This window comes from Miniopterus natalensis, chromosome 17 (genome assembly GCF_054644295.1).
Source record: "Miniopterus natalensis isolate mMinNat1 chromosome 17, mMinNat1.hap1, whole genome shotgun sequence".
In the NCBI taxonomy this organism is placed as follows: domain Eukaryota; kingdom Metazoa; phylum Chordata; class Mammalia; order Chiroptera; family Miniopteridae; genus Miniopterus; species Miniopterus natalensis.
The window spans coordinates 31,176,326-31,247,233 of NC_142097.1; the positions used below are offsets into that span (position 1 = coordinate 31,176,326).

The window sequence follows — 70,908 nt, forward strand, 5'->3', positions numbered from 1 at the left end:
CCCCCCCCCCAAGGCCGGCACCTCCTAGGGCCACACCCCATGAATTAAGAATACACCAGCAGCAGACCAGCCCATGATAAGCTCAGTCCCTGAAATTGAATTAAGATGATTCAGAATTGCTAGGCCCCCAGCCACCGCCAGAAACCAAGGCAAATTATGCTTGGAGAAAGGTAATATCACCCAAGACCTCTTAGTATTTCTATAAATTTTCATAATCGATATCTGAGTCCCCTACCTCCCTGCTCAGATGAAACGTTGGGGCACAGAAACGGGAAGGAAAGGAGCCACCACCACCATGATAATAGCAGCTAGAGTTTATCATGTGCCTGCTGCAAGCCAGGCGCTGCTCTAGTGCTTTGCTTGTATTAACTTATCTAAAGCTAAGGATGAAACCGTGAAGTCGGAGTTCACTGCCCTCTGTAGAAAAGACATGGAAGCACAGAATAATGGAGCAGTTTGACCTAGGTCACATCCCTATTAACTGGTGTTACAAGATCCTGGTGTTACAATTACTGCGTCCAAGCTGAGCACACTTAGAATTTCTAAAAAAACAAAACATTCTTACTTCCCCTAATTATCTGGCTTAACATACTCTGACCCTCCCTTCCTCTTTCCTGCCTCTCCCACTCCACTAGAGTTATTCAGGGCTGAACCTGACCTTGAACTGGGATTTGAACTACCCGGTGAAGGTCATGTGGAAGAGCAGAAGCAGAGTCCAAGACCACACGAACTCGACCCAAGTCACTGATTATGGTTCAGGCTCGACCTCTGTGACAGTGCCCTTTGAGCTGGCCTCTGAGAGTGGCCAAGACAAACTGGGCCAAAGGCTGAAGGCCAGGCCCAGGCAGGTCCTGCCTAGCAGGTCTCAGAGCTACAACAAACCTCCAGGGGGCTACCAACTGTTTTGCCTGAGAGCCACTCTTAGCAGTGAGCTCCTAAACTCTGTGTTTTGGAAAATCTTATCCATCATTAATCAAACAGACATAACAGTCCCCTGATGATGGAAAAGGGCCCACACGGCTCCAGATAAAAGGACAGTGGTCCAAGGACTTTAGTAGCCACGACAATTCCCTAATCAAGGGTAGAGAACTTTTTGAAGTTCTGAGGATCCCTTCACAGACTGGGGACTTGGGTCCTCCACGTGGGAGGTAACAGAGTCCCGAGTCTGCCTCGCCCTGGTGATGGAGACCGGCCAGCCGCCCAAGGCTGGGGCACTGCCCGGCTGGGGCTGGCTCTGCCCCAGAGCAGCGGGGCTGGAAAAGGAGAGTGGTTAAAGGACTCAACCAGGACAATGGCGAAATGGGGGAGATGGCTAAGGAAGGCCTGTTACAAGAATCAAAAAGCGAAATGTGTACGGCACACTAATAAACTGGGTACAGACTCCAGCTCCGGCCCTGGAGGCTGAGAGAGCTGGGATTCTGGGACCAGCTACGAAGGGTCCTCCTGCCCCTACTTGCCTTCTGCCTCCATGGATAAGAACTTCTGGAAAGGTCTTTCGGCAGGAGCCAGGCTGCCCCAGTCTCCAGGGGAAGGTCCAGGCACCCTCCTGAGGCCCGGATCTGGGCAGCCTGACATTCAATGCTCAGCAAGCTCTCCTCCCCCATGGGGTGGAGTAACAGAAATGAGCATTCGCTGTAAAACACCGTTCATAGGTGGCTTCATTTAATCTTCCAGATAACCCTCTGAGATAAGCACTACTATCCCCTTTTAGGATTTCCCAGCTAGGAAGCAGAGCCAGAATTCAAAGGCAGGCCTCAGCTTCTGGGTGTCAACCAGCCACTCCTGACACTGGGGCCTGCCTGCAAAGCACTTCCCACACAGCTGCTCTCCCCGCAGCCTCCCAACCACCCTCGCAGGCACAGGCAGGGAAGGAATGCCAGTAATCCCATTTTACAGACGAGGCTCAGGGACTGCAGTGACTTGCCCTAAACCACAGCTGATAGGGAGCAGAGCAGGGCTCCAGAGACAGGAAGAGCAGACCCAGGGGGCTGGGCCTCAGATGGCTGCACCTCCAGGCGGAGCCCAGAGGTCTGGCTTCTGAGGCTCAGGGAGAAGTCCATAGGAACCCAGCTCAGACGGGGAGAAGCAGGCCAGGAGGGGAGGGGCTGTGGCCAGAAAAAAGCAAGGCCTGCACTCAGGTCCCGGTGCCACTACAAACCTCCCCCAGGCCCCAGGTCTGCTTTGATGGCACAAAGACTGGTTGAAGACAGTCCTCGTTCTCGGTGACAGTGCTTTGGAGCTTAGACTGACATAAAAGGTGGTCTGATTACACATTTCAACCTCTGCCTTAATTGAGTCCACAGGTGGGAGTTACCATCCCCCAAAGCACTCAGTCATCACAGACCCGGAAGGCCCCTTAGGAGTCAACCAGGTCCCACCTCCTCAGCTTACCGATAAGTACTAAGGCCCGGGGGCCAAATCCTGTGCTCACAGTCACACAGCCAGCATGCAGGGCACTATGGTGCAAGAGAGCTGGCTCTCCCTGCCAACGGGCTATATCCAAGAATTCCTCCCACTCACAGGGATCCTCCCTAGTCCTGGAACTCCCCAGCTCTCCAAAGCCTCTTGCTCACATGACCTCAATTGTCCAGGGGCGTCTTATGCCCAAGACTCTAGTCTTGGTTATGAGGCTGGTTCCTGGGGAGACTGGGCAAACTGTGGAGTCAAATCCGACGGGGCTCAGTATCTGGCTGGCCACTCACTGGGTTCCTCAAGCTAAATAAACTTCTCCGCAGCTGAAAAATGGAACTAATTATACCCACCTCCTGGGTGTTGCCAGGGTTTCAATGAGGGAACAGAGGGAACCTCCAGGGTTCGTATTTGACGTTCAAAAGCCTCTATTAACACCATCAGCCAAGTACTAGGCTTAAGGCAAGCGGCATCGCCTGTGTTTCTGTCCCGGGTCTCAGGCTCCGCAAGGCCCATCCCGCCCACCCCGAGATCCAGGGGAGGCAGAGATGCCCACGGAGGCGGCCTCTGCCCCACCCAGCGGGTCCAGGCCGCCCCTCCGCGCCGCCCGCCGCCACCACCTACCTCCAGGTCAGCGCTGGCCTGGGTCAGGGGCAGAGGCGAGCAGGTCTTGTGCTCCACCAGGCAGACGTGGCAGATGCACTCGCTGTGCTCGGGGCAGAAGAAGTCGCGCAGCCGGTTGTGCTGGGGGCACTTGCGGTGCAGCAGGTCTTGGACGGGCGGCTGCAGCGGGTGGTCCTGGAAGGCGGGGCTGTCGAGGTGCGGCTGCAGGTGCTCGGGGCAGAAGGAGGCCATGCACACGAGGCACGTCTTGATGGCGGCCGCCTTCAGGCAGTGGTCGCAGGCCACCTGGCCCGCGGGGCTGGGGGCCGCGGCGCGGGAGGGCGGCGTCCAGCCGTCGGGCGGCGCGGCGCGGGCCAGCTCGGCCTGCTGGAACTGCTCCACCACCGAGCACAGCACCGTGTTCTTGTGCAGCTGCGGCCGCGCCTGGTACGGGGTGCGGCACTGCGGGCACTGGAACGGCGGGCCCTGGACGGTCCACGTCTCGTTCAGGCACGGCCCGCAGAAGTTGTGGCCGCACGGGGTGGTGACCGGCACCTTGAAGAGCTCCAGGCAGATGGAGCACGTCAGCTCTTCGGCCAGGGACAGGTCCGCCATGGCGCTCGTCGGGGGACTGGAGACGGGTCGTGCCGGGTGGAACAGGTAGCGCCGCGCGACCGCCCCGAGGCCGCCGAGGAAACGAAACTGAGCGGCGGGAGGGCGGTCCCCGCGGCCTTTCTGGAAGTCACGTGGGGCGCGGGGGCGGGGCGCGCGCGGGGTCCGCGGGCACGGGGGTCGCTGCGCTCCGAATCCTGAACCAGGGGCTCTCGGGGCTTCAGGGTATCCTCGCGGTCACTCCGCGGACAGGAAAACCGACGCGTGCAGTAGGAAACCCCGGGTCCCCGGAATCAGAGCCCAGATCTAGCCCGGCTTCTGCACGAGCGCGCCCGCCGCGGGCTCCTTCCTTGGAGAGCTCGTGGGCACCCGCGAGGGCACCAGCGCTCCGCCGGCGAGGGAGGCTTATCGGGACGGGACTTTAAAAAAAAAAAAGCTCTGGGGCGCCGGCTGGTGTGGTGCACGGTCCTCCCGTGCACCAAAAGGTCTCTGGTTGGGGTTACCGGTCAGGGCACGTGTCCAGGTGTCGGATTTGTACCCCACGGAGGGGGGGCAGCGATGTTTCTCTCTCTCCAAAAAAAAAATAAATAAAATCATTTAAAAAAATACAAATAACTGTAGGAACAGTTTAAGGACTGCCCCTTTCTTCTTTTTTTTTTTTTTACTCCTTCCTTCCTTTTCCCTGGCCCTGCGGTTTGCATTTTGCTTTGCATTTTGGCACTGGGTCCCTGAAGGCTGGAGTCCATAGTCTCACACTCAGGCTTAAACTGGGGGATTTATTTCCATACCACCAATATAACATGATTTTTTTTTTTTTTAATTTCCAGTTTTACTTGACTGGGTTTTGGAGACATCCCAGTTTAACAAAGGTTTTTCTCACATATATATGCTCAGACGAAAATAATGTTGGAACGTAAACATTTTTTTCACAATTGTTTATTTAGATGTACTTCCATTCTTCTAGCTCTGTTTTCCCCGTTGCCAGGGAGTAGGAAAAGTGGCTGTACAGGAGGCAAGAAGAGTTGGAGAGAGGGAATGGGGGGGCAAAGAGAGACAGTGTTTAGCTTTAGGGCGGAGTTAGCTGGCGTTTGCACTGGGGACAGTCTGAGCTGCACAGTGAGAAAAAAGTCAGTGTCCTAGACGACTGCTAAAAGTAACAGCTGCTACTTATGGGGCGCCTACTGTGTGCTAAACAAGTCTCATATGTTAGCTTTTATAATCCTTATAACTTCTAGTATTTCTAAACCCTACAAGACAGAAGTCCTTATATCCATTTTACAGTTGAGGGTCATGTATTTTGTACAAAACAGGACTGGGATTCTAGCTCAGGATTGCTTACTCAACATTCTAAGTCCTAGTTCCCGGATATCTATTCCTCAATGCCCCTTGACCCCCCCTTATTATTTTTTATATTACATTGTTGTTTGCACGGGAAGGAGGAAGACAGATGAAGTGGGTAGGAAATTAAGATTTATGTTGCCTGGCCGGGCGTGGCTCAGCGGTTGAGCATCGACCTAGCATCCAGGCGATCGGGGTTCAATTCCCCGTCAGGGCACATGCACAGGTTGCAGGCTTGATCTCCAGTCGGGGGTGTGCAGGAGGCAATCAATTAATGACTCTCTCATCATTGATGTTTCTATCTCTCTCCCTCTCCTTTCCTCTCTCTGAAATCAATAAAGATATATTTAAAAAAAAAAAAGATTTATGAGTAGTATCTCTAATTCTCACAATAAATCTTTCAGGTAGGTATAATTATCTCATTACAGATGAGAAAACTGAGGCTTAGAGACACTAAATAACTTGCGTAAGACCATGGATGTAGGCCTCCAGGCTATCTGATTCCAGAAGGCAAGCATTTTCTACTGTAAAATGCTGCCTCGCAAGGGGAGGGATGGAACAGTTTCCAGGAAGTAAACTGCATAGAATCCCTTATGACCTAGCTCCTGTGAGTGAAGTGGCCTAGTGACTCATGCCAGAATGTTGTGGAAAGAAGAAATTCCATTTGCAGACATCTCTTATCCAGCAGTTTTTAGCTTGTCCTTCCTGATGGCTGCTCCACCAGCCCCCACAATCCTGCTTGAAAGCAGCTTCCAGTGCTTGAGCTTCCTCCGTGGTGTTTTTCTGAAAGGGCATCACCAAGTCTTCCAAGTCCACCTCTAAGTGAACCTCTCCCTCTGTAGCTCCCCCTTCTTGATCAGCTCTGCCGCTGTGCCTTCAAGACTCCAGATCTTAAATAAACAACCACATCCAGAGCAGCTGGAATTTAGCACCAATATCAAGCATTTGACAGTATCCAGTCTACGGCTCTCAGTGGCTCTACTTAAAGGAGTTGAATTGTTGATTGAAACTGCATCTATCATGGCTCCGGATTTAACAAGAAGCTCAACAATATCTTTTTTTTTTTTTTAATCCTCACTAGAGGATATGTTTGCTTGTTTATTGATTTGAGAGAGAGAGGAAGGGGGGGAGAGAGAAACACATCAATGTGAGAGAGAAACATTGATCAGTTGCCTCCCCTCTGGGGACCAAACCCGAAACCTGGGTTATATGCTCTGACTGGGAATCGAATTCCCAACCTTTTGGTGTAGGGGACGACACTACAACCAACTGGGCGACCCGGCCAGGGCATTCAGTAATATCTTGTTGGCCTGCATGGCATGCGAAATGAAGCGGAGTCCACAGAAAATATCTGTTCCATTCACATTAGCCCTACCAGATAAGAGAGATGCGCAAGTTAAAACGTGGGCTGTTCCAAACACTGGAGGCTAAAAGTGCTAAGACTTCATAGAGTTTTATCAGCTTGTTCCTTGTAAACCAAGGAAGCTCTGAATAAAGTTAAACTCTGCATCATAATTTTTCTTGACAAGTGTTCTGCATTATGTGACAGTCTTAACTTTGTGTATATATACACACATTTTGTTTAGTTTTAAAGGGCATTTAATATCCTAGGGGTTATAATTCTGCAAAGGCTAAAATCAAGGAAAATTATAAAACTGAATTCAATGATGATAAAAGCTGACAGGAAATATGAGTTACATTATTCCATTTTGTGTCTATTTCTGCATATTATAAATTTTTTATGTACTTTCGTGATTAAAATTCTAAGCATTATAATGCGTGTGTTTTTGTTTCTTAAAGAATGCTTGTGGTATTGCTTCCCAGATACGTTTAGAAGGGCTGGTTAGACGGTAAAAATGACTAGGAGGGGCATATTTTATGTTTTTCAAATTCCATGGGGTAGATATTTACTAAGACCTACTAGGCTAAATTCATTCCATTGTGGTTAAAGCGTATGCTTTGCATTATTTCAGTCTTTTATATCTTATGGAGACTTTTTTTATTACTTGAATGTGGTCTATTTTGTTATTGGCTACTGCTTGCTTGGCATCTCTTTTTCCATCTTTTTCTTTCTTTTTAAATTTTATTGACTTCAGAGAGAGGAAACAAGAGGGAAAGAGAGAAACATCAGTGATAAGAGAGTCACTGATCAACTGCCTCCTGCACGAGCCCCAACTGGGGATCAAGCCCGAAACCCGCGCATGTACCCTGACCAGGAATCAAACCGTGATCTCCTAGATCCTAGCTTGATGCTCAACCACTGAGCCATGCCAGCCGGGCAATATGCATTTCATTTTTATTTCCTCTTACTGGCCTTTTACCTATACTTTTTATTATATTTTTAGTGGTTCTAGGGATTATAATATGCATCCTAAACGTATCACAGTCTATTTAGAATACTGCATTAATAATTCACATGAGAATCTTATTAGATTAAATTTTTATTTACCATCTCATTTGCTATTGTCGTCATATATTTTACATATACATACATAATAAACCCCATACGATTGTAAAAGTCATTTAACAAGGAAGTTAGCAGACCGAGGTGGCTCTTACGTCAGCCAACATGAGCAAGCCAAAGTCTAAGCCTGAGTCAGTTCCCATAAATATCTAGAGGTTAGGAAAGCAAAACTTGAGAACAACCATCACAAAGAGCACTAAGCTTTCCTAAATAGGGAAACTGCTTAAGCTATAACTAATTAAATAATAAAAGACTTTCCCTTAGCTCCTGCTGGTTGAGCCCCCCTAACCACTTCTGATTTGGCACTGGCTGATTTGAATCAGTTTGCTTACATAAACCCTTCAAAAATGTAATGTGCCTCAGTTTGCCTTTTAACAGTGTATAATTACATTTGCCTTAAAGTTACCTCTCCAAGAAAATAAAATATAATTGTGTATAAAAAGAGATACATTCTCTACTTATTTATCAATCCCAGTTCTCTTCATTCCTTCCTATGGATACAAGTTTACTTCAGCATATCCTGTAGTGCAGGCCTTCTGGCAATGAATTCTTTCAGCTTTTATCTGAAAATGTCTTCACTTTGTCTTCATTTTAATGGATAATTTCCCAGAATATATAATTTGAGATTGAATTCCTTTCAACATTTTGCTCCTTTTAAAAAAACTGATTTGAGAATGAGAGAGACAGACAGGCATCAATTTGTTGTTCCACTTACACATTCAATGGTTGATTGTTATATGTGCCCAGCCAGGGATTGAACCCACAACTTTGTCGTATCAGGACGACACTCTAACCAAATGAGCTATCTGGCCAGGGCCTGTTTTTATTTGTTTGTTTTGCTTTTATTTTTTTATTATTTTTATTTTTTTAATGTTTTTATTGATTTCAGAGAGAAGGGAGAGGGAGAAAGGGAGAGAAACATCAGTGATGAGTCACTGATTGGCTGCCTCCTGCACACCCCCTGCTGGGGATCCAATCTACAACCCAGGCATGTGCCCCGACCAGGAATCCAACCTTGATCTCCTGGATCATGGGTCTACGCTCAACCACTGAGCCACACCAGCCAGGCTGTTTGTTTTGTTTTTAAATCAGGCATTAACTTATACTCACATTTCACATAGTAAAACCCTGCCAAAACCCTATAAATGGTATCCCCAAATCAAGTCATTTAACATACAGGGCTGTACTACTGCAAAGTTAACAAAGTGTCTGGGAGTGTCTTGCAGAGGACAAGGGCCAATCACCAACCCCTAATGCATTTCTCTGGGGTTTCATTGCATTTATTTTCCTGTAATCCCTCACCAGTTCATTTCTGAATGACTTTTCCCTCCTGTTAACTGAAAAAAAAACCCACAAAAAAACCTGAGTCATTTTCTTAACATAACCTCTTTGAAAGTGGGGATCATGGCCAGAGCCATGGCGTAAAAGCTACACCGCTCCAATACTAGGATAAGACACAGGAGTTCAGAGGTAATGGATGGATGTAGTCACCAGAAACCTCCAAGCCTTTTAGAATAAAAGCAGACTAATGAGAACTGGGAGGCTGACTTCCTCCTATCTAAAGATGTAATTAAAGAAAGTCTAAACACGGTAGCTCTAATACAAAATATGACATAAATCACCTCTAATAGATGAAAATAAATTAAGGGGGTGCGAGTTCTGCTTAAAATTTGGAGCAGGAATATTGGGAAAGTCACATAATGGGAACATAAATAAATGATAATTGACATCTCATCAAGCACTTACCATGCGCCAGGTCCTCACTAAATGCTTCCCGTGCATTGTTGTCTCATTCAGTCCTCACCCCGCTCCTACTGGTGGGCCCTATGGCAAGGAAATTGACCTTTTAAGAGGTTAGGTAACTTGTCCAAGGTGAAGGGAGCAAGGGACAAAGGCAGACTTTGCACATAGGTCATCAGACTCCAGAGCCACTTTCTAACCACAGGCTATCTCTTATTTCACTTCCCCTGGGTCTGTTGTCTGGGAGTAAAATGGAGACGGGGCTTTTTTATTCTGAAGGTGGCTTCTGGCTTTAACATCATATAACCCTATGGTGAGCAAAGGCTGGGTGCTTAGATTCCAGCGCAGACTCGGGGTTTAGACCAGAGCTTATGCTCCCCTTGAGTCCATCAGGGCACAGGAGAGAGGACCGTCTCACGGCTGTCACAGTTCCATGGGGATACCTGGGACACTCTTCTACAGCGAAACTTCAGAATGAACGTTTTAGGCAGGACACAAAACTCCTTTTGAATGAATCAATATAAATTTTTGCAAAGTAAAATGAATCCCATGCTGTGAGTTTTCTTCCTGAATGTTAATGAGCTGGAGTTCATTAATTAGCCTCTTCTGAGTTTGCTTAAAAGCTTAAGAGTAAATGTACACTTTCTGAATGTCACATTTTACAGGCATTATTTTGACTTTTGATTGTAAGTCAGAGGATGGGCTAGGCCCATTCTGCAAATGAAGACACTCACCCTACCAGTCCAGACGGGGACCCAACTCTTGATTGTAATATCCATGTTCTTTCCACTGTGTTGGTGGTTCTCTAGTGTAGTCTGCGGACTCCTGAAGACCGATGAGACAATTTCAGGGGGTCTGTGAGGTCCAAGTGACTAAGATGTGATCTCTTTTCACCGGGTTATTTGTACAAAAACAATGAACTGCTGCACTCTAACATGAGTCTAGTCGGTGGTACTGCTGGGCCTGGCACTCACAGTAGGAAACAAACCCCAGAATGTCCTTAAGGGAGCAGTGGCAATTATTGTTATTAAATCATGATGTGACCCGTACAGGCCACCTCTCCTGGGGCACACATAGTACAATGGGTGTCTCAAGGAAAACCATGTGTGCAGCTGGTTGTGCTGTGAGCTGAACTGCCTGTATTTCTCGTGGAGCATCATTCTCTGAAACAATTACTGACAGCAAACCTGCGGTAGTTCAGACACGGGTATTGGCAGGCATTTTCTTTTTTTTTTTTTCCATTGCTTTTTAGAGAGTGGAAGGGAGAGAGACACACATCCATTGGTTGCCTCCCCCCATGCTCAGGGCCGGGGAATGAGCCTGCAACCCAGGTACCGCCCTTGGCCAGAATCGAACCCAGGACCCTTCAGTCCGAGGGCTGAAGCTCTAACTGCTGAGCCAAACCAGCCAGGGCAGCAAGCATTTTCTTGACTGTGAACAAAGGGGCCTCTTGCTTCGAGAACAACTGATAGTGTTGGTTACAAATGAAAAACTTAGGGCCTTCAGGTAAAATTTTGGACTTCGGCAAAACTTACCTGCTATAGTGAGCTGATAGCTTCCCAACACTTAAAAGACTTTTCTGATGAGATATTTTGCAATATTAATAAATGCCATTTTAAAATATTGCATAATTAAATGTGTCAGCTTTTGGCCCTGGCTAGTGTGGCTCAGCTGGTTGGGCCTAGTCCCGTGCACTGAAAAGTTGTGGGTTCAATTCCTGCTCAGGGCACATGCCCAATTCCAGGATCCATCCCCAACAGGGGCGTGCAAGAAGCAGCTGATAGATGTTTTGCTCTCACATGGATGTTTCTCTCTGTTTCACTCTCCCTTCCTCTCTCTCTCAAAAAACAAAAATCAATTTAAAAAACTCTTTCAGCATTTGAAAGATGGCAGATTCCCAGCAAGTTCTGCCTGTGCATCATCACGGTGTCTTCTTGCCCTTCGGTGAGGCACAGCCATGACCTCCCAACAAGGTCTGCTCATAGCTCAGGCGAAGGTGGTGGGGGCTGTATTTCAGCCCCAGGGGTAGTGGCTGCTCCATGTACCAGCTATTCCTATATTTTTTGGAGTTCTCTTTCTTGCCAGCCCCTCATCACTCCAATCCCTGTTAGACTTCATAATTTTCTATTAAGCTTTTCCTGTTTGAATTACTGTGTGGTTTCTTTCTCCTAACTGGATTTAGACTGATACAGGGGGCCTCAGAAAAACCAACCAGTGAGGTCGTTACTGTGAAGGGAAGGAATCTGCCAGTCCCCGTCTTTACAGCAAGAGCTGTCCACCTGACATGAGCGGAGGCGGGAACAGGTTGAAGGAGAAAGTCTGGATCAACTGCTCTTGGGTATAAACAAAGAAGTTGAAAATTAGAACCAGACAGTACCCCCAGTTTGAACAGGCTGTTCTTTCACCTGTGATGTTTCCGTGGCATCATCCCTTCAGGACAGTTAAACTAGTAGGAAGCGAGTGGTCCGACCAACCCAGGTTTGAAGCAGCTAAAAAATTAACTGGTAACGAATTTACCACCACAGTGTCCAAGATGAAGACACCAAGAGGAGACCAGTCCCATAGGAGACACAGAGAGAGCTTGCAGACAGACACTTAGGTTGTCTCTGTATCTTGGCTGTTATAAAAAATGCTGCAATAAACATGGGAGTGCATGTATATTTTCAAGCTAGTGTTTTCATTTTCTTTGAATAAACACACAGAAGTGGAACTGCTGGATCACACAGCTTTGATATTTTGAGGAACCTCCACACTTTTCCATAGGAGCTGCATCAATTTACATTCCCACCAACAGTGCACAAGGGTTCCCTTTTCTCCACATCCTCACGGTTTGTTATTTCTTGCCTTTTTTATAAAAGCCATTCTAACAGGTATGAGGTAATATTCCATTGAGGTTTTGATTTGTATTTCCCTGATGATTAGCGATGTGGAGTATTTTTTCATGTATCTGTTGGCGTTTACTAGTTATCTTGTTTTCCAAACCCTGGAAAGTATGCCAAAAATCCCAGTGCCAAGATCTCATCATTCCAGAGTAGTATTTCTCATCACAAATCAATAAACCACATTCTGATGCACATCAATGTCATGCATATTAAAATTGGACAGCACTTCACTGGTCCAGTAGCTCCCAGATCTAAGAAACTCCATTTGACCAAACTTTGCAACACCAGACTCCAGTCAAGGCAACCCTTCTTGTTCCAGAAAACTTTAATCTCTCGCATTATTGTAAAAAACAAACAAAGATTTGCAATCCTCAACTAAATATGATAACTCAGCATGGACATTTAGTTCAATGATTTTATTTAAAAATCCTCAAAGCTGAAGGAGGGATCTGATCTCTTGTTAGAAGAAAGCAATTTTCACAGTATATATTCAGTCATTTTAGCTTTGTGTGGAATAATAGGAAAGGAACCTTCCATTCATGATCCTCCCTCCAGCACACTCAGCCAGGTGCTGGGGATCCTACAGCAAGATAACCCATCCCTGGCCTGAACTCATAGCAAATCCTCTCACCCAGGTGAAACAGGAGTTCCTCCCCAGGCATACACACCAGGTCTTATTTTCACTGCTCTACACAGAGCCCTAAGGACCCTTCACTTTAAAGTTGAGAAAAATGTGAAAGGATTTCTCAACTCACTGCCTGCAACAAACCCAACTACTTGTTAATTCTTGACAATTACAAGGATAAAATACTTGAAGTTTGTAAGAGGTTCCACATTTAATAGAACTCAAATATAAAAAATTAGGTCAAGTAACATGTTGTCATGTTTTTAAATGTTACTTAATAAAACTTACTGAAACAAGATGTGCAGTGCTTTCTTGTACTTGGTACTATAAACCGCTTCTGACAAGGGCTTCTGGATGGTCAAAAAATAAAATAAAAAAGAGAACATGCATACTGGTATGCAACAATGCCTACAGGGAATGTCATGTTTTAAATTTTGTTACTAAGATTAAACCTGAAGAAAAAAAAAAGGTCTAGAAAGCAATACACCCATGTTATTGTAAAATGATGAGGTAGATATTTTGTCCTATGCAGTCAAGTGAAGATAAAAAACTGCATATGACTTTCAAATCTTTTTTTTTAAGTTCAGGTTATAGTCACTTTCACAAACAAGGCATTTATAAACTATGAGGTGGAAGGGTCACAGTCAGGCAAGCTCTGTACTTGATGACTTGATGCGTTGTTTCTCGGAGATTCAATAATCAGTCTTGGATCAATCAACTGTTTCCAAAACACAGTGACCTGAGGAAAAACCCAAAATATTCAGTTTAGAGATTTCATTTTGAGGTCCTATAGGTTTTAGTCAGTTAAAAACTTCAGTCAAGGAAATTTCCATTTGTGCAGAATGGCTGAAGACATGGAATGATTTGAGGCTCAAGAAACTGAGTTTAATTAGGGTATAAAAACTTGTTTACCTCAAATGCAGCTAAGTTTTACATTAAGCATACTTCATTCTCTTTGAATGAGAGCAGGGTTTGTGGGAGATGGGGTGGAGTGAGGGGCAGCTGGTTACAAAAGGTCAAGAGGACTTGCCAAAAAGCTTCTATGGATGGGCAGCCCACAGACCTCTTGGGAGGCAGATGTGGCCCAAAAGGGTTATCACTAGACTGCTGATGCCCTTTTGTGCAGCTCTGTACTTCTTAGCTGCCTAAAATATAGGCGGCATTTCACATTTTACCAAGAAAAAGCAAGCGCTAGCACTTGGCCACGTGGCTGAATGATGAGGGCCATCTAGTGTCCAAAAATGGTAATTACAGGCTCTGCTTCAAACCTCTGGAAAGGCATAGAAAGGTTGAGTTTTCTCCAACATTGTTTCCAAGAACACATTTCAACAATAAAAATGGGGCTGAATATGTTGAAAATAAAGAAGAACAGAAGACTGGGCTGAATCTGATGATCCTGCCACAGACCCTAAAATGTTTTTGGAATAAATCTCTAAGAGCATCATCTTTCTTAGAGACAAATCAAAGCATAAAGTCTAGTTAGGGTTTCTACATTTCAGAGAAAATGTGTTTGCAATAATCAAACTTATAGGACAATATCCATAACACTTCAAATATAAACACCTTAAGAATAAATTCTATTTACTTTAATGCTAGCATAGCCTAATGAGCCACCCATTGCCAGCAACTAGTCTGGCTGCCTAAAAAGCTCTAAAACATATGCTTCCTAAAATGCCAATTGAAGATTTTTTTTTTTTTTTAAATATATCTTTATTGATTTCAGAGAGAGGAAGGGAGAGGAAGAGACAAAGATAGAAACATCAATGATGAGAGAGTCATTGATCGGCTGTAGCCCGCAACCTGGGCATGTGCCCTGACCGGGAATCGAACCCCAATCTCCTGGATCCTAGGTCGATGCTCAACCGCTGAGCCAGGCCCGGCTGGGCCCAATTGAAGATTTTAACAAAATCAAAAATCATCATTTTTATGTCATTTGTCAAGCCCATCTTTGCTGTTTTTAAGTCAGAATCATGGTAACATCTGAGGGGTAGCGGTGACTACAAGGAGACGTGATGGAGACTTCCAGAGGGGGCTGTCGATGTTCTTGATCTGGGTAGTGGTTTTATGAGTATGTTCATGTGTGAAAATTGTTCAAGCTATACCTACATGTACTTTTCGGAATCTATACATCAATAAAAGAGGGTGTGATCTGTGCATCTTGTCATGAAGGCTCCTTAAGGTCCAAGATGGTGCCCTAACTAGGCACTTGGCACTGGTATGCCACCCTGTAGGCAGGACAGACACCCCAAGACCCAGATCTTTTATGATTTTAATATAGGCAGTTCAGGAAGCTTCAATATCACCTTCCATCCAGGCAGACCACCAGTAACCAGTCAAGAGAGAATGGATGACTCAGCACTGCCAAGAAGAGCAGCACGCCTACCTTTCTCTCCTGTGTCACAGCATACTCCACGACCTCAGATCCATTTTCGTTGTGATAAACCAAATCGAATTTTCCAGGTTCTTTCATGGCTGAAACTAGATGGTAGGGAGGAGAGACAATAAGTCATTTCCCAGTAGTGAAAACATTCTACAAGCAATTTATATCATTAAATAAACAACCACAAACAAACTGCATTGATGGGGAGGTTGAGTACGCACATGTGAGCATGGAGCGCTCGGTGATGCAAGACCCTGAGAAAACCCTGCACCAGCAGACGGGAGCTTCTTGGCCATTTATCAGAGATGATCTTTCCTTCATTAAAAAGAAATGAGCTTGACACACTATCACTAGTACTCCCAGAAAAGAACGTATAAACTACAAGATAATCCCAAAAGATAACTGATATATTTCAACAAGGGAAGTTAATCTGAATTCTGCAAAATTCTTGTATCTTGCTCTGTCCTCAGAAATTACACATGCTTACTACTTGGTAATATGGCAGTCCTCACTTTGCACAGTAGTGTGGGACCCTAAAAATGACCGTGCAGGCTGAAATCATGCAAAATAATCTTAATAACCAATGGGAAAAATTGTAATTGTTTCATGATCTTTAAAAATTCTGTCGAAACATTAAAACCTTTACTATGTAAGGAAATGAAAAGAAGTAAAGCTAGTCTTTATGTAGCACACTGTAACTTAAAACATTAGAAACACTGAGAATTGAAGTGCTATTTCTTTGTGAGAATCTTATCAAGGGTAGTTTGAACAATACTTGCCTTCTTGTCAGGCAATGATGATACAAAAAGAGAATCTTTTTTATTACTTGCAGAATTGTCATACTCATTCCTATGTCTGGATCAGCTTTCAATATTTTATCCTTTGAGCTTTTAATGCCCTGAAATAGCTCTGAGAGTTTATTTCTTCTTCATAACTCTGGGAAATTTTTTGCTGATGTTACTTCTGGGACACCTTCATCCCTTTCATCACAAATACCCTCCTAGTTTATGTCAAGAAGTTCATGTAAACCGCAGTATCAGCATTCCCATGGTTAGCTGCTTCTATAATTTTACCTAAACTTGATTTGGATGTCCCTTTTTGCTTCTCTGTAATGCTTTCATCTCTGTCAGCCAATTCCCTATTTCAATTATCCACTCTGTAAACGTCATGTGGGTTTATCACTGAGGGACAAAGCAGCAACAAAGCTACACACCTTGCTGTGTGTATGGGAACTGAGTAACAGATGTCATCACTGTCAATCACCTGATCAGGTGGCTGACTGTCACACAGTGATCAGGCTATGCCCATGAAATTCGACCATGGATAAACTTCTCTGTCCACCATTCCTAAGAAGGGGGATTTCTTCCAATGAAATCTCATCAGAATAAAGCTGGAAAACCAGTGTAGGTTATAGTTAATCATTTACTTAATATCATAAAGAGACTTTGTTGCAAAACCCTTTTGACTAACTTCTGTGTACTGGAGTTTTCATTATTTTACTCACTGCCTTATTTGAACACAGACAGAAGCTAATTAATTGCCTTAGGAGCTGCTAAAGAACAAGGAATCTCCCCTGGTCTCTGGCCAGGGACCCCTACAATACAACCCAAGTTAAACCATATATAGGAGAGCCCTTTCATTCCAGGATTTCAGAACCAATACTGAGAGGGGTGAATCCAGGATAAGGCAGAATGTATGAAGAGTGTGTATATACACAAATACTTTAGACACTTTATTCTGACTTCACTCACAGAAATATGCTCCTTTGTGAATCTTTTGAAATAGAGCTGAATAGATCTTATGAGTCCACCAACTAGAGTTGTCCTTCTTTTATAAATCATATCCTAACATATGTCCACAATTTGCACCATTTTTAGTTTTGAGTTTTTTTTAAGTGATGCAAGAATGCAAAAACTAGCAAGGCAATTTAAGTGCAAAATCTTCCTAGGTTTTTACCAAATTCCTCCCAATCTCTTAGATAGCTGACCCACCCACACAAAACTCAATGGCAAATTTTTTAGCAACACCTCCCTGTCAGCATTCAATGTAGGTTTCATAGAAATAATTCTTTTTGAAATCAATCTGCATCAGTTTATGTAATTTTTATGAAATGATATAATTACAGTAATAAGACCAACTTGCCTAACAGCTTTGGGAACAAATCCAATAACTGCTCTGTGCTGACAGAGGTGGTGGAGAGCACCAGTTAATCACAGAGGCCAGTGTAGACAGCAGCTCCCCTGCACACAGCTCGTTAGAAACCAATGCAGAAATGAAAAGCCTAAATTTTCAGATTCTTTTCTAGAAGACTCACCAGGTAAGGATGAAAGAATTTCGATATCTACTTGCTGCGATTCTGGGTTGTAGCTTAATATTTTTCCTTCCTTTCAAAAATAAAAGTCAAAGTCAAAAATCAACACAGAAAGCATTATGAATATACTACAGCCACTAAAGTGCGCACTTTAAAGTGTTTTAAATGGTGGATTTTATGTTAGGTGACTTTTATCTCCATAAAAACGTTTTGTTAAAATAAATCAGCATGTTGGGGAAATGAAACTCCCACACACCAAGACACTATCTTCCCTGATCTTGATCACCCCAGGGTCAGGTACCACACAACTAGGAAAAGCCCATGCAGACCAAAGCCTGCCATTTATCGAAAAGAGCCAATCCTAGGTTGTTTCCTGCACCCTGCCTGCCTATCCCCAGGAGACCCCAGTAAAAGCTCTGTCCTAGGGTTTCCCCTCACTCCTGTTTCTGCCTCCTGACCACACCCAGGTGCTTTCCTCCGCAGCACTGGAGGGCGTAGCACTGCCCCTCCTCTAGGGAAATGCAAGAAATAAATTCCTCTTCCAATAGCACTGGCTTCTCTGTGTCTCACTCAGTCACCTCCATAAATTAAAATCCCATGGGTACAAATGCAGCAGGGTCAGGGGCTGAGATCACACTCTTTGAAGAGAGATCTGACTTTTGAAGGCAAGCTTGATCAATACAGCTGGTGAGCAAGCAGGGTAACAGCATTTGTGGCCAAAGCAAAAAAGTGAAACCAATTTTCTCTCTCGAAATGGTTTTGAAAGCAATTTCAAAAAAGTTCTAAAACTACTGGGAAAAGTTCTTACCAAGATTTTAAGTCTTCCAAGGTATGAACTCAGATTAAATCAAGTCTCCTGTACTTTAGCTCTAATACTATATTAAAATACAAGTATTACCTTTAAAAAATGAACTTATAATCTGTATAGTACATGAAAACTTAAAAGTATGCATTTTAATCAGATTTTCAACAAAATGCTGAATGGGTGGAAAAGAGAAGGAAGCCTGTAATTCTGTAATCCCACTGCCTGAGTCAAGTGCTTACTGAACTACGAGAACCCTCATACGCCAACAGAAAGTCCCACACAGGCGTTAAATAAGTAATTCCCAAGGATGATGTCTGTGAATTATGCAATTAACTGATAATGCAAAAAACCCACACAGGTTATAATAAGCAGTAGTAATTCACAAATATGTAAAATATATTCCTATGATGAAAACGATCCAATTTTCTGGCTGAGAGCTATTTATTATTTCCTTTCAAAGTTTAAGATATGGGGGAAGAGTACCCAAGTAAGTCTGTGTGCCTAAGCTGATTTTAAAAAATGAGTAAAAAAATTAAATTGCTGCCTGGCCGGGCATGGCTCAGCAGTTGAGTATCAACCTAGGATCCAGATGATCACGGTTCCATTCCCGGTCAGGGCACATGCCCAGGCTGCGGACTCCATCCCTAGTCGGGGGCGTGCAGGAGGCAGCTGATCAATGACTCTCTCATCATTGATGTTTCTATCTCTCTCTCTCCCTTCCTCTCTCTGAAATCAATAAGGATATATTTAAAAAAAAAAAAAATTAAATTCCTTATTCTCATTCTATATTCTTCCCAAGTGTAAGGAATATAACACTAGAAGACTTCACAGTGATGCCATTAAAAAGTTTACAGTTTGGTAATGTTTTTCTTTCCTACCTTATAGCATTGTTTACTCAAAATAATCTGCATTACCCATAATAGCAATATTAAATATGACTTTAGCTTCTTTACTATATGGACAATTATTTTTATTTTTTTAAATATATCTTTATTGATTTCAGGGAGAGGAAGGGAGAGGGAGAGAGAGAGATAGAAACATCAGTGATGAGAGAGTCATTGATCAGCTGCAGCCCACAACCCAGGCATGTGCCCTGACCGGGAATCGAACCCCAATCTCCTGGATCCTAGGTCGATGCTCAACCACCGAGCCACACCCGGCTGAGCTGGACAATTATTTTTAAATAAAAAGTCTTACCTTAGGGGAAAAAAAGAAAGAAAAATAAAGGATTTAACATTTAAAAAGAAAAAAAAAAGTCTTACCTTGTAGTCAGAGACATCAGGAGAATAATCAGGTGTTAGTTCCAGAAGCTAAAAAAAAAAGAGAAAAAGTCCACAAATACACAAGTCCTGCAGCTCCTTTCCCCTACCTCTGAGAAAGCACACAGAGCCCGGCCATGAACCTGTGGCAAAATGGGGGTTCCAGTGGTCTGGGGGAGGGGTGATATGAATAGCTTTCTTTTATTGAGCACCTGCTAAGACACTAGGCTAAGCCATTTTTATTCATTTAGAAAACAATTACTGGGCACCTATTACATGCTAAGCACAAGAACATGAAAGATATGATCCGGGCCCCGGTTGGCTTGGCTCAGCGGTTAGAGCACTGGCCCGCAGACTGAAGGGTCCCAGGTTCAATTCCGACCAAGGGCACATACCTCGGGTAGCAGGCTCGATTCCCTACATGTGGGAGGCAACCAGTCAATGTGTGTCTTTCATATCGATGTTTCTCTTTCTCTCTCTCCTTTCTACTCTCTGAGAAGCAATGGAAAAAAAATCCTCGGGTGAGGATTAAAAAGAAATACATACATACATACATACATATATGAACGATCCAGGCAGGAAGGGTGTGTGGGAGTCTGCGTATATATATATACATATATATGTGTGTGTATATATACTGCTAATGAGTAAATTTACTTGGAGGGAGAATAATCTTTTTGTAGTAATTGGTGTTTTTTTTGTTGTTTTTCTTAAATTTCCCCCCCCCACTGATTTCAGAGAGGAAGGGAGGAAAGAAAGAGAGAAACATCGACGATGAGACAGAGTCACTGACTGGCTGTCTCCTGCATGCCTCCTGCTAGGGACCGAGCCCAAAACCTGGGCATGTGCCCGGACCAGGAATAGAATGGAGATCTCCCAGAACATAGGTCAACGCTCAACCACTGAGCCACGCCGGCCGGGCTCTAATTGTTGTTTTAAAACATACCTTAAATGCAATCTTTTCTCCAACTTGGGGGGCAGCTGCTAACAGTGGTAACAGATTGTAGTCCTTCTTGTGTATCTCTACTGGATTCTGAAAAACAGTATTTATTAGTCATGTGACTGTTACTGGTGAGAAAATGTGAACCCATGACATCAATTGCAGACCCGCTGTGGGGAAAGGGAAAGTGGTAAACTGAGAATAAAAACTACTTGCCTGGATAATAGTAGATGAGTTTGTTACCGTTTCATTTAAATGCTGCTGCTTCTGATAGTCAGAGTCTCTATTTAAAACATGGGGAAGAGCAAGTCCCCGTCCTCGACCCTGACCTCTCCCCTGCATGCCCCGACCCCTAACGCCCCTCCAAGAAAGAAGGCTCTCTCCTCTACCCCAACCTCTCCCCAAACTGATGGGGAGAGTCACGTTTGGAGGACCAGGAGCCTGTGATGACTGCCCTGGGACTGGGTAACCTCTTCCTGCAAACAGGCCGTCTGTCTTTTTAAAGGGCCCTGCAGCCTTCTCCAGGGTGCTCTTTGACTCACTGCACTGGTCAACTGAATCCGAACTACTGTCTGAACTAGAGTCTGATGTTTTGGCTGTCTTGTCCTCGATGGGGGCAGAGTTCAAGCCAGTTTTTGTTGCTACTTTGTTTGCAGTTGTGTTTTTTATAGAGAGCCCTTCCTTTGATAGCACAGTTGATACTTTCTCCGAGGACTTTCTGACCTCCAAGACGACACTGCGGAGATCTTTGATGGCTGATTCATGACAAGACTCAGACTCTGAGGAGGAGGTGGGACTGTCTTTCCTCTGAACATCCATGCCACCTTTCCTCTTGGCTCTGACAGAGCTGTTTCTAGCAGGAGAACCTTTTGGAGGACTACACTTCTGGATGGTCTGCTCTTTCACTGTCTGTGCTTTAGAAGACTTGGGATTCTTCGTCTTTTTTCTATTATATACTCGTTTCTCTTTCTTCTTTGGTGATTTTCTTTTGGCCTCTTCATTGTCATCTTCTGTGCCACATGCGGCTTTGTTTTTCCGCCTTTTTTTCTTCCCACTCTGAGCTGTGACAGCTTTTGGTTCCACATCCAAGGTATTCTCACTGTTGTTCTCTCGCCTCTTCCACTGCTTCTTTGAATTTCTGCAATCAGATTCTTCATTCTCTTCCAATGGCAATGACCGCTTCTTTGCTTTTCTAGGTAAGAAATGAGTACCATCACCATTACTGACTAGGACGGGATTCTCAGCGACTTCTCTCTCTTCTAATTTAACTCTATCAAAAGAACAAGAGAGAAAACTAGTGAGTAATTATGTCTCTAGGACGTTGTTACATATACTATGACTGTAAACTGTTTTTTCAGTCAATGAAAAAACATCAAATCACTGAAGGACAAAAGACTCTTTTTGACAAAATGGCTTATATGGCATCACTTATGGTCAACTTTCAAATGACTGCTTTTACTTATTAACTATCTACTGCATCCCAAACATTTTCTATACATTTTCTCTAAACACCACCATGAAGTATCTCTGATTTTAAAACAAATCACAAAATTACAGTTGAGAAAAGTAACTTGCCCAAAATCCAAAGCTAATAAGCAGCAGAAATGGGACCTCAGTTTCTCTAACTTTAAAATCTTTCCACTCTATTATGTTGTGAACCTCAAATAGTGATAATGCCAAGTACCCAATTTTGTTTTTAAATGTGGGCTGCTTTTTTTAAAACTCAGATTTTATTTTTATTTTGTTTAAATTTAGGAAAGTACTAAACAATTTATGTTCTCTGGGTTAGTTACGGTCATCATAAAATTCCATGACATTTTGTTAATTGTATGTGTCAACTTGACTGGGCTATGAGTGCCCAGATACTTGGTTCAACATTGTTCTGGGTGTATCCGTGAGAGTGTTTCAGGATGAGATTAACATTTGAATCAGGCGACTGAGTGAAGCAGCTCACCTTTTCCTAGGTATCCAGCTTGCTGACTTCAGATCTTGGGACCTCTCAGCCTCCGTAATTTCATGAGCCAATTCCTTCTAATAAATCTCCTGCCCATAGCCACGTGTCCATGTCTATACCATCTCCTACTGCTTCTGTTTCTCTGGAGAACCCTAATGCACACATCATCTAAAATTATTTCGCTACAAGAAAGTGATCCTGTTCCTCCATGAACTGGAAACAGCGCATTAGTCTAATATGTGCAGCCCGAAGGTGGACAGCTGAGTGTCCCCAACATCAAGCACATAGTGGGTACTCAAAAATGCCTGCTAAAAGTATACATACTTTCAATACATTTATATCTAGCTATAGGTTTCATCAAGGTTTTTTTTAGTGATCAAGAAAGATGTTGACAATCATATCTGAAAATAAATTATAGCTGGTGAATAAGACCTATTATAAGCACTCTTTAAATTTTTTTAAGGCATAGTAATCCTGTGGATTTATCTCAACGTAGTAGCAGAAAAATATCCTCAATTATCCTCAGGACACACAAATACACAGACACATACAAATCAAGGTAAAATAAACGCTACTTTTATCAGGAATAGGATAAAGAGAGAAATAAAACTCTGAAAGATCAAGGATTTAAATCACAAAACCACTTTACCCTCTGCTCCCAGCTGTGGATGGCAGCATCAAGCAGCAAGGAAGTATTCCTCAAACTGTCAAAATCTAGCTTGGTATCTACAAGCTATCCTGTGAATCTACAAACTACCAGAGAACTTATGGCATATCAGACTGTTCTTTGCTATTCTTGATCAATTTGTTTTGATTCAAGTTTCAAATCTGAGACAACCAACTAGAACCAAACTTCCCATCAACTTTGAAAATGGTTGCAAGGCTTTCTGTCCCTGTGGTTTATTTAAAATCACTGGAACACAGCATGTGCTGCATCTGGTATATGCAGGACCCCTGCCTTTCAGAGGAGCTTGCAACTCTCACGTGCTTTCAAAAGTAGCCCTTGGGCCCAGCCAGCGTGGCTCAGTGGTTGAGCACCCACCCATGAACCAGGAGATCTCTCTCTCTCTCAAAATCAATTTAAAAAAAAAAAGAGAGAGACATGCCTGTATACAGAGAAGGTCATGTGAGGAAACAAGGAGAAGGGAGGCATCTACAAGCCAAGGAGCAAGGCCTCAGAAAAAAACAAAACTTGCTAATACCTCAATCTTGGACATCTAGCCCCCAAAACTGTAATTTCTGTTATTTACCCCTGTCTGTGGCATTTTATTATAGCAGCCCCAGCAGACTAATACAGGGACTCTAAGCAAACAGGAAAGTTGGAGGCCACCTTCAGGAGCTCACTGTCAGCAGCCTGGGAGGAGAGGAAGCCAGATTCCAGGGGCTTAAGAGAATAGGCTGTGAGAAAAGGGCCCTGGCATACGAGTATGAAAATGCCTCTCAAGCCTCTAGGGTTATATCTCCGGATTCCCACAACCTGGCTCCATGCTTCCTCATTAGACTCAGCGCTCCCAGCAATCCCAGCAGAATCCTATTGCTGGTCAGACTCACCTCTTTACTAAGTCAGGCTAGCTTTTGCCTCCACAACGGTACTAGGCCATCCAACATTTCCTACCTGTCCTTCAAGATACTTCTAAATTCCCTGACCATTTGTGTTCCCCAATGATCTCTCTTTCCTGAACCATCTTCTCCATATAGCAGCATAATCTAGTATAATTATCCAGCCTGACTGCCTGCATCACACAAGAAGATAATATACAGAAGCATGAAGCTAGTGATTTTTGGTCTACTCCAACAATATTAGGTAGCTGTGAAAAAGAGACTGTTTTCTTCTGTAGCTCTGAAGAAAAGTGAATCTGTCAGGGGAAGACAGAGAATGATGGGGGACATGAAACCACAAAAACACAGCGAAACTTTTCCAAATTCTATTTTTTCCTAAGGTCTGCCCCATTTACCACTGAAGCCAGCTGCTGGGGTATTTACTACATGAGATTGGGCATTTGAAGCATTTAAGAGGAATTCTGCCCACCACTGTGCTGTATTTATTATCAGAGCTTTCATGGTTTGCTTTTGACATTGTTAACGTCATTATAAACCCAGAGGATTCATTAATCGAAGTGTAACTGTGGTTAGCTAGGGGCAAGCTATTCGTTCACTGGGCAGGGAATAGTTCAGAAAACAAAGTTCACAGGAGAGGATGCAGTCTTCGCAATTCTCACACTATTTACATAGTCCCTGAGTTGCAAAGAAAATGGAAATCTACTCCACAGTGAGTAAAAAAAAGGAAAAAGGAAAAAGGGAAAAGAACTATTTTTGAAATCTGGACTATTTCAAAGTGTCTTCAGAAACAGCTAAACATTAACAATAAATCATAGTGTTTCTGATTTTGAGAGACACACGCACTTATACTTAAAGACGGGTAACTGTCCCAAATTAAATTCCCTGATGTCCTGAAGAAATCTCATGACTCTGACAAGCCCTGGGGAAAGGGATATTCAACAAAGGACAAGCGAGAGGAAGGATCCTGGTTCTCAGCTCCAGGACTGTTCGCGGCAGCCGGCGCTTTAAAAAGGAGCCTTCGGTCAATGAGTCCAAGATGCGAGTCCGAACTGAAATGACGACGTCTCACCGGTTCATTGAGACAAGCCAACCACACGCGGGCCGCTCGGACCACGACGGCTCCTCGATACTCCTCTCTGCATCGGTTTTAAATTTCCAAAGGCATTCTTAAAACTTGTTTCCCAATTCACAACCCAGACGGTCCCAAACACCCATTTAAATGAGCCGCATGGCGCCCAGGTGACACTCAGAACAACCCCCGTCAGAAGCCTCAGGGGACGTCGCGGGAGCCCGGGGGCTGGACGAGCCGCGAGTTACGCAGAGGACGTAGCGCAGGGATGTCGCGGGGCCCTGAGGCTGGACGAGCCGCGAGTTACGCGGAGGACGTAGCGCGGGGATGTCGCGGGGCCCTGGGGCTGGACGAGCCGCGAGTTACGCGGAGGACGTAGCGCGGGGATGTCGCGGGGCCCTGGGGCTGGACGAGCCGCGAGTTACACGGAGGACGTAGGGCGGGGATGTCCCAGGAGCCCTGAGGCTGGACGAGCCGTGAGTTACCGAGTTACTCGGAGGACGTAGCGCGGGGATGTCGCGGGGCCCTGCGGCGGGACGAGCGGCGAGTTACACGGAGGACTACGCGGAGGACGTAGCTCGGGGATGTCTCGGGAGCCTTAGGGCTGGAGGAGCGGCGAGTTACGCGGAGGACTACGCGGAGGACGTAGCGCGGGGACCTCTCGGGAGCCCTGGGGCTGGACGCGCGGCGAGTTACGCGGAGGACGTAGCGCGGGCATGTCCCGGGAGCCCTGCGGCTGGACGAGCCGCGAGTTAGGCGGAGAACATAGGGCGGGGATGTCCCGGGAGCCCTGCGGCTGGACGAGCCTAGAGTTACGCGGAGGACGTAGCGCGGGGATGTCACGGGAGCCATGCGGCTGGACCAGCCTAGAGTTACGCGGAGGACGTAGCGCGGGGATGTCGCGGGAGCCCTGAGGCTGGACGAGCCGCGAGTTATGCGGAGGACGTAGCGCGGCTGCTCCGCCGCCCGCGCGGATCTCGCCCCGCCCACCCCGGACCCCGGGCGCCGCCCAGGGACGGCCGGGCTCAGGCAGGTGTGCCTCGTGCGCACGTGACCCAGCGCCCGGCCACAGGAGCCCGGGCGAGACCCGGGCTGAACGAAACCCAGGCCCTGCCCACACGCGAAATCAGGGCTTTTCTCAAGTTTGCTGCGCTAACCACCGGCATCGGAAGCATCCGGGGAAGGATGCCCGTTACCACGCAGGTTCCTGAACCTCGTGCCTGATCAGCTACTCAGATCTCTGCGGGTCACGAGTGTGCAGCTTGAGAGTCCCACTCATCCAACCCCACGCACCCCCCACCCACTCGCGGTCTCCAGAGGCCTGAGGCACCCCAGGGCGTGCGCACGCGCGTCCCCGGCCCGCCGCCCACCCCGCCACGCCACGCCCCGCCCCCGCTGCGCGCGCACCTGAGGTAATCGTTGTCTCGTACTAGGCGCGCGCTCTCGCTGTGGGGCAAGAGCGCCCCCTCCAAGTAGAGGCCGAGGGGGGCTCCGGAACTGAAGCCGAAGCGCTGGCGGATGAGACTAACGAGATCCGTGACTACCCGGCATCTGTTCAAGTCGACCAGAAGCCAGAAGTCCGTGCAGTGCGGGGTGGCTGGCGGCGGGTAATCAAATTGAAGCCGTAGCCTAACAGTCTCGGAGGGTGCCATCTTGCCAAGTGCGCTACGGAAGCCGAGACGCACCACAGCGCTGCGGAGAGGCGTGCGCCGGCGGCCCGCCCCTGCAGACCTGCCAAACCTGCGCCACCTACAGGTGGCAAGTGGCCACTACAGGCTTCGTGAATGGCAACGCAGAGAGGGTTGATTCAATTCGATTCTGTTCGCGGGACAGGACTAGGGAGGAAGACGTGTAAATAAAATCCCTTTACTCTTTTCCTACCGAGCAGTATGTACGGTGCGAATTTAGGCAACTCTCTGTAAAAAAATCTCTGATAAAGCAATTCTCAGCAGTTGTCTTCTAAGATATTAGCTTGTATACGCGAAAGAATGTTTTAAAAACTCAGTTGACAAAATTTTTCATCATAAGGAGTTGTAAAAGATGTCATTCATAATGTATCGTAAATATTATCGTTAAAAAGTTAATCACGCTCTTAAATGTATCCAGTGGAATTTAAATACCTACCACCTTCCACAGTAAAATATAAAAAGCCCTCTAATTAACCTCTAAATCAGAAATTTTACGTCATTTGAATTCCCATTCCATTCTCCCACATATTAACTCCTCTAGTTTTCATGACAAAGATATGAATTGTAAACCATTATTATTCCCATTTTGAAGATTAAAATAAAAAGTTGAGAAAAGTTAAGTAACTTCCCCACGGTCCCTGGACCAGTAGGTGGCCAATTGATACCTTGCAGTCAAGTCTGCAGCGTTGGGAAAGGCTTCCCTGGGAAGGGCCAGGTAAACCGACAGGCTCAACAGTAGCCAGGTGGAAGGGCCTTTAAGGAGCCCCTAACCAACCTCCACCAGTTTCTCAAACCTTTCCCAAAATAAACATATAATTTAAAAAAGAATTTTTGCAAGTACAGTTTTGAGATGAGTTCCAATCCTATTGCCTCCCCTGCAGCCCTATTATATTTTTGACCTGCCCCCAAGAGGACAGGTTTACATCACAGAAATACAAGCAAGTTCAAACTAAACCACAATCATCGCCTTTTAATGTTCTGTAGCCACTCCCTCCTCAGAAAATTTTCCACTGGCTCTTTAGCCTTGACACCCTTTGGCTGGTCTTTCTCTCTACACAGGGCCCCTTCTTTTCATCTCTCTCTTTCCTCTCCTTGGAGCAAAACAAATTCTTTTTTCTAGTTTTGTGCAGCACAATTTAGCAACTTTGCTACCTTAGCTGAGGCTCTATACTCTCAGCTCTCATCTCCTAACCTCAAGGAACCAATACGGTATTTTTCTTAAACAAAGACCATTCTGATCTTTAAGAGGAACTTTGTTGTTAGAATAATCAGCTTTCACCTGGTTTCCACGTATATGTGTTTGGTTTAGTTCCTGTGATTATAAACTGTAATGAAAAAGGGAAATTTAATCTTTGCCTTAAGGAAAGACTATCTAGTATTGAAGGCTATTCTCAACCAAACAGGTCAACTTTTGTTTTGTTTTGTTTGTTTTGAGATTTAACTTAAGCAGTTTTACAGGTGTACCTTTACCCAAAGCCAGGTCAACAGTGCTTCTGGGTTAGCAGCCTTTGCACTGAAATTCACACTATTCTGTAAGAAAATGCAATGTTGCATATTTCAGAGAAACTATAGAAAACAGTTTATTTCTGAGCAGAATATACTGCACTAAAACCTTATTTGATCTTAAAAAAATAAATAATTGTTGTGAAGATAATGTTAACACAGAATAATGCTGATGACAAATTTTCAAGAGAAAAAAAATTCAAAAATTTTATTGTATTTAAAAACATGAAGAGACTAGAGCAAAAAAAAAAAAAAAAACCCAAACGTCAACAATGGCTATGTAGGATCTAAGATTTTTTTCTCAACTTTCCAAAATGTCCATAATATATGTAACTTTATAAGAAAAATAGTTTTGAAAAATCTCTGAAAATGGGATCCCACAGCTTTCAAGGACCAGCTAGCTCGTCCATGCTTCGTCTGATTTGTGGCAGACGCAGCAGTTTTTGAAATGCCAGGCCTTTGGTTGGGGAAGGAAGAGATGGGCAGGGCAGGAAGGACGGTCCTCGTGGTTATTTTTCTGTAGCAACTCAGTCCGGTGGCACAACTGAAGTCAAATGCATTAAATGTCTCTTCCTGTCTGCTCTGTCCCCAAAACGGCAAAGAACGAAGTGGTGGGGCAGAAAGAACCCCCAGCCCCAGCCCCCCGCCCCAGCCCCCCGCCCCAGCCCCAGCCCCAGCCCCAGCGCGGTTGCACGGGTCGTGGTTGACCTACCCGGCAGAGGGCGCCCCGGCCACTGCCACTCGCCTCCACGCAGAGGCCCCGCCCCTGGCCCCGCCCCCAGGCCGCACAGGCCCCGCCCCTCCGGTCCGACCGGGCTCCGCCCGCCGCCGTCACGTGGCCGGGCCGGGTCCAGCCTATTGCCGGCGCTGCGGCGCGGTATTCGTCATGGAGCCGGCGTCCCGGGCCCGTCTCCTGCCGCTGCTGCCGCTGCTGCTGCTGCTGGGCCTGAGTTCGGGTAGGTTCGGGCAGAAGGTGCATGTGCCAGTGGCCGGTGCCGCCTCCTCCCTCCGGGGATGCGAGCCTGCGCGTTTGCGCGTTTTAAAGCACATCTCTGTTCCCACATGCTTTGGAACCTCTCTGGGTTTTTTGTTGTTGTTTTGTTTTGGAATCGAGAGTGCTTTTAATACCCTTTTTTGGCTCCGGGTGGTCTGAAGCTCCCATCTTCCCTAGGTAGGAGCAGATGTGCAAAATGTGTGATTTGGAGAAACTGCTGACCGATGAGTTTCCACGGTCGTAAAGCCACTTCCCCGCCCCTGCGGCCGCCGGCTGCTCACAGGACCCCGGAGAATCACCGGGAGGCCTTTTCCCTCTGCTGGGTCAGAGGAGACAGGATAGAGGTTCCCCTCGCTAGGGTCCTTTTTGGCAAAACCCGTTCGTGTTTAAAGGGTGCCTTGCAATTTGTTTTTAGTCTTTTCCACCCCCCGCAAAATGTTTCCTGGTCTGAATCAACTGAGAATTCGGGCTGGCCGCAGACTTGCCTGGTGATCTTAGGCAAGTTGCTTAACAGCTGTTTTTCCCCTTTTGTAAAAGGAGGATCATATGCCCTTCAGTTTGCGTCTGGGAAATGTTGTCAAATATGTTGACTCCCCAGATTTTCACAGTGGTCCCTCCCAGGGAAGGGAGGAGTGCCAGGGGGTAGGTCAAAAGGGACCCGAGCCTTGTCTGTCATTTTCAAGGAGCCCACATTCTTCTGTGATTTGTATATAGATTCTTATAGCCACATCTTTAATAGTATAGTAGCTGGTTTACTCCCCCAAGCCACTTTTTGGGTTTCTTAATCTCCAGCCTTATCAGCCTCACCAGAGGATATTTTTCCCCCCAAGTGCTGTAACTTGACAGGTGTTAGCAAAGGTGACATAGAAAATGTATTCAACCTCCTCTTTTCTGATACTTGTTTTGCAGGTGCTAGAAAAGTTAATTAAGGAAATGGGAGTTGTGGGATTAAAGGACACAAACACAGCTTTTGATATCTTTTTTTGCCAAATTGCCATCCCCAAAAGTTATACCAGTGTGCACTCTTGCCAACAGTACAGAGGGCCAATCTCATGTCTACTTGTGGACATTGAGCAAATGCCATCATTTTTTGTCTATCAAATAAGCAAAGTTTTTTAGTGACCTCATTATTGCCTTAATTTTCATGTCTTTGAATATTAGTGATGTTAACCATTCTTTCACATATTTATCAAACGTTCACATTTCCGTTTTCATAAGTTATTTCTTCATTTAACAAGATCTTCCGTTTTTAAATTGATCTACGTGAGTGAGGAAAATTACCCATTTTCATAGTTGTTGCAGATCTTTGTCATTTGCCTTTTCATTGTATTTTTGATGTAAAGAAGTGTAACAAGTTTCTCTCCTCAACACTGTTGATTTTTTTTAGAGTCTCTCTTTTTTTCTTTATGACCATTTCCCCATCTGGGGGTCAGAAAAACATTCTACTATATTTTCTTTTTTAAATATATCTTTATTGATTTCAGAGCAAGGATGGGAGAGGGAGAGAGATGGGAACATCAATGATGAGAGAGTCATTGATCGCCTGCCTCCTGCATACCCCTGCTGGGGATGGAGCCCGAAACCTGGGCATGCGCCCTGATGGGGAATCGAACCGTGATCTCCTGAATCCTAGGTGGATTCTCAATAGCTGAGCCTCGCTTGGCCAGGCTCTACTATATTTTCATATTATTTTTAATATTTAAAATTTAAATATCTGATCCATTTGAAATTTATTTTGGTTTGTAGTATTAAGAGAGGACCTACATTTCTATTTTTTTTCTTTGAAAAAGTTAACAGTTGCCCCAGCATAATATAGTGAATCATCTTGGTCCCACTAATTTGTGATGCCTCTTTAATCCTATGTTAAATAAGATATAAAAACCAGCATGTTGCATTTTGAGATTTTTTTTCTTTCCCCTCAAAATGTAAATCTCTCTTTTTAAAAAACAGAAGGATAGCCCGGCCGGGCGTGGCTCAGTGGTTGAGCGTCAACCTAGGATCCAGGCAATCGGGGTTCGATTCCCAGTCAGGGCACATGCCCAGGTTGCGGGCTGCAGCTGATCGATGACTCTCCCATTGATGTTTCTCTCTCTCTCTCTCTCCCTCTCCTTTCCTCTCTGAAATCAATAAAGATATTTTTAGAAAAAAAACAACAACAACAGAATGATAAAAGTGTTTCATGCTTATTGTTAAAAATCCAAACATTACAGAGGGTGTGGAGGAAAATGGGGAAGCCTCCAGCCTCCTATTAAGTTTGGTTTGTTTTTTCATAACTGAGGGGTTTTTTCCCTTATTTCACAACATTTTGGAGTGAGTAAATTGCCTAAAATATAAACCAAATCATCTCAAGCCTGGCATGACCACCTCTACTGGACTTGGAATTTATCCAAACATTAGATATCCTTCAGGAAAATCAAATTGTGCTTCTGTTTCAGGAGCCATCATTGACCTGCCCCAAGATGAGGGCAGAGAAGTATGGGATTATGTGACTGTCCGCAAGGATGCCCACATGTTCTGGTGGCTCTATTATGCCACCAACTCCTGCAAGAACTTCACAGAACTGCCCCTGGTTATGTGGCTTCAGGTAAAAGTGGCTTTGCTGCCTGGCCAGGCTTGAGGCCAGGTTTCCCCTGCTTAACACGTTGCTTGCTCCTGAGGGCTCACAGCTCAGCCAGCGGCAAAGGACCGATCTGGCCCAGCAGCCAGTCAGGGGGCTCCTAGGCTTGGGGGTTCAGTGTCCTTCTGAAGCAGGCAAAGGGAGCCGTATACCAAGGACGGCAAATCAGAGAGTGAAGGTTCTCGCCTTTTACCGTTTTGTTTGTTTGTTTCCTTGAGCCCAGGCAGTGGCAGGAAGCTTTCCCAGAAGCTCCTGAAACAAGTTTGACTATATACTGATAGAAAGTGTTTTGAATGGTTCCAAAGCAAAGACTGAGGTACCCTGACTGGCTCCTTCTCTCTCTCTTTTCTCAGTTCTTTCCCAGGCCCTAATTTCTTGGTCTCAGAAACACTGATCTTTTGAAAGGACTCAGCCTCTTGTCTCTTAGTATTAAATGTTGGGCCTCTCCTTCTCCCTAGATGTGATTGCGTTTTGATCTTGAGCTCTGATTATAGGATGGAAGGCATGGAACTGGTTAAGAGGTGTTTGGAGGCAGGCAGAGGATTCTTCCAAGCATTCCTAAAATATCTGCGCAGAAATGGTGCACACCCACCTGGAAAACCAATCTCTAGGGAGGGGTTGAGGAGCATGGTCCTGCTTCAGCCTCTGGAAACTGTAGGCCTGCCTCAGCTGAGGCTCCAGGTTGCTCACCAGTAAATAGGGAGCCCTGGTACTCATTTGCATGGGATGAAAATGTCACTTCCTGCAAAAGTGTCAGTAATCATAAACAGCCTCCCAGTGTCCCCGGTCCCTGTGGACCTTCTGGTGAGAAAGAGCGAAGATGAGCAGTTTGCCAGGAGGGGCCTTTCTCTTTTAGGATTATCAGAGCAGCTCTTTTGATAAGCTGAAGGTGAGACTCAGGCCAAGGGTGTAGGTATGAAAATGCCACAGAAGAAGCACCCATATGTGGAGCCCAGGGAACTTCTGTCCACCCCTGGTGCAGGTTGTCAGGGAGAGAGCCCCACAGCGGACAAGCCCAGGCCTGCCAGTCAGGGGACCTGGGCACTCGAGGCCTTCCTGCCACCCACTTAGAGCTATGGCAAGACACTTCCCTTTTCTGCGCTTTCGCTTTTTTAAAAAATATATCTTTATTGATTTCAGAAAGAGGAAGGGAGAGGGAGAGAGAGAGTTGAAACATCAGTGATGAGAGAGTTGTCATGGATCAGCTGCCTCCTGGAGGCCCCTAACCAGGGATCGAGCCCACAACCTCGGCATATGCTCTGACCCGGGATTGAACCGTGATCTCCTAGATCCTAGGTCAATGCTTAAACCCCGGGCCACGCCCGGCTGGGCTGGGCTTTCACTTTGTAATCTAGGGGATTTTGTTACAACTTTTCATTAATTAGCAGAACCTCTCCATCCCCAAGCAAAAGCTTATATAGGAACAAAAGCAAAAGTGCTGAGACTGGGGTGGAGCTGGTCCCCGACTCCTTCGACCTTCCCTTGGTCACAGGCTGCCCACAGGCACTTCTGGGATTTCGGGAGTGCAGTTTGAAAACCACTGAGTATAGAAGGTGCAAACCTTCCTTGAGGTTGATTGCAGAGCAGGGTCATTTTATTTGAGTAACTTGCCAACATGTAAAAATTGAGATGTAGCAGCTTGGGGCCTGAACTCCCTGTCCCGGAGCTGAGTGGTGGTGGTCCCCTCTGATAGGACAGGAGCTCCTGGGAAGGAGCCCTCATTGGCACCTGTGGTCCACAGTCCACTTTGTGACCTTTGGTTACATAAACCCTGGGAGCTGAGATGCTATTGGAGGATTATGAACTGGCTAACTAAGTAACCTGCTCTTCATTTCCTCAGAGGCCCAAGGTAGAGGAAAAAAGGTTATGATGAAAGAAGAAATAATTACTAATTTAGATTAAAAGGAGATCTATTTTAGCAGCCTACTGAGGAACCATGCACTGACTTCTCTGGGCAGGTCTTTGAGAATCCAGGTCACATTGTCTGAGTGGAGTAGTGAGCTGTTTTAGTGACACTTTCAAGCCATTTCAGGGTGTCGCTGGCTCACTGACACCTTTACCATATATCAGAGTCACTGGATTGCCCCCAGGCACAACAGCTCCCCACCCCAAAGTTCTAGGCAAAAATTTGGTAGTCAGATGTTCTCAAATTGAACAGAAGTATCGTCCAGCCAGCTTCTCATTGCCTTGGCTGGGGCTGGGGTGATAATTTCCTGTGGCCACAATGGCATATGAAAAGCAGAGTGGGGCCCAACCAGTGTGGCTCAGTAGTTGAGAGTCGACGTATGAACCAGGAGATCACAGATTGATTCCCCGTTGGGCCACATACCCGGGTTTTGGGCTCAATCCCCAGTAGGGGACGTGTAGGAGGCAGGTGATCAATGACTCTCTCATCATGGATGTTTCTATCTCTCTCCCTTCCTCTTTCTGAAATCAATAAAAACATTAAAAAAAAATTTTTTTTTAAAGCAGAGTGGGCCGATGGGTAGTACTCTTTTATTTAAAGGTCACAAGTCCCTGGGTCCAGTCCTGGTAGAGCCCCTAATTGCCATGTCCCCTCCATGGGCCTTATTGCTCGTCTTTGAAGGAGGAGCTGAACAAGGTGGTCTGAAGGTCAGTGAGCCCCTGGCCGGCCAGGATTTAGGTTTGGGGAATCAGAGGTAGGAAAGTTTCCCTTAGGGGCTCTTGGCCCAGGTCTGTTCCTTTTCGAAAGACTAGCCGTTACCAAGAGGTTCAGTTAGTGCAGAAGTCCCTGGTTCTTCAGATAAATTGTGCCTTTGTACAGGATTGACGCAGCCATCACCAAATCATAAATCATTTATAGTGAATTTGGTCGTCAATATAATGACTAAGATTTAACTAAGATTTTCTCGGGATTAATTTTTGTTTCTTTTCTCTTCCCACAGGGTGGTCCAGGCGGATCCAGCACCGGATTTGGAAACTTTGAGGAAATCGGGCCCCTTGACTGTGACCTCAAACCACGAAGAACTACCTGGGTACAGTGAGGATGGCCCCAGCTGAAACTGCCCTGTGGCCTCTCCAAGATCTGAGCCCCACCGGGCCCACCCCATGCAGGGCGAGGTCACAAGTTTAGCAGTACTGTCCTTCCCTCCCCTCCACTTTCCCCCAGGTCTCTCTTGCCTTTAGTAACCTTTCTCTCCACTTGTCCACAGAAGCCTACTCTAGCAGACACCCTACCCTCTTTTGGCCATCTCTGCGATCCGACTCCAGGGTCCCACCCTCTGGCCACAACCTCCCATCCTCTCCCTGTTCTCCTCCCTTCCACTCTTGCCTCTTGACTTCTGCAAGACTTCAGACCCCCTGTCCTCTGCCCTTTTGATGTCTCTCTGGTCTCTGTCTCCACCCCCTGGCTCCCTTATCCTTGCTCTGCAGCTTTGCCGCACCCAACCTCGGGTCAGTCCCATGTCTACCTGCTCGGCCCCCACCCCCAGGCTGCCAAAGCTGGAGGGCAAAACCACACTGTCGGCCAGGTGGGGCTGTGGCTCAGTTGTTGGCTTTGCCCCTCACCCACCTCGTCCAATCACTTTTGCCTAAAAATGAATTCTTAAAAGCAGCTTTATTGAAATATAATTCATATACCATACACTTCATCCATCTGAAGTGTACGAGTCAGAGTTTTACAACCATTCACAATCCTATAACTCTAAGCTTCTTTGGAGAAGATATTAGAGTACGTTCCGTTCTTGTGTGGTATTCAGACCTTGGGTGTACTGTCTGCTATTCAGACTCACTGCTGCCTCCCACCTGCACTGATGTATTGCATTTAGGACATTTGTGTCGTCAAAAGTGACAACGTAGGTGCTCTGATACCCAGGTATATGTTAAGCTTTCCTTCTTGCTTTCCTTTTCTTTGCCAGAGTAGTCAATGTTCCTGTCCCTTATATTTTAAAATCCCTTTGAGCAACAGGATCATAAGCACATTGATATCCTCACACGTGTGGTTTTTTGTTGAGCTCATACCAGATGATCAAAAAATAATTGGTGCCTGACTGCCTGACTGTAGCTTTTGCTTTTCCCCTGTGGCATGTAGCTCCAGTCTGCCAGTCTCCTGTTTGTGGACAACCCCGTGGGCACTGGGTTCAGTTACGTGGCCGAGAATGGCACATTTGCCAAAGACCTTGCCACGGTGGCATCAGACATGCTGGTTCTCCTGCAGTCCTTCTTCAGTTGCCGCCCGGAGTTCCAGGTGAGCAAAAGCCCCAGGAAGAGCTAAGCAAGGGGTTAACGGTAGTAACAATAAACTTCCCCAAGAGTGCAGCGCCCAGCTGATTTCAGGGAGACCTGTTTACTCCCCAGGTTGGGTTGTGGGCTTTGGTTTCTATCTTCACTCAAGGTGGTTTTTATTTTCAAGGAATGACTCACGAGCCAGTAGTCTAATCAGACATAAGTATCAGAGGGAGGGAGGGAGAAAAACAACCCAAAGCACATTTGTCTGGCCATGACATACAGTAAAAATTTGAAATTAATTCTTGTGAATTAAAAGGTATTCAGGATATTTAGTGCTTTACCAATTCCTTTTCTTGCTAGACGATTCCATTCTACATATTCTCAGAGTCCTACGGAGGAAAGATGGCTGCTGGCATTGCTCTAGAACTTCATAAGGTAACAAGGAAGATGGCTTTGTTGTTGTTTTGGTTTCAGACAGAAACTGACTGTGTTACTTTTTTTTTTTTTAAATATATCTCTATTGCTTTCAGAGAAAGGAAGGGAGAGAGAGAGAGAGAGATAGAAACATCAATGATGAGAGAGTCATTGATCGGCTGCCTCCTACACAGGGATCGAACCCACAACCCAGGCATGTGCCCTGACTGGGAATTGAACCACAATCTCCTGGACCCTAGGTTGACGCTCAAGGGCTGAGCCACACCCAGCCAGGCAACTGTGTTACTTTTTATACTCACCTGGTATTGAATATACTTAGAATAGGACCCTGTACATATAGAGTAAGAGCAAGTCTGTAATAATAACCGTGAAGAGTTTCAAAAAGAACAGTGAAGGTTGCCCTACCAGATACCAAACAAGCTGTAAAGCTGCCATGAGTAAAGCAGTATGGCGTTGGCCTAGCAACAAACAAATAGGATAAAGAATGCAACAGGATAAAGAATCTAGAAACAGATTTAATATATACTTATATGTTTATATATGTATATATATCTGTGTATGTATATAATATACACATATCATGCTTCCATATGATCATATATAAATAAGATGGCATTTCATGTCGTTGGGGGACAGATAGAACATTCCATAAATGGCTATCACTTTGGAAACTAGTAAAGTTGAGTTCTTGCCTTGCATAAAACATCAATTCTAGATAGATTAAACATCTAAACTAAAGAGAATATGAAAATATAGGAGAAAAATTTTATGCTCTTGGGTAGGAAAGCTTTCCTTCATAAGATAAAACACTCAAAAGCCAAAAAGGATAAGTTTGACATATTTAGACCACATACAAATTTAAAACTTTGTAGCGTTCCATAAACAATTTTAATTATTCATATTATTAGTAAATCCATTTAAAAAAGGACAATATCCTACAAGTAAATTGGCAAAAAATATGGACAAGCAATTTATAGAAGAAATGCAAATAGCCTGTGGACATATGAAAAAATGCTCAAATTTTATTAGTAAGCAAAATCTATGAGATTTGAAAATATTTAAAAGATTGGTAACACCCAGCTTTGGTAAGACGTCAGGAAAATAAGTGCTCTTACGCACTTTTGGTGGGTATGAAAACTGGTAAATCATTTCATTTTAATTTTTTTATTATTTAGTTAGTTTAATTCTCACCCATGGATATTTTTCCCATTGCTTTTCAGAGAGTGGAAGGGCGAGGGAGAGAGAGAGAGAGAGACATCAATGTGAGAGAGACACATTGATTGGTTGCCTCCCTCATGCACCCCAACCTGGGTTGGGGATCGAGGTACATGCAACTGAGGCGTCGTATCCTTGGCTGGACTCAAACCCAAGGCCCTTTAGTCCAAGGGCCAATGCTCTAAACACTGAGCAAAACTGGCTAGAGTGGTAAATCATTTGAAAAGGGCAATTTGGCAGTATCTGTCAACTTTTAAAATGTATGTGCCCTTTGACCCAATAATTTCACTTCCAGGAATCTGTTCCATGAGAATACTTATACATACATGTGTGTGTCCGAGGGTGTTTAGTGCACCATTGCTTATAATGTCCAAAAATTGAAAACAAGCTCATGGATATTCATAGAGAATTACTTAAATAAAATGGGTGTATCTTTCTGTGATGGAATACTTTGCAGCCATCATAAAGAATGGGTAGTTCTGGGGGGAAAAAGAATGGATATCTCCCAGCCAGGCATGGCTTAACAATTGAGCATCGACCTGTGATCCAGGAGATCACGGTTCGATTCCCAGTCAGGGCACATGCCCGGGTTGCAGGCTCGATCCCCAGCAGGGGCCGTGCAGGAGGCAGCTGATCAATGACTCTCTCGTCATTGATGTTTCTCTCTCTCCCCCCCTCCCTTCCTCTCTCCGAAATCAATAAAAATATATTAAAAAAAAAAAAAGAGAGAATGGATAGTTTTGTATATATTGTATATACTTGTGTGTGTGTGTGTATATGGTTGTTAAAGGGGTTAGAAGGATACATAACATGTTAACTGGTTAACTAGGGAGTGTGAGGGTGCATGTGGGGTAGAGGCGTCTTTCTGTGTTTAAATTTTTTACAGTGAGCTTGTATGAGTTTTACTTTTAATATTTCTTAATTCTTTTTTAAAAATGAACCTTTAATCAAAAGCAGTATTGTGTATAACAGAAAATTAGAAAACACGGCAATCAGCTCTAGCCGGTGTGGCACAGTGGTTGGAGCTTTCACAGTGCACCAAAGGGCTGCGGATTCGGTTCCCAGCCAAGGGTTCGTACCTGGGTTGCAGGTTCCATCCCGACCCTCGTAGGGGCGTCTGCGGGAGGCAACCAATCGATGTGTCTCTCTCACACCGATGTCTCTCTCTCTCCCCTTCCTCCCTCCCTTCCACTCTCTCTAAAATCAATAGGAAAAATATCCTTGGGTGAAGGTTAACAACAAAAAAAAGTTAAAAGAAAACACAGCAATTAAAATTTCACCTTCTCGCCAGACGGAGTTCTCCACTGTCAACACCTTAGTGGACAGCCTTGAAATCTTTTTCTGTACTTTTATAAATAAATAATTTTTTAGCCAGTATGAGAGCATATTATACATAATGTCCACAGCCTGCTTTCTTCAATCGCTAGTCTTCAACTTTTCGTCTTATTACATTTTCACACTCAGGCTACACTATTAACGTTAAATGAAAAAGGGGGGGCAGAGGAGCATGAGCTCCTAGTCCAAGGGCCTCATCCCACCCTTGAGGACCTCCTGAGGAGGCCTCCCAGCCCTTCGGTGCCTGCAGCTTGGATAGTGAGGATCGTACCCAAGGAACCCACTGACCACCTTGTGAGAAATCGGACCTTGGGGCGGAGGGGTGACGGTGTCCCTCCTAAAAAGCTGGGGCTGCACCAGACCCCACACACATCCTGCCAACACTCTTGTGAAAAGAGTCAAGAGAAATCCAACAGTTCCCACTCATTTTGCAAATGGTGGCAGGAAAGAGTTCCTTTGGTTCTGGGTATTTGAGGTCTTTGGAGACTTGGGGGACCTTGGGAAGGGCGGGCGGAAGTTTTGTGTGCTTGGGAAAGTAGTGCGTAAAGACTGGGCTCCCTCCTGCTGAGGAAGGGGTGAGGCCCCGAGGCCCCTTGGTAAGGATGTTTCTTGGCTCCTCCTCTTGCAGGCCATTCAGCAAGGGACCATCAAGTGCAACTTTTCTGGGGTTGCTTTGGGTGACTCCTGGATCTCCCCTGTTGGTAAGTATGGAATTTTTAGACTTTACTTCCTTTCTCCACTCTTCCCTGGGACTTTGGGCTGTGTTATCCAGATCAAAGAACAAGGCAGTGGAATTCTCTGGGTCCTTGGAGAGGTTAACACAGAATGTGTGTGCCCCAGGGCCAGACAAGAAATTAGGGAATAATTCATTTACACGGCACCTACCGTGGGCTGCTATGGACTGAACTCAATTCTCTTATTTGGTTCTCATCACAAAAGAATCAGATTTTATAGCTAAAGACATTCTAAAGGCTCTGAGAGGTGGTGGAACTTGCCCTCTGACACACAGAATGAGTGGCCTGGTCAGGATTCAAACCTAGGCCTATCTGTCATCTTGTCCCCTCCACCATGCTGATGTGAACGTGAGCATTTGGGGTGACCGTCCCATCTGTTGCTCAGGTTGATGAAGCAAGGTTTCCATCAGGTCCTGCAACTCAGGTGCTCAGTTTCATAACCTGAGCATCGGCACCCTTGTTGGGAGTACAGATAAAAGTTGCTTATGTTGCAGGCATCCGGGGCGTGGCTTCAGACATCTCGAATAGTCACCTTAGTGGGTTCACTCTGACACAGGATTCAAAATCTCAGCCCTATTGACATTTTAAGTGATATGATTCTTTGTTGTGGGGCGCTGTCCTGTGCAGTGCAGGATGTTAGCGGCATCTCTGCCCTTTAGATGCCAGTATTCCCACTCCAGTATGACAACCAAAAATATTTCCAGACATTGCCAGGTTTCCCCCGGGGGACAAAAGTACCCCTGGTTGAGAACTACCGCTCTAACCTAACAAAAGCTGACTTTTCAGCGGCAAAACCAAATATAAAGTTAGAAATCAGAAGAGAGTTGCCTGTGGAGGAGGGAGGGGAATAATCTGGAAAGGGGACACGAGGGACCTTTCTAGGCTGGCTGGGCTCTATCTCTTGGTCGTTACATGGGAGTGTAGGCGTTTATAGAGCCACGTCCCTGATGGATTCGGGACATCCTGATGCTACTTGGCCTGGTTATTTCTTGCCCTCATTCTTGGCACCTCCAGGGAATAATATGGCATAACCAAGAACTCTGAGTCATCATTGAGAGGAGGGCTGCTGCTTGTTCGCCCTTCCTGGCCGGACCTCCTAGGCTATCAGGAAGCAGCAGATGCCTTGATCAGAAGCACGAGAGTCCAGCAGGTTCCCTGCCAGGTGCCTCACTCAAAGTGACAGCACCACACTTCCTCCTGGGGTCTCATCACAGTGTCACAACAACACTAAGCACTTTGCATGTGTTAACTGCATTTAATCCTCACAGCAGCTCCATGGGATGGATGCTACTATTACCCCGATTTTTGAGATGGTGAGAGATTAAGCAGTTTTTCTAGAGTCACACAGCTAAAGCCAGGACTCAAATCCAGGCAGCAGCCACTGGAATCCATGCACTTAACTGTTATACTACATTGTCTCCAGAAGACCAGTTTTAACCTCATGGCCTTACAAGTGCTCTTCAACTTGTCCAAAGTCTTTTTTCACCTTGCCATGACCCACCTCCCCTCATGACTCTTCCTGTTCAGCTCTTACTCCCTCCTTCCAGATCACTTTAAGTGTCACCTCTCCGTCCCAGAAATTCTCCCTTTCTGAGGGAGAAGTACTGTTTATTTCATGAACAATTATTAATGGCTTGCTGGGTGGTAGGTCTTTTGTCAGGTGCTAAGAAAGATACACAGCCCGGCCGGGCGTGGCTCAGAGGTTGAGCGTCGACCTAGGATCGAAGCGATCGGGGTTCGATTCCCGGTCAGGCACATGCCCGGGTTGCGGGCTCGATCAATGACTCTCTCATCATTGATGTTTCTATCTCTCTCTCCCTCTCCTTTCCTCTCTCTGAAATCAATAAAGAAAATTATACAATCTAATGCTTGATAATAAGACTACATATGTATGTGAAAAGAAACAATTTAAAAAAAAAAAGAAAGATACACAGACATGTTCCACGTCCTTTAGAAGATCTACACAGTTCAGTGTGGCAACCGTAGAACTATTTGTGACTACTTAAATTAAAATACAATAAAATTGTCAATCTTTCAGTTGCACTATGCACATTTCCAGTGCCCAGTAGGTCACGTGTGGCTGTTGACTGTTGTTCTGGACCACCCAGACACAGAGCATTTCCATCGTTGCAGAAAAGCTTCTTGGACATCTCAGGTCTCATCAGAGGTCAGCAGACCATGACCTACAAGTCAAGTCTGTGTTGCCACCCTGCTTTGGTAAATAGTTTTTTATTGGGACAGTCACGCCCACTTATTTACATATGTTTGGAGGCTGCAATAACAAAGTTGAATAGCAACAGAGACCTGCAAAGCTGCGAATATTTATCATTTGTCCCTTTAGAGAAAAAGTTTGTCAATCCCTGGTCTAGACCAGACAAGGAGTGGGATACATTGGAGAACAGACGGTTTTGTATTTCAAGAAACTAAGGCACTGGGTTAAAGGTTAACTGGAGGGCTAAATGCATAGGTAGGTTCAGGAAGGCCTGGTATGCCTGCATTTCTCAGGGTGTACTTAAGAATACCAGTCCAATGAGATGCTATACAAAGGTCTCTGTAGTCAAATAAATTTTGGGAGTGTTCAACACTGACTCTACCTCCTTAGGGTTTCACAGGCACATCAAAAGCTCTGAGAAGTCCTGCAGTAAAGAAATGTGTTATGGTTTGCATAACTCCAGAGATATTTCACAAAAGAATTTTTTTTTAATTTTTAATATCTCTCTATTGATTTCAGAGAGAGGAAGGGAGAGGGAGAGAGAGAGAAACATCAATGATGAGAGAGTCATTGACTGGCTGCCTCCTGCACGCCCCCAACTGGGGATCGAGCCCGCAACCCAGGCATGTGCCTTGACTAGGAATCGAACCCCGATCGCCTGGATCCTAGGTCAACGCTCAACCGCTGAGCCATGTCCGGCTGGGCAAGAATTTTTTCTTTTAATACCTAAATTAAAATTCTGCAGAGCTGAGGTTATATGAAACATACTTTGAGATGCTTGGCCTTAAGTTACCATGGAAGGCTTTCCAGCAAAAAAGTGGTGTATTTAAATGTACTTTAAAACTTGTGATCCTTGATACTTTGTTGGGTGGTACATCTCTCAATGGCACTCACTAGCCTAACCTAGCATCATGGTAATAATGAACTTGTCTAAACTGAGCCCCACTCTTCTCTTTGAGGACAGACATTGTGTTACTCACATTTATATCTTATAAAGCTCCTTACTGGCTTTAGGCCCTTTGTCAATTCTCAATATATTTGTGGAGTAGAGATGAATTGAGTGGCAGGATAGCCACAAGCACTTGACTTATGAAATCATTAAGCTTCCTCCTTAATTAGCAACTTGGCAGAAGCTAGTGTCCCCAAATTGAAGAAGCAAGCAGGAAGCAGAGCAGAAATGTAAAGGCGGGGAAATATTTTAAACTGTCAAAAAACCTCGAAGCCTGCAGATAAGAGCCTCCGATGCATAAACACAGCCTGCCCGTGGGGATGCCATCACTGGCTGACTCACTCACTGGGCCAGCATCAGGCCAATGAATGTGCCATTAGCCCTCAGTCAACACGGGCCCCCCACACCCTCGTCCCACCTCCCAGCCATGGAATATCAGCTCCTTTCCTGCATGGGCCCTGGTGAGTGAAGGAGCCCTGGGAGGTAAAGCCAACCGGGTTCCTTTCTGCTTTGGGAGGGAGGCTGGTGGGATTTTTCTTTGGGAGGATGGAGCCGTGAAGACTTATTCTGTACATATGTGGTTTCCTTTAGATTCAGTGCTCTCCTGGGGACCTTACCTGTACAGCATGGTAAGTAGGTGGGGCCTCACCTCTGCACCCTCCGTATAGTCAACAGCCCAGCTGACCTCTTCTGGCCCTGTCCTCAGGAAGGTGAAAGTGAGCTGAGTGTGCCTGTGTGGTCCACATTTCTTCGCGTCTTTTGGTCCATATCAAATTGGAGACGCTAAGCAATAGCTGGCCTTGGGGACAGATGTAAAGAAACAGCACAGATACCCCATTTCTTAAGATACAAGAAGCACAATTTTTTAAAGCCCCCCAACCCTTTTTAAAAAATATATATCTTTATTGATTTCAGAGAGAGGAAGGGAGAGGGAGAGATGGAAGCATCAATGATAAGAGAGTCATGGATCGGCTGCCTCCTGCATGCCCCCTACTAGGAATCGAGCCCACAACTGGGGTATCGAACTCACAACCCAGGCCTGTGCCCTGACTGGGAATCGAACCGCGATCTCCCGGATCGGATCATAGGTCAATGCTCAATCGCTGAGCCATGCCAGCCAGGCAAGCCCCCCAACTCTTGATTATAAAAATGTTCAAATATGCAGAAAAGTTGAAAGATCACTGTCAACACCCATATATCCACCATCTAGACTCTGAACATTTTGCTGTATTTCTTCCATAATAAATAGGTGACTTCTAACAGATACTCTCATATGTGAACTCCCCTTTCTCCTGCCCACTCTTTCTGTTCCCCATCCCTACCTGTAGCAAAGCCAGATTTGTGTCGCTAAGCAAAGCGGGCCTTTGTGTTCTTGATTTGCATTCCAGTCTCTTCTCGATGACCAAGGCCTGGCAGAGGTGTCTCGGGTGGCAGAGCAGGTCCTGGATGCTATAAATAAAGGGCTCTACGAAGAGGCCACCCAGCTGTGGGGAAAAGCAGAAATGGTCATTGAACAGGTAACAGGGTGCACGCTCAGGGGCCAGCCCAGTGGGTTTTTCCTCATGGATAAAGGGCCCCTGGTTGGTGGTGTCAGGATTGGGGTCTATCTTGAGATGCTCCAGAAATCATGCAAAGTGGTAATCTGATGTGTGAGAGCAGTGACAGGGTCAGAAAGTCCCCCAGGCCTATAAGACTTTGCAACATTGATAATAGAGAAATAAAGACAACAAACAGCCAAATATATTTCTATGTTTCAGAACACGGATGGGGTGAACTTCTATAACATTCTAACTAAAAACACCCCCATGTCTTCAATGAAGTCAAGCCTAGAATTCACCCAGAGCCACCTCGGTGAGTGAACTTTCTAGACCGTGTCTCATCCTCTGTGCGAGATGAAACCAGTTTCTTTTCAAAGCTTTATTTTGTTCATTTATTAGAAATTACAGTTGACATACAATATTTTATTAGTTTCGGGTGTACAACACGATTGCTCAACAATTATATACCTTAGAAAGGGATCACCACAGTAAGTCTTGTAACCATCTGTTACCAGATTTAAAAGCTTTATTGATGTGTCATTTATGTGCCATAAAATTTGCCCATTTTAAGCATCTATTCAGTGGTTATTAAGTACATTCACAGAGTTGTGCAATCGTCACCACAATCCAGCTCTAGAACATTTCCCAGAAAGATCCCACATGTCCGTCTGCAGTTGATTCAGCACCAGGCAACCACTCCTCTGCTTTCTGTTTGTCTAGACTTGCCTTTTCGGGACATCCCAGAGAAATGGGATCATGCAATAGGTAGTCTTTTGAGCATCGGGCTTCTTTCACGTAGCATAGTGTGTTTGAAGTTTGGAAACCAGCTTCTGCACACTGGACTACGTATGATGTCAGTCCTGCTGCAGGCTGGATCAGGCTCCTTCAGCCGCCCCAGGGTCACTGTGAGTGCCAAATGCTGGCATCCTCCCCGGTCAGAGGTGTATCAGGGCTGCAGGAGTCCTCTGGATTCCACTGCTCAGCTGATTTCTTTTGGCCATTCTGGATACTCTCTGTGGCCCCAAAGTACTTAAAATGCAGCGATCAACACATAAATCCTCTACTTTCAGCGTGTTTCTGACTTTCTTCCTCCATCTGGGGTGAATTAAGGTGATGCTTTTTTATTTATTTTTTATTTTTTATCGTGACCCAAGGATATTTTTCCCATTGCTTTTCAGAGAGAGTGGAAGGGAGAGAGAAATAGACAGAGACACATCGACTGGTTGCCTCCTGTACATTCCCCGACTGAGTCCGGGGATCGAGCCTACAACTGAGTTATGTGCCCTTGGCTGGAATTGAACCCGGGACCCTTCAGTCCACAGGCCAACGCTCTAACCACTGAGCAAAACCAGCCAGGGCAAGGTGACGCTTTTCATTTCCCAGCTGAAAGCCTCCCTCTTCTGCACAGCATCCCCGGCAGCTTGGAGACGATGTCCTCTTGGACTCATTTCCACTCCTTTTACTCACTGTGTACCAGTTCATTTTAGTTCATCTTTACCAACGCCACGTGAGAAACCTAAATCGGGATGCCTTGAATCAGCTCATGAACGGGCCCATCAGAACGAAGCTCAAAATTATTCCTAAGGATTGCTCCTGGGGAGGTAACTTATGTGATCTAATTAAGTGTCACTTGTAGAGTTGGCGGGGAGGCAAAGAAAGGTTCAAATTCAAGGGCCTTACTTTGTAGAATGGGTTTTGGTGGTGGTGATAGTATGTCGCAGGTAGAACAGTACTATTATCCACATTTTGTAGAGAGGCAAAGAAATGGAGACAGTAAATAACATGCCAGATTAGGTTCAAAGTCTACGCTATTGCTGCTATTGTTCAGTATTATGATGGTCAGGAGGCCAGCGGGAATGCTGTGCTGACCATCTCCTCTTGCCTGCACTAGTCCTTTACGTGGTCACCTTGTCTTGCCTGTGGCTAGTCCTCCAGGGGCTTTACTGAGGGCTTTCTCTGAATGGTCTGGTCTGATTTGGTTTATCACTAGGCTAGCCCCACTTGTTCAGAACTTAAAACTTGGCCCTGGTGTTACTTGGGAAAGAAGGAATGCTAACTTTGGCCAGAGCACAGGTTGCTCCCTGGGAGGACCAGCTTAACGAGTACTTTAGAGTCTCCCTGTTTCCTTGGGCATTGGCCGTCTCTAGGTTTCAGTTCCTCATTAAAAATGCCATTGCTGTCATCTGGAGCGAACAGAGCACGTGCCTTCTCCATGACCAGCTCAGGGCATGGACGTCAGGGCCGGTTGGTCCGTGTGGGTGAAGCATCTGTGCGCGTTCAGTCTTTTGGGTGCTGCACAGGGCTTACACTTGGGTGCTGGAGCCCAGGATGGTCTGGGCTGAAAGGCGCCTCGTGTTGTGGCGGATTCCAAGTTGCTACCTCTCCCTCCTTCCTCATGCGCAGGCCAGGCTAACAGTGTCTTCCTGAACATGGAGAAGGACTTCATGAAGCCAGTCATCAGCGTGGTGGACGAGCTGCTGGAAGCCGGGGTCAACGTGACCGTGTACAATGGACAGCTGGACCTCATCGTGGACACCATGGGTAGGAACCCAGGCTGGGCGGCACGTGGAGGCGGTGTCCTGGGCTGAGCCGGAAGGGAACTGGCCTCCGATGTTGTCAGTCTTGGAGCTGGTGACATTGAGGTGCTGGGAAGAAGGCCATTTCCTGTTGTATCCATCCACCCCTGACCTTGACTCTAGGAAGAGGGTGGAGCCGCCTGAGGCTGCGGCCCCTCAGAGAAGCGTAGGTCCATCCAGCTTTTGAGAACCTTAAGTATAATTAAAAGAACAACACCTACCCCCACCAGAAAAATATAAAAGAAGACGTTTTCCTGACCACCTGACTGATGGACTGTTTAACTGAGGGAAAACCTTGCAAGGTGAATTAAGACTAAACCCTAATGACTCTGTAAACCTGACCCAGGGGAAGTGGTCCTTGTGGAGTCCCCGTAGCAGTGGCTGTCACCGCATACCCACTTCTGGGTTCGGTGGGCCCGGCAGGAGTGCAGAGGCAGGTGCTCGGAACCAGCGGCAATCCAGGCATGCGGGGTGGTGGGTGTGTGTGTTTCTCCTCAGCCGCAGAACTGAATGTTTTTGTGACTTGTGAGCCAAGGGGACTAAGGACAACATGAAAAGGCTCTGTGTTTGTTTGGGTAACCCACCTTCCCGTCTCCTAACCCTGAGACTTCTCAGTCCTCCTGACAGCTGTCACCTCCAGAGGTCCCCGATCACCTTCCTATAGAGCATATGGCAGTAAGAGAGTAAAGGCAAAAACTGGTCGGGTGTCACGTCTCTTAGGCTTCTCTGTCGGACTGGGTGTCATTGGGAGCTTGCTAGAAATGCAGACCCTCAGGCCCCACCCAGACCCACTGAGTCAATTTGCATTTTTACAGGGGTCAGAGTTTTTTCCCCTATTTAAAAACAAACGTTTAAATTTATTGGGATGACATTGGTTAATAAGACTATATAGGTTTCCATCATCTGTGTATTGCATTGCGTGTTCACCACCTAAAGTCAAATCTCTTTCCACCACCATTTATCCCCCCTTTACCTCCTTCTAATTTCCCTGCCCCCCTTTCCCTCTGGTAATCACCACACTGTTGTCTGTCTGTGCGTTTTTGTTTGTTACTCTTAGTTTTGTGTTCCACCTGTGAGTGAAGTCATACGGTTCTTGACTTTTTCCTTCTGACTTATTTTGCTTAGCATGATATACCCAAGATCCATCCATGTTGTCACAAATGGCAGGGTTTCATCCTTTCTCATGGCTGAGTAGTCTTCCATGGCGTACATGCACCACATCTCCTTTATCTGGTCCTCTGCAGGAGGACACTTCTGTTGTTTCCATGTCTTGGCCACCATCAATAATGTTGCAATACACACAGCGGGTACATATATCTTTACGAATAAATGCTTTCAGAATTTTGGGGTAGATACCCAGAAAAGGGATTGCTGGGCCATATGGTAGCTATCGTCTTCATTTTTTTGAGGGACCTCCATACTGTTTTCCATAGTGGTTGTACCAGTTACATTCCCACCAGCAGCGAATGAGGGTTCCCTTCTCTCCACGACCTCTCCAACACTTGTTACTACCTGTCTTGTTGATGACAGCCACTCTCACAGGTGTGCGGTGGTACCTCACTGGGATTTTGATTTGTATTTTACAAGGCTGTGTTTTATGCACATTTATTATACTTCAGGAAAAGCCAAGTTCTAGGACCTGGATTTTTTTTCTACACTGCCCAGCAGTTAATGCCAGGCCTTTCTTTGTCCCTCACCAGGGCAGGAGGCCTGGATGCAGAAACTGAAGTGGTCAGAACTGCCCAAGTTCCATCAGCTGAAGTGGAAGCCACTGTACAGTGACCCTACGTCTTCTGAAACGTCTGCTTTTGTCAAGAGGCACAAGAACCTGGCTTTCTTCTGGATTCTCAGAGCCGGACACATGGTGAGAAAGAGGCTGCTTTTGTTCCAAATTTAAGTCATTCTGAGAGGGAAGCCGTGGGCAGTTGGTCATGCGCTGCGTGGGTTGGTTCCACACAAAGTGCTTTGGGCTTGGGAGCCATTCAAGGTCTCTAACAAATTTCTGCCATTAGAGCTTCATTCCTTTGAGCCTAGAAATTCTTATTTAAGAATATGAGAGTCAAGCTGGGCTCTCTGTCCTTTACTCTTTAGTTGAAATGAATATAATGTTACTTTCCTCTTAACAGTCTGTCTTAGGTACACATTGTCACATTGTCCCAGGGCAAGAAGGGAGAAATTGTCTTTCCTTGCCATTTTCAGGAAGTGAAAACCAAAGCTTGGTGCTTGGTAAAGCGGCTCTGACACCAGCGGGGAAAGGTTAAAGCAAATGAACGAACAGTGAGGGAGAGAAACAACAACTTCCTTAGGAAACTGGACAGAAGAGGCAAGGCACCAGGACAGGGTTAAGAGGGCATTTTGTTAATGGCTCTGAGGATCTGAGCACCTTCAGTGTTGAGCACACATTGTGTCCAAGAGAATGATGCTCTTAAGAGAGGGGTCCCTGCAGAGGCAGGTAGGAGGGGAAGGAGGGAGGAGCTAACCACAGGTTTGCTAGGAGCCGAAGTTCAGACCCATTTCCTCTTCGTTACAAAAAGAGCCAGAGATGGTTGGGGGCAGCCTTAAAATAGCTCTTGGAGGTTGTTATTAAATCATCCACCAACCACTTCCCCTTTAGTTGATTAAATGTCATTTTGGTAAACTCCATCATGCCTGTGTGGCCTTGCTTGGCAGGAGAATTAGGGACCATGGTGTGCCATAGAGAATCATGGAGCCATGGAATTTCAGAACTTGGAGCCATTTACTCTCTACCCCAGTCTTTGTAGAAGAGAAACTGAGGCCTCTGCCCCTCCCCATTTTGGTGGTGTGTGGGAAGGAGATTTTTTTTACAGGAATTATTCAAAAACTCTAAGGGAGAAACAAAACAAAGTTGAATACAATATAAAAATGGGGATGCCACCCCCACAAAGGACCTTGTTTGCTTGTCTGTACCTGTTTTCGTTTTTGCTGTTAGCTTCCCTCTTGGGCTGTGCTTCTACTCTGTTCCCAGTCTAGGATGTTTCCTACCCAGAGAGTCCTGTGAAATGTTTAGAATCTTCGCTCTTCCTTGAATAGGCTGGGTCCTAGTACTATAAGCACAGCCCTTACGAACAAATAAACAGATCAGCCCCAAATGGAGAAAGTTCTTTCCTAAACGCAGACTTCAGGCCCCTGCCACCCAACAAGATTGGGGCCCAGAGGACCCTTTGTCAGGCATAGTGGTCCTTTCACAGAAATGACCCTCTCTTTAAGGAGTGCACCCAGGTGCGGCTGTCCTCCCAGGTTGCTGTCACAGAGCAGGCACTCTTCCTGGGAACCAGGTCTCAGGATGTCACCCCTGAACCCGGCCCCAGGAACAGAACCGGGAGCACTAACATACTGCTTGGTTCTAGGTTCCTTCTGACCAAGGGGACATGGCCCTGAAGATGATGAAGCTGGTGACTCAGCAAGAATAAGATGGGCTGGGCTGGAGGTGAGCTGCTTGGCCTCGGGGCACGGGAGCTGAAGTGAGCACCCCATAGCTGTGGGGAGCACCGTGTCCCCTGGAACCTGACTTGGGCTGTGATCGTGAAGGTTCCTGCCAGCTGCACAGAGAACAAATTCACTGCCTCAGTGGCAACTTGGAAGTCATTTCTGCTCTCAAAACACCCAAGATTTTTTTAAATGGATTTCTTTTCATCAAAATGAACGTGTTGAACTATACTAACTTTTGCTTATTATAAAAGCAAATTGTGTGATTTATATTTTTAAAAAGGAGGGGAGGGATACAGGTAAAGAAAGAACAAAATAAACACCCATATCCTTCCTTCCTTGGGATAGGCACTGCTACCACTCTAGTGTATATTCTTGGCAATATTGTTTTGCTACATATACATATATATTTTTTTGCAAAAATTGAATTATCATTTTACTGTCTACTTTGTTCACACATCAAAATGTCATAAACATCTTTTCATGTCAATAAATGTTCTGTAACATTTTTAATGGCTGCCGAGAATTCCATTTTATGGATGTACCATAATTTCTGTACCAAATGCGCAGTTGTTTCCTGTAGGCGGTTTTTAGTTTGTTGCTATTATAAACAGTGATCTGGTGGTTCCCCCTGATAGTTATATGTTTTTGCACATCCTTATTAGTTTCTTACAATAAATTCCTAAAAGCGTAATTGTTTAGTCAAAGGATCCCAGCATTAAAATTAAAGCGATGAGTTCGGGACTTTTAAGTTTTCATTTGTGGCCCAAGGTGTGCATGAGAAATCTGACGGCTCCTATGATGCCTTGGAAGGAACACTACCTCCTATGGTTGTGGGGCTGAGATTCTGAAAACCAAACAAAGTCTGTTCCTGCAGAATGTGGGGAAAGAGTTAATAGCAAATTATGCCTCCGTGACCTGCCCCTTCGGACCTGGGACTAAGACAGGCTTCCTCGGGCCCTAGCCAGTTTTGCTCAGTGGTTAGAGCGTCAGCCTGCAGACTGAAGGGTCCCGGGTTTAATTCTGGCCAAGGGCACCTCAGTTGCAGCCAATCGATGTGTCTTTCACATCAATGTTTCTCTCTCTTCCACTCTTTCTGAAAAGCAGTGGAAAAAATATCCTTGAATGAGAATTAAAAAAAAACCCAAACAACTGTATGCCCAGCTGGCGTGGCTCAGCGGTTGAGCGTTGACCTATGATTCAGGAGATCAAGGTTCAATTCCCGGTCAGGGCACATGCCCAGGTTTCTGGCTTGATCCCCAGCAGGGGGCGTGCAGGAGGCAGCGGATCAATGACTCATTGATGTTTCTGTCTCTCCCTCTCTCTTCCTTTCTCTGAAATCAATAAAATATATATATATATATTTTAAAACACCAACTTCTATCTTAAGCCACTGGTGGTTTGGGTTTTCTACCACATGCAGTGTGGTTTTAGGAACCAGGGATGGCATTGTTACATTCTTTTTCACCAACCCAGGGGAGCTGAGAATTCCTGCCATGGGAAAAAGCATTTCAAATGTACTTTGAGACCATGTCATTAGGTTTGGCTTCCTAAGTATTCCTGACCCCAACACAAAAGAAAACTTCAGTGTTAGCAGCAGGAAACTCCAAATAAAAGTCTCTGTAGGATTCATGACATCCAACTTCCAATTTAGTTGCCTCAAGTGTAAAGGGAGAGAAGGGAGTTGGGGCAGGGTAAGGGTCTCCCAGTTTATCTCGTTCCCAGGGATTGCCTGCCCTACTCCAAGGACGAGTAAAAGGCCCTCTTGAGATAATTGCAACCAGAAATAAAGTGGCATTTCTCTCTGGGAATATATTTAACTCTACTCCTAGAAGAATAACCAGTTTTAATTTGCTAAAGCTCAAGTCAAGCCCTGAGCGGGGTGGAAACACTGAGACAATATTTTAAAATTAAAATGCCAATCTAAAAAGGAAAAGCAAAGTGCCAAGTCCAAAGAAAACACTGTTAGAATATCTTTGGTTACAGTAAATCAAATCTGGTGAAAACACGGACACTCTGGGGCTCAGATCTATAATATGTTAGGACTGGGGAGTCAAGTTTTATTTTATTCTTCAAACAGTGGTCATTTCGGAGGGCAGCAAAGGGAGTGCAATACCTGGCTATGATGTTTACCTGCAACCCGGGCACTTGATCTTTCCTGCCATTAGAATTTATCAGCAGTCAAAATCAGGGTCCGACTCAAAAGCAAATAGCTGATTCCATGTGACCTCCAGAATTAAATGTCCTCATCAATGATATAGCTTAGTTTGATGTCCTTTGGTGTATAGAACTCTCCCGGGACTAGATTTGCTTTCTCCAGGGTCATCTCTGCCAAACCATGGGTCTGGCCAGTTTCTACAAGATCCCCCCACCCCCCACCCCGTTTCCCTAACTCACCCTAGATTGAAGCTTCAGGAGCTTGCACAGTCATCAAGGGAGCTGAAGAGGGCCGCCGTGCATGTGACAAGATTTTAACCCAAGCAGGCTTCCTCCTCCCAGTCTACACACCTCTGGACTACTCCATTCATTGTTGCTCAACAAGGCAAAGCAAGTAAAGTGGAGTGTTGTTCAGCCAAAGCCAAACAGAGATAGCAGATCTGTCTCAAAAGAAATCCTGTAGTGGATCCCCAAGCCAATGTGATTAAAAAGAAACATGCAGCCACGTTCGATCCCAGGCCCTGGTCGGGGGCTCGTGTGGGACCCTTTCACTGTCTTTGAAAAAGCAATGGGAAAAATATCCCCCAGCCAGGATTTAAAAAAGAGAAGCTTCCAACTGTCCTCCGCCATTCTATTATGACAAATAGCTAATCTTATCAAATTAGCCATTTACCTCCGGACGTTTCTGATGGGATAAGTCTTTTTCCGAATAGTTATTTCATCCCTAGGGTAAATGGGATGGTTGTAGCATTTGACAATGAAATCTACACTCTCTTGGGGGGGGGGGCAGTTCTGTATTTAAGGTTCCTTGGTGGTGGGTTTTAACATTGTATCCCGGTGTGTTCCACCAGAGGAGCAGCTCATTCTTAGCTTGTGCTTTTTCCTTAAAAGCCACCTGCCTGCTGCCGCGGCACCTGGGAAGGCTGCCTTTGTTCCTTGCTCACTTTCCCTTTAAGAGTCTTTAGCATTTCAGCTGGTAGAGTTCCAAGTGCCCTCTGCACTAATTGGCAAGAAGTGAGACTTTTCTAATTTGGAAGAGAAGGAGCCTGTTCTCCAGGGAAGGCTCTTCAAGGTAATTGCTTTCTCAGAGATCCCAGCCCCCACCTCTGGCAGCCTTCCACCCGAGACAAATCCCTTTCGCTGTTACGAGGACCTAGAGACCCACAGAAGGAAAGATAGGAGCTCAGGACAGACTTGCGGAGACCTTTGAAACCAGTGACCTTCTGAAGGGGAGGAAGTGGGGGAAAGGCCAGTGCAGGCAAAGGCGGCTGACCCCCCCGTCCCCCCACCGGCACAGAGCTCTGGCTAGACTTTCCCGTTGTCCTTCCTGTGCTAAGGAGCTTCCCCGAAGGGGCGCGTTGGTGGAGGGGGCTAACAGGTTGGCCAGGATTCCAGGCAGGGGGAGAAGGACACTGATTTGGAATAAAGAATTTAATAAGCCTCCAGGGCCGAGGGAGGCACCAAGGGAAGAACTGGATAAGAAAGACAGTGGCTCACCTGGGCAAGACTCCAAGAGCGATTGGTGTGTGTCCAGGGGTGAGTGGGGGCCAGTGAGAGGAAAAGACACAGAGAAGAGGGAAGTCCTCTTTGAGTCACCATCTGCTACCCCAGGTGAGGAATGTGGGGGAAAGGCCAAAGGGGAGGGGGTGACAAATGTGGGGGGCTGGCTGGAAAGAAGCACTGAAGAATAAAATGGAATGTCGTTTTCTGGGAGTTATGGGCTGTGGGTCCCCTCCCCCAGCTCTGCTTCCTTCACTACTGTTGGACACAGGAGATAGGGCAGCCCGGCTCGGGGTGGCACTTTTATTTTTATTTATTTTATTTAATTTTATTTTTTTAGCGAGATAGAGGAAGGGGCGGGGAGAGAAACATCAATGTGAGAGCAGAACATTGATTGGCAGCCTCCTGCGCAACTCCCACAGGAGATGGAGCTTGGGCATGTGCCCTGAGCGGGAACTGAACCAGCAACCTTTGGGTGCCCAGGATAATGCCCAACCAACTAAGCCACACCGGCCGGGCATGGTTTTATTTTTTTAATCTGTACTTTCCAATCCTTTCTTACAATGACAAGGTCTGGCTTTTGCAATAGGGGAAAAATAATTGTTAAAAATATTCTTAGCTGGAAAATTCATCCACCAGAATGACAAATGAAGTACTCTTCCTGCTCTAGAGGTGCTCCTGTCCAGAGGTATAATTTGTTCCAATTTTGCAAAAGAGGAAAAAGACAAGTCACACAGCAACTGAAGTGGTTGAGCTAGGAGGCCAAGGCAGGTCCATGTGACTTCAAGGCCAGTAATTTTCCTGAAGACAACATAGTCCGGAATCCACAAGCCTGAACACATTGCTAATCTAAGAACGACTGTGAGGAAGGAGCAAGGCACAGAGAATACATACAACATCATTTCATTTATATGAAGTTCAAAAACGGGGGCTTGCCCCAGCCAGTTTGGCTCAGTGGTTAGAGCGTCAGCCCAAGGACTGAAGGGTCCTGGGTTTGATTCCAGCTGAGGGCACATGCCTCGGTTGCAGGCTCGATCCCGGGCTCCGGTCGGTCGGGGCACGTGGGGGAGGCAACCAATCGATGTGTCTCTCGCACATCAATGTTTCTCTCTCCCTCTCTCTCCCTCCCTCCCTTCCACTGTGTGAAAAGCAATGGAAAAAATATCCTCGGGTGAGGGTTAAATAAATAAATAAACAGGGGCTTGTTCAGCATCACACAAGTAGCAGTAACACTAGAGAGAAATGCAAGGAAATGATTTCTACAAGTTAGGATAGTGGCCATCTCTGGAGGGGGAAGAAAAGGTGATGTGACAAGCTTCTAGGTGGTCGAGGGCTCTTCTAGACGTGGTTGCTGGTTATGCGGTATCCAATTTATAACGATGCATTAAACTGTACATATGTGTTTCTTTACTCCTCTGTATGTATGACATATCTCACAATAAATACAATTACAATGAAAACAATTGTATCGAGTGGGGTGCTATTAGCCAGGTGCAGGCACCTGTGACGGCAGGTAGAGCTCTTTTTTTCAGAGATCCGAGGAACATCAGGTCTTTTTGCCTTCAGCAAACCTCCTGAGCACTTGGATTTGCAGCCTGACTGACCAATATGTTCTTTTGTTTTTCTTTTTAATCCCCACCTTAGGATATTTGTTTCCATTGCTTTTAAGAGTGGAAGGGAGAGAGACAGGGAGAAACACCGATGTGAAAGAAACATCAATTGGTGGCCTCCTGCGCGCACCCCGGACAGGCTTGAGCCTGCAACCTAGGTACCTGCCCTTGACGGGAGCCAAACCCGGGACCCTTCAGTCCTCGGGCCAATGCTCTAACCACTAAGCCAAACCGGCCAGGGCACCAATATGGCCTTAAGGTGTGTTACACCCAAAAGAAACTCTGAGGAGGACAGTGCTTGGTGAGATCATGTTGCCATTTGATACAACGTGTCGGAGCAAGTTGGCTTTTTTCCTTTATTATTCCTGAAAGAGCTGCTGAAGAATGAAACCCGATTCACCTTGTAACAGCAGCTACTTAGATCTTTACAGCCCAAAGAACAACTTTGTACAAAGTGCCAGGAAAAGCTCACTCCCTGGTTTCTCAAAGTCTTTAACCTTTTCGCTTTCCCAACCTGTGGAAGAAGCAGAAGGGACTTGGACTTGCAGGTTGGGTTCTGCAAAGCCAGGCCAGCTGGAGATGCAGGAGAGGGGTTCAGAAGCCAGTCTCTGTCCGCTGGGAGGAATGGGGTGGGGGGTTTGTGGGCTGGGGAACGAGAGATGTCCTATCTCTTTGGGGACTTGGAACTCATTGTATCCAGTCCCACTTTGGTCAGATGAAGCTTTGCTTTCTGAGTTACCAGCCCTCTAGACACCCCTAGTTCATGACAGTCCTGTATCTAGACTTGGGGGGTGGTTACCTGAGCCTGAGGCAGGATCACATGGAGCCGAGGTGTGTTTTAGGGCCCAGAAGAACATCCTTCCTCTGTCAATGCGAGGGGAGGGAGGGTTGCCAGGCAGAGCACAGGAGGCCTGTTAAATTTGAATTTTATCTGAAATTCAAATCCAACTATTCAACTGAGCATCCTGTATTTTTATTTCTTAAATTTGGCAACCCTGGCAAAGGGTACTCAGCATGTAGCAAGGGGAGGGACAACTGGGTACAGGCGGGTCGCTCCTGAGCAGCTAGCAATAGATAAGCTTGTTGGATCTGCTCACCATCTCCGTTTCTCTCCCTCCCCACAGCCCTCGGGGACGTCCCCTAGTGTACGGACGTCCCCAAGGGGATCTGCTCTGCACCAGATCTGCTCTGCACCAGATGATTTGTAATATTAAGGAATTATTGCTGCTTATGTTGTATTATAATAGCATTGTCATTTTTTAAAGGGGGCTTATCTCTTAGAGATGTATACTAAAATATTTATCGGTAAAATAAGTTATCTGCTTCAAAGTAACATCAGGGGGGATACATACTGTCAAAAAAAGGCAGATCATGGTTGCCTGGGACTGGAAGCAGAGGGAGGGATGGACTGCAACGGGGCACAGGACAATTTGGAGGATGGTAGAAATGTTCTGTATTTCGAATAGGGCAGTGGTTTCAAGGTATATATATCTGTTAAATCTCATCAAATTGTATGTTGGAATTAGATTTGCTTGAGATAACTGAATGACAGGGGGAAAGTGTCATTCTCTGGAAGGATTCTATGTTCAGTTTTCCTTCAAATTCTCATTGCACACTAAAGAAAAACAAACAAACACAAAACCGAGACTCCAAAAGAGAAGAAAAGGAAGAATAGAAAAAATTCCAAATGAAATATTATTCAGCGATACAAAATAAACGAGCCATCAAGGCAGGAAAAGACATGGAGGAACCTGAAATGCATATTGCTAAATGAAAGAAGTCAATTAGAAAGGCTGTATCCTGTGTGATTCTAACTACATGCCATTCTGGAAAAGGCAAAAAATATAGAAGACACAGGAAAAAGATCAGTGCTTGTCGGGGCTTTTAGGGGGCAAGAAGGGAGGAATGAATAACTGAAGTAGAGGGGGTTTTTAGGGCAGTGAAACTACACTGATACTGTATGTGACACTATACATCTGTCAGAACCCACAGAACCATGTGACACAAATGAGGCTTAATGTAGAAAACGGACCTCGGTTAATAATAATGTATCAATATTGATTCATTAACTGCAACAACTGTGTCACACTGATACAAGGTGTTAAGGAGCGGGGAAGGTGTGTATGTGGGGGAGGGGCATATGGGACTTCTCGGTACTTTCTGCTCAGTTTTTCTGTAAACCTCAAATAACACTCCTCAAAAAAAATAAAGTCTGTTCATTTTTTAAGAGATAAAGAAAAAAGAAAAAGAAGAAAACAAAAAAGGAAGAAAAAGGGGGAAAAAATCCAAATGAGATGTCTTGGAATTCCTCCATAAGGGAGAGTTGCTAAAAAATAAAATAAAATAAATCATTGCTGTGAGATTTGGTTGAGATAACTACGAATGACTGGAAGAAAATGGTGACCGTCGAGAAGGATCTGACATGCAGATTTCCCCTCACTCCAAGTTCTCCTTGTCCATTAACGAGAACGACTGAAGCCCTAATAAAGTGAAAACGACAGACGAAAAGACAGGATCCTATTACTGCGCAAACGCGCCTTCCAGCTTCCTCTCTTTGTTTCGTCCGGCTGCATTTTTGCACGTAACCGTCCTGGTTTTGTGCCTATTTTCTGGTTCCAGGGAAGGTGGACTCATCGTCACAAAGGGTGGAAGCCTCTGGAAAGTTGCGAGGCAGAGCTTTGAAATATTGATCCAGCCGCTGCTGATCTGGCTGGGCATTGCTGGGGGGAGGCAGGGGTGCTGCGCTCTTAGGCACCCCCCTTCCCCCCCTCCCCCTGCAGGGGTGGCCTCAGTTTAATTGCTGCTTAGCCGAGGGGAGCAGGCTTTCCCGCCAAGTGTCAGAGCGGACACACCCAGTTCCCGGCTCAGGCTAGATGTGAAAGCGAAAGGTTGCAGCTGAGCCTGCTGGCTGGGACCTGTCAGGAGGAGGAACTGGTGGCGCTTAACTCGAGGGTGCTCCCAAGTGGCCGTGGACCAGCAGTGGTCTCCTGCGGGGACAGGCGAGAGGCATGAGCCAAACGGTAAGTATGTAGCAGCACCGGGTACAGAACCCCTGACTGTAACTTGCCCTGGCGGGGGAAACCGGGGCCTTAGAACAAAAGCATCCCTGGCCCGTGTGGCTCAGCTGGTGGAGCATCGTGTCGTGCACTGCAAGGTCGCTGGTTCCATTCCTGGTCAGGACACGTGCCCAGGTTTCAGGTTCGGTCCCAGTGAGGGTGTGTGTGCGGGAGGCAACTGATGGATGTTTCTCTCTCTCCCTCTCCCTTCCTCTCTCTCTAAACATCAATAAAAACATATTTTTTAAAATTGCACACTAATGATATTTTGTGCATCTTATAAGAACACTATCTGCCTCTGTTGAATACTATTGTTTTGCCATTTATTCTGTCTTTTGAAAATGAATTCTAGTAGTCACATGCGTGTTTTTTGTGTGCAAGTGATGTTTCACTTTAGTCAAAGACCTAAGGGTTTCCACACACAAACACGTTAATTGGTCAAAGCTGATCTAGGAGATTGGTTACTGTCACAGCAGTAACAAAATATATGTCTTTGGACTAAGGATATAAAAACCTATAAAAGCTATTTCTACAATTTATTTCTCCATCTAAAATAATTTTGCTATAAAATTAATACTAAATTCTCTGCCATGCCCATGTGATGGAAAAATGGTAATCATTCATTTGAGTTGAACTGCATTTTCTAGGGACCTATTTACACCGTCAGAAGGATGACAGCCACTTTTCAGGATCACTACCCAATAAGCATAGAGACGCTTAGAGGTTTTTAGTGTTCACATTCTGCTGCAGCTTTTAGAAATGCAATTTTCTTCATCTGCTCATGGAAAGGCCAGAATTGCATTTGGCTTTCTGAGTCATGACTCTGTTATAAATAATTCTTTTTTTTTATGATTCTCATTGTCTTAATCAATAATTAGGTCTTAGTTTCTTGAAGAATATGAAGTGTCAGGGATTTCATCTGAGGTTTTCAAATTGTGGGTTGGAAGATTTTTTTGGTTCATTTTCATTGGATTAGTAATGAAATCTTTATTAAATAATTTGAAAGTTCTGTCTGCACATTTTACGTGGGTCATGTTCAGCAGAAGTCTGCTCACTTTCATTGTTCCCAGTTTTTTGAAATGTAAGCAGACTGCTTTCTACTTCTTCTCTGAACTCCACTTTTGTATTTTCTGTCTCTGTGATGATCTTGACTTGTCCTCATTTTCAAAATTATTTCAATAAGGCTGACATTTATATCTACGTTTTTGGAAAACTCACACCTTAATAAATTTTTTATTAAAATTCATAATTCTAGCATTCGGTCTGCATCTAGGTGCCACTGTATTTGTCCGTCTACTTGCCAACTCATATAATGTTTCATGATTATTGTATCTAGGGCTGCAGATACATGAATTTAAGAGTAATATGAATTATGTAATGCCACAAAATATTTTTGGCTGTCACTTGAAACTGTTGCAAACACCAGAACCATGTGCCACTGGGAAATACCTTGTTACACAGGAGCCTATTCATGCCATCTGACGGGAAGGGTTTGACAAGTTAATTGTTTTTTCTTTTATTTTTAAGTGCTTCCTCCTCCTCGCACTCTGCAGCCGTGTCTAGCTCTACATTAGCAGCAGCACGACCTACAAATCTTCCTGGCATTTGGTCTCAGCCCCTTTCTGTTTCAAGAACATAGGGCTAGAAGTGTAATGAAGCAAGTCCTTGGGACCTGCACAGCGTAAGTCACAGGAAACATGCTTAGGGTTTAGCGACTGAGCTGGGCCAGCACTGGGTGCCAAATGCCAACTGATGGGCACCCTTACATTCCTTAATACGCCTATCTGTTGTGTTCATGATACGTGGGGTCCTCCAAAGCTCAAGGCTTGGGCCCCTTCTGCGTGGGTAAGGGCAGTGATGGCCACTTTGGATGTTGTCTCAGGAACTAGACAGAAATCTATGGAGAGTGGGGTTCCTGGCACACTAAAGACTGGGAGAAAGGAGCCACCCCAGGTGAGATCTGGGAGAGAGGGCTGGGGCAGATTTCCCATTAGGCTAATGAAGCTCAGCTTCGAAATTTCTTATTTGCACAGATTACTCCAAGACCTATGCCTAAATTTGTGTTCTTTTCTTAAAGATGGCTTCCAGCCCAGGAAACTTAAGTTTCAAAGACTCAAGATATGATATCAGGGCCCCAGCCAGGCAGGCTCGGGTCCCCTTCCGGCTGTGTCCCCAAGTACTCAGTGGGAACTAGAGGCATATGAGCTGGAAGCAGAAGGCCTGGGGCAACCCAGCTGGACTTCATAGTATGTTAGAAACTGAAGAGCAGATTCATTCAGTCTCTAGAGCAGCGCTGATCAATAGAAAGACAGTGTAAGTCACGTGTGTAATTTAAAATTTTATAGTGGCTACATTTGAACAAGTAAAAATAAACAGGTATAAGTAATTATATTTTATTTAACCCAATGTATCTAAAATATTAACGAAGGCCCTAAAATCTGGTGTGCCTTTTCCACTTGCAGCACATCTCAATTCAGACCGGCCACATTTCAAATGCACAAAAGCTACATGTGGCCAGTGGCCACCACAGTGGGCAGCCCAGCTCTGGATAGCCGCTGTGTCTCTATCTCCCAGTCAATGCCTGCTTGAACACTGGGTTAGTTTCTTACTGCTGCTCTAACAAGTCATCCCAAATTCAGTGGCATGAGACAACACACATTTATTCTCTTACAGTTCTGGAGGTGAGGAGTCCAAAATGGGTCTTACTGGGCTAAGATACTGGTCAGGCTGCCTTCTTTCTGGAGAAACTGTTACCTGTCTTTTTCTAGCTTCTAGAGGCTGTCCACATTCCTTGGCTCATGGTCTCATGGTCCCATATCAGTCCAACCTCTGCTTCCATAGTCACATCTCCTTCTCTGACTGTAGCCCTCCTGCATCCCCCTCATAGGACCTTTGTGATTAGGTTGGGTTGATACATATAATCCAGGATCTTGTTAGTCTCCCCATCTCAAGATCCTTCACTTAATGACATCACTTTATGCAAGGTAGCATATTCACAGGTTTTGAGAATTAAGATGTGGATCTCTTTGGGGGGCATTAGTTGGCCTACCACAGGTGCTTAGGAGAGCCTGAGGCCTCAAGGGAGAGATGCTAGGGCCTCTAGTCACAAAAGGAATGGCTCTATTTCGTCCAGAATAAAAGCAAGAATGAGCTGACGAAATATCGGGGGGACCACTTTGTAAAGTATGTGACTGTCTAACCCCTATGCTGTATACCCGAAACTAATACAGAATAATATTAAATGTAAACTGCAATTGAAAAGTTAAAACAAAATACAAATGAGCTGAAATTCTATAGGAGGGAAACTGGGGGAAGTCAAAGGTGTTAGGTCTTCAGGGGAAACCTGGCTCAAGGTCATCCCAACAAGCAGGATTCCCCCGTTTTTTTTGCCATTTAGGAAACTTGTCACAGTTAGAAGTCCTAGGACAGACTTTCCCTTCCAAGGGTAACATCTGTTCCACCTCCCTCCACCCCCACTACCTGCAACACACACACACACACACACACACACACACAGTACGTAAATCAGAGGCAGAACTCTCATGATGTGCTCAGTGGTAGAGTGGATCATTTAAAAATTAAAATAGCCCGGCTGGCGTGGCTCAGTGGTTGAGTGTCGACCCATGAACCAAGAGGTCGCTGGTTCAATTCCCGATCAGGGCACACGCCCAAGTTGCAGGCTCAATCCCCAGCAGGGGGCGCGCAGGGCGCAACCGATCGATGTTTCTCTCTCATCATTGGTGTTTCTCTCTCTCCCCCTCTCCCGTCTCCTCTCTCTAAAATCAATAAAAACATATTTTTAAAAAATTAAAATATGTATTGAATAGCAAATAAATATATATCTCATTTTCTCGAAGGAATACTATTAAAATGGAACACTGGGCTCCCAACCAAGGACTCAGCACACAATAATTCAGTGATGTGGTCAAAATACATCCTAAGGGAAAAGATGATAAAATCCATCATCACCTAGGACAGTAAAAGTGTGCCGCTCCCGCTTCTATAAAACGGCCTTAAATGTACTCTACACATGATTACTCAAGGGATCCAGTGAGCTGCAGTGTGCATGAAAGTGCCATTGAATCAAACATTTGAACCTCGGCCTAATTTGATGGCTATAATGTGGTCGATGATAATCTTGCCCTACTTGTTAGAGTTTAGGATGGCTCCTACGAGATGATTTAATGGCACAAGGTACCTCACAGATGCCTCTGTGTTCTCCTGGCGTATGGCCCTGGAGCAAGCAGAGGTATTTAAAACTACTTCCATGAGTCAGTACATCCAGTGCTCAGCGCGTTATTGCTAATGCGGTCATCCTGGCTGAGCTGGTCCAGAGCACTGAAGACACTTGGTGCCCTGGAAGGGGTGGGGACCCGGAGCTTGGCACACCCACCCAGGGGATGCCCTGGAAAGGCTGCCCACAGGTGTGGGCGCTTGGGAGGCTGTCCCGGTGGGCAGGCAGCTCGGGGACCTATGGAGCAATGATGACAAGCAGTTGGTTAGTAAAACAGGAGGCATGTGGGTTATCTGATGTGACAAGAGGTGGCCACAGGGTAGCAACAGAGCAGGTAGTAAATGATCACCTTGGCATTATCGGTGCCACAGTCACCTCTTAAAAATGCTTCTGAGTGACCCCAGAGATCCGTGACATGCAGTCACTTGTCATTTGGCTGGGACAAACATCTTAAACACCTGAGCGTGTGGGAACTGGCTGAGCGAGTGGCGGATACTCCATCTCACCACGACCGTGGTTCTCTGCTCACGGTCGGGCAGGCAGAGCCTCTTCTTAGGTGATTAAAAAATAACAATAACCAGCCCTTCCACTCTCTCTAAAGAGCAATGGAAAAAATATCCTCAGGTGAGGGTTAAAAAGAAAGAAAGAAATAACAATAACAAGAACCATAGTGGTTTTTTTCCTTTGGAAAAGAAAGTCGGCTGCTGATGCCAGTATTAAGCGGAAGAGAAATTCAATCAGAAAACGAAATAGAACTGAATGTCCAACTCAGCTGTGCTGGGCTCTAACAAAGAAGAAGAAAAGAAAAGAAATGAAATGTAAGCGGCTGAGTATGACACAAAAACTGGTCATCAAGGGAGAGATCCATTTCAGTGAAATTTGACAAGGTGAATACGTGATGTGAGGCTATGCAGGCGACCCTTTGATTCTGGAAAACGGTGACCGGGACAAACAAGGGAAGGGTCCGGAATGGCTTGGAAGAGAATTGCTCAAACCTGCCATGGGTTTGCTGCAACTCGAAATCAAACTCATAGGAGCCAGTACCAGGAAAGCTTGTTTGCAGGGAGCAGCCGTTGCTCCCACTGTAGTTCAGGGGCAAGACTGGGGTGGGGCCTGGGGAGGGCCAGAGCCAGGCAGGGCTTTAGTCCGGGGAGGCCTGGATGAAACGCTCAGGAGATAATCCAAAGGGCAATTTTGGCTCCAGGAGCAAGGCAGCCAATAGACGCTAGGGAGGGGGCAAGAAGTCAAAGCTATTTCAGAGCAAACTTAACTTTGTGCTATGTCCCCGAGAGCTGATATCTTCTTTGTTCATGGACATTACAAGAAACAAGAGAATGAACAGGTAAGAAGAGAAATCTAAGTCTTAATTAGGAAGCAGAGAAAGTGAAAGATGGCAACTATTGTATCTTTACCACCTGGAGTCTTCCCAACTACAAACATATACTCTCTCCATTTGTTTACAAATTCTTTTATGTATTTCAATCAATACTTTAAGTTTTCCCCATATTTTATTAGACTTATTCCTAGGTAGAATAGAGATTTTGGTCCTATTATAAGTGGTATTTTTAAAATTAAATTCTGTAACTGTTTGCTACTGGTGCATAGAAAGGCAATTTTTTTCAAGGATCTTATGTCCAGAAACTTCAGCGAATATGCTTATTGGTTCTTAGGGTTTGTCTGGAGAGGTGCTTTAATTTTCTATACATTATCTCCTAATTTTCACACAAAAATTAATTTTCCTTAGGTGAAAAATCCAAATTAAATAATGGACCATAATACCCTGCATTGATTTTACCTGCTTTAACAACTAACATTTATTGGGCTCTTACTAGAAATCATATGGTATATGGAAGTGTTTTGTAAAGTGTGTTTCATCAACCAAGAGAAGGTTTTCATATTTCATACTATATTCTTTTCTTGGAGATTCATGAAGGCCCTGAGAAGTCCTGCAAAGAAACCTCTCTAACTTGGTTAAATCCTGCATTCCAAACTTATTTCAGCATGCAACCCTTTTTAAAAAAGTGTATTACTTATATATATATATATGTACATACATATATATATGTCTTTCATTGATGTGAAATCAATGATTTCAGAGAGAGGAAGGGAGAGGGAGAGAGAGAAATATCAATGATGAGAGAGTCATTGATCGGCCACCTCCTGCACGCCCCCTGCTGGGGATCGAGCCCGAAACCCGGGCATGTGCCCTGACAGGGAATCAAACCTCGCTCTCCTGAATCAAACGTTGATACTCAACCGCTGAGCCACACCAGCCGGGCAAAAGTTCATTAATTTTTATTTAAGTATATTGGTATACAATATTACATTAGGTACTTTAATGTCAGGTATACAATATGGTGATATGACATCAGGGAACACTTTTTCAAGCAATAGCTTCCAGCCTTGTAAGGAACTACTTTTTACAAAGAGCACACTTTGGGAAATGATGGTCTCAGGAAACATACTCATCATGAAAACTGATTAACTCCAGGATTTTCTCAAAGAATCTACTGTCTATTTCACTATATTCTATGGAAGCTAAGCTGGGGAGAACAGGCTGTATTTGGCTGATTCTGTTTCAGTCTTTAACAGTAACACTCTACAATGACAGCATTCTAAAAGAAAGAAAAATATGCATATAAAATCTCATGAGACTACCCACTACTTCTATCCTCAGGAAAGGGCCACAGCTGGTCACAGTGGGAGATCATCCTTGAAATTCTGTCAATCTCTTTTCACTGATATGGAGATGAGATTTTTTTCTGCTTCTGTTACTCTTCCCTTGAAACCCTAGGCCATCAGCTCATATGTCATGTTTTTTCCTTACATTGCCCAGGACCACGTGTTTACCAAAAGCTGTCTGTTCTGTGTTCTGGATTATGTACACCGGCTACAGATTCATCAGCGTACAACTAAATACATGGAAAGAGAAGAGGCCTACCAGTGGGAACATATTTTATTGGGGGGTGGAGGGAAACGTTCTAATTATGTAAGATTCCCTTGTATTGCTATTTTGGATCTGATATTTGAAAGGATAATGAGTGTCTGTCTCAGTGGGTCTCACCCTGGTATACATCAAAATCATTTCCAGAGCTCTGAAAAAGTGTAAATAACTGGACCCTACCTGGGACCCTCTGGATTAGAATCTCCAGGGAGAAGCTTAAGCGCATGCATTCTTCTTCTTTTTTTTAAAAAAAAAAATATCTTTATTGATTTCTGAGAGAGGAAAGGAGAGGGAGAGATAGAGACATCAATGATGAGAGAGTCATCGATGGGCTGCCTCCTGCACGCCCCCGACTGGGGATCAAGCCTGCAACCCAGGCATGTGCGCCGACCAGGAGTCGAACCCTGACTCTGGGTCCATAGGTCAACGCTTAAGCACTGAGCCACGTCAGCCGGGCTATTCTTCTTCTTTTTAATTGAATTTATTGTGGTGACATCGGTTAATAAAATTATATAGGTTTCAGGGGTATGTGGCCTTTCTTTTTTTAATAAATCATTTTTCCATATGACCTTGCCTAAATATTTCTCCTGATTTTGATTTAAAATAACAAAGAATATTTTTAAAGAAAATCAGTTAATTCCAAAACCACTTCCCAAACACTAACAAATGTATATTTTTGTGTGGGTTTAAAAAAAAAATGTTTTTTCCCATGACTGGCTCTAGGCCTCGTTCGTGTAAAGAAATCTTTGAATTTGTCACTTAGCATTTTATTTTAAAAATTTTCCATGCTATCATATAGTGATAATTGTCATTTTTATGAATTATAGAATATCCCAGCAAGTATTTATCTGCATCACAGTTTAGCTAACCATTTCCATACAATTGGACATTTAAGCTGTTTTTGCTATTTTTAGTTGTTCTAGAGAAAATGGCAATGGAGCACTTGATGTGTATGGATATTTTGCTTTTCTTTTGAATCAATTCCACTGGGATAATTTTCTGAAAATCTGTTTTTTATTTCTGGAAATCTGGGTCAAAGGATAGGAACGTTTTTTTTTTATGACTCTTGTTAATAATTACTAAATTGCTTTCCAAAAGCTCGAACAAATTCACAAAGCCATGCCCCAACTTCACGGTGTCATTCCTAAGGTCTGCAGGGACGGGCAGGCAATACCAGGGGTCTTTTGGGTGCTTCCATGACAGGTGGGAGAAATGCGCCCAAATACACCAGTCTTAAGAAGAAAGGCGAGAAAATCGGTATCAGCAACCAGCAGCAGCGTTATGACTGCTCAACTATCTCACCTACCATGCGCCAGCACGGTCCTTGCATTTTCTCTAATTCTCACAATAACCCTGGCGAGTCAGCTCTCACTGCCCCTCGTTTGACAGGAAATCGTGGCGAGGCTGAATAAGTTGCCCGAGGGTCGTACACCAAGTTAGTACTGAAATGAGGGCTTGAGCCCTGTGTTTGGCCACCGCTGTACCACACTGCACTTCACATCGCTGACTTCTGAAGAATCCCACCAATCAGACACCTTCGAAGTCATAAATTGGCTGTAAAAGGTAATATGGTATAACAGACGGGGTAGGTTAAACTTGTCCACGACCCTCGGCCTCTGCTCCTACCGAGAAGTAGAGCCTGTTTCCCTTGAATCTGGGCTGATCTGGTGACTAGATTGCAACCTGAGTGATGCAGCCAAGGTCTGGGCCTATGTAGAGAGGTCCAGCTTCCTTGCTGGGGAGGCCACAGGAGAGAGAAATAAAGGCCTGGCCAGCCCAGCTGTTCCCACCATTGAATGAGGCACTAGATGTGTGAGTGACACCACCTTGGATCCTCGAACTTCGGTTAAATCACCCAGCCAACAATATATGGAGCTGAAGCAAAACATCCTGATGAGCTAATACATCAGTGATTGTTTTAAGCCATTTTCAGATTGAGGGTGTTCTTCTGTGCAACGTGTCACTGAAGCAAGGCATTTTATTTTGGTGAGTGTTGAATGCAGAAAGGGTACCGGTGATACACTCAAGCTTCCCTAACCCTAACACAAGCAGAATGAAACTCATTGACATTTCCCGCTCCTCATCCCATCTCTTTATTTACCTGTCAGCACTGACCCCGCTGCACATGGCCTTTACCTACGTCACGTCTGCCTTCCCTATGAGACTGGGGTATTCGCCTTGGTAACCACAGCCCCTTAAACAAGGCCTGCCACAGAATAGTTGCTAATACATATTTGTTGAATGAAACTTAATGGATAAAAACACTTGAAATAGAATATAGCTTTTGTTTTTTGAGCTCAGCACTGTGCACAGTATTTTATATGTATTATTTCATTTAATCTCCACAACCCCATGAATAGGTCCTATGACTATCTTCATTTTAGAGACAGGGAAACTGAGAGGCTAGGTAAAGTTACTTGAGGTTACAAGTGTATTTTATGTACCTGTGCCAAGCAAGGCAATACTTTTTAGGCTTTGGCAGCAATGAAATGAATGAAGCCAATGCAGCGTGGTGCACAAAACCTCAAGAGGCCTGGTTGACTGATTGTGTCACTGTAGCACTATCTCTGTTAGGACAAACTCCCAACTGCAGGAGTGTCATGGAGGGTTGTGCAGGTCATGTCCTGTTCAAGGGCATCCAGCCCAAGGGCAAGGAGGGACTGAAATCCAGGCTGTGCTATTGCACTCTGCTCACCATGAAGCCGGGCACAGAGCTCTGTCTGTCTGGGAGAAGGGACACCTGCTACCGAATTTGCACAGTGCCACTGTGTGGGCTAGTGGCGGTCCTGGGGAGAACACGCTAGTCTGTGGGAAACTGGAGTGAGTGCCTCATCATACGGAAGAAGGAGATTACTAAGAAACGTGTCATGTTTTAGAATGGATAGAGCAGGAAACTGGTTTGAGAGAGACGGCAGGGGGGTGTAGAGGATGGGGAGAATGGAAAATTTGGGTGCAGTGTCAGGGGCCCCCATATTGCTCTGTGCTCTGTCCCATCACTCCTAGAGGTGGGTCACCTTATAAAATGTCTTGACCCCAGGGAAGTTCCTGTGTCCCTTTGGCTATCTGAGACTTGTGGATCTTGCTGTTTCAGACCACCCCACCTGCGATGGTGCAGAGACAGGTACGCAAACTGACAAAATAAGCGCTACACAACAGCTTATAAACCCTGCCACAGAGGGCTCACTACAGTTTTCTAATGGAGTCCAAGCAGCTCAAATATCCATAGATAGGCACCACGCATGGTCAAGTGGCTTCCTGGGAGGATCCCAGCAGCTGGGCCAGGAGATACCTCCCAGGGAATAAAATGAGGTAGGTAACAACCTCTGTTTTATTGTTTCTCCACATGCACGAGCTTGGCCCTAGTTAAAGGATCTAAACTGGTTTTGGGTAGAACTTCATTCAGCCTGCCTGAAGTTTGCAGAGTTCCGTAGGCCCCACTTCCAAACTGAACTGCCAGTGGGAGTGGTTGGGAAGAGTGGAGGGAGCTCTGGGAAATGGCCGGCAATACCCCTACCAGCACCCACTGAGCAGAATGGGAATTAAGATCTTAAATACAGTATATAGCTGGAAGAGTCCCCAGAAATATGTGATGGTGATGGTGCCAGAGCCTGGGAAGTGCCTATTTGAGGCCCTTCATCATAGCCACTTGGATGGGGCCTCTGCCTGGTGAAGCCATGACATCTTGGGTCCAGAGGGGAGGAAGGGGACAGCTTCCTTCGATCACCTGCTGAGTGATTTTACATTTCCTTTTACCACCTGACAACTATGGGTTCAAGAGAGAAGGGCACTATCTCAGTTTCTTAGGGCCACTGTAACAAACTACCACAAAGTGGGTGGCTTAGACCACCAAAATTTATTGTCTCACATTTCTGAAGGGAAGAAATCCAAAGTCAAGGTGTCAGCATGGCCCTGCTCCCTCTGAGGCCTTAGGGGACTCTTTCCTTGCTTCTGGTGGTTTGCTGGCAATCTGCTGTTTCTTGGCTTATCGATGCATAAATCCAATCCCCGGTGTTCTCTCTGTTTCCCTGCATTCACATGGCCATCTTCTTATAAGGACACCAGTCATATTGCATTAGGGGGCCAATCTACTCCAGTATGACCTCACCTTCATTACTTACATCTCCAACAACCCTGTGTCTAAAGAAGGTCACATTCTCAGGTACTGGGGGCGTAGGACTCCAACACCTCTTTTTTAGGGGGAGACACAATTCAATCTATCGCATACATGTTCCTGTGTAAAACTGCTTCCTGGACCTCTAGGTCTGCCTCCAGCAGCAGTACAGCGAGCTGGTTAACCCATGGGCTCCACATCACATTTCTTGGGTTAAAAATCTTGCCTCTACTGCTGTGCGACTAAAAGCTATCAAACAGGAATACAGCATCATACGAGTATCTAGTTTTTGAGATTAGTGAAAGATCAGGATAAAGCATTTTGCACAGTGCTGGGCATTAAGTGCTTATTACGTATTAGCCATTAGTGTTGTTATTTCTCAACTCTTTTCCATTGATTTCTCTAGGAGTAAATTGTTTTTTTCCTGAGAGGGGTGGGGACAGAAAGAGAGTCTAGGAGTAGATAATTTCTTCTTCCCTGCAGATACGCATGGTCCTGGGGCATAACCCAATGCCTCTTGAGTTTCAGGGACTAGGCAGTGGAGAAAGAAGGGTTTAGTTTCGGTCGCCCATTCAGTTAAGCAGGAGGAGCAAGGCAGTTCATGTTTGTTAGCACTAAGAAAAAGTTCTTTCTGTAGATGCTTCTGGTCGGAAAGCTAGGACATTTCTCCAGGATAGGCCCCCCTGAAGTTGAAGGGACTGCCAAGAGAAGACAATTTCTTTTAAAAGAGCCTCCCAAGATGATTTTTAATGAAATCCCCCCCCCCGCCAGGTCCTGTATCAAGCCCTCCCTCAGCTTCATGATAGGTTCGGAAGTTTCATCATGTTCTAGTCCCAGAACTAAACGTTCACTCAAACAAAAAACATTCACACGATGTTCAAGATGTAGAAAACAGGAGGGCCAGTTGCCTAAAT

The 70,908-nt window shown here is 45.3% G+C and overlaps 3 protein-coding genes across 4 annotated transcripts in view; 1 reads left to right on the forward strand and 2 right to left on the reverse strand.

The window, feature by feature from the left end:
* The window catches only part of TRIM25 (tripartite motif containing 25), a 13,448-nt gene extending 9,773 nt beyond the window's left edge, over window positions 1-3,675 (reverse strand). The window contains exon 1 of the mRNA XM_016207191.2: window positions 3,034-3,675. Within this exon, the coding sequence (XP_016062677.2) occupies window positions 3,034-3,627 (594 nt within the window). The 5' untranslated portion in view covers window positions 3,628-3,675. The remainder of the gene's footprint in view (window positions 1-3,033) is intronic.
* An 8,680-nt stretch (window positions 3,676-12,355) lies between these two features.
* Window positions 12,356-26,603, reverse strand: COIL (coilin). 2 transcript variants are annotated; one of them, XM_016207213.2, is made up of 8 exons: window positions 26,359-26,603; window positions 20,585-21,638; window positions 20,375-20,461; window positions 19,432-19,479; window positions 17,368-17,437; window positions 15,275-15,368; window positions 15,057-15,151; window positions 13,326-13,412 (listed from the first exon to the last, which is right to left on the reverse strand). In XM_016207213.2, exons 1-7 carry the CDS (start codon window positions 26,601-26,603, stop codon window positions 15,091-15,093), a joined length of 1,659 nt encoding a protein of 552 aa, XP_016062699.2. In that variant the 3' UTR covers window positions 13,326-13,412; window positions 15,057-15,090. The 2 variants fall into 2 exon arrangements, with proteins under 2 accessions (XP_016062698.2, XP_016062699.2); XM_016207212.2 differs by lacking the exon at window positions 15,275-15,368 and having other exon boundaries at window positions 12,356-13,412.
* Window positions 26,604-29,028: 2,425 nt separating this feature from the next.
* SCPEP1 (serine carboxypeptidase 1) lies at window positions 29,029-50,895 on the forward strand. Its single transcript, XM_087826224.1, has 13 exons — window positions 29,029-29,098; window positions 31,572-31,720; window positions 34,660-34,749; window positions 35,805-35,960; window positions 36,302-36,376; window positions 39,555-39,627; window positions 43,413-43,450; window positions 44,210-44,338; window positions 44,579-44,672; window positions 45,847-45,960; window positions 46,763-46,900; window positions 48,636-48,799; window positions 50,304-50,895. Exons 1-13 carry the CDS (start codon window positions 29,029-29,031, stop codon window positions 50,364-50,366), a joined length of 1,353 nt encoding a protein of 450 aa, XP_087682350.1. The 3' UTR covers window positions 50,367-50,895.
* The last annotated feature ends 20,013 nt before the right edge of the window (window positions 50,896-70,908 follow it).

Excerpts from the sequence above, each read along its gene's own strand:
- COIL (XM_016207212.2), bottom strand. The coding sequence starts at position 26,603 with ATGGCACCCTCCGAGACTGTTAGGCTACGGCTTCAATTTGATTACCCG. Across the intron at positions 21,639-26,358 it reads CGAGACAACGATTACCTCAG|AGTTAAATTAGAAGAGAGAG; the intron begins GTGCGCGCGCAG and ends TTCTTTTGATAG. Across the intron at positions 20,462-20,584 it reads ACTCATCTACTATTATCCAG|AATCCAGTAGAGATACACAA; the intron begins GCAAGTAGTTTT and ends ACTGTTTTTCAG.
- SCPEP1 (XM_087826224.1), top strand. The coding sequence starts at position 29,029 with ATGGAGCCGGCGTCCCGGGCCCGTCTCCTGCCGCTGCTGCCGCTGCTG. Across the intron at positions 35,961-36,301 it reads GTTGCCGCCCGGAGTTCCAG|ACGATTCCATTCTACATATT; the intron begins GTGAGCAAAAGC and ends TTTTCTTGCTAG. Across the intron at positions 46,901-48,635 it reads CCTCATCGTGGACACCATGG|GGCAGGAGGCCTGGATGCAG; the intron begins GTAGGAACCCAG and ends GTCCCTCACCAG.